The sequence below is a fragment of the Cynocephalus volans genome, chromosome 6 (genome assembly GCF_027409185.1).
Source record: "Cynocephalus volans isolate mCynVol1 chromosome 6, mCynVol1.pri, whole genome shotgun sequence".
In the NCBI taxonomy this organism is placed as follows: Eukaryota; Metazoa; Chordata; class Mammalia; order Dermoptera; family Cynocephalidae; genus Cynocephalus; species Cynocephalus volans.
In genome coordinates, this window is record NC_084465.1 from 160,860,414 (window position 1) to 160,932,502 (window position 72,089).

The 72,089-nt window shown below is 46.1% G+C and overlaps 1 long non-coding RNA gene across 2 annotated transcripts; it reads right to left on the bottom strand.

Annotated features, from left to right (window-relative positions):
• Positions 1-19,994: 19,994 nt before the first annotated feature.
• Positions 19,995-58,007, bottom strand: LOC134381272 (uncharacterized). 2 transcript variants are annotated; one of them, XR_010023927.1, is made up of 4 exons: positions 57,941-58,007; positions 30,071-30,192; positions 27,879-27,975; positions 19,995-20,109 (listed from the first exon to the last, which is right to left on the bottom strand). It is a non-coding gene; the product is annotated as an uncharacterized LOC134381272 (long non-coding RNA). The 2 variants fall into 2 exon arrangements; XR_010023926.1 differs by lacking the exon at positions 19,995-20,109 and adding an exon at positions 26,871-27,119.
• Between the last annotated feature and the right edge of the window lie 14,082 nt (positions 58,008-72,089).

The following is a 72,089-nucleotide window of genomic DNA, read 5'->3' on the forward strand; positions in this document are numbered from 1 at the left end:
TATATCATCCCATTTTTTTCTGGCTTTTAGCGTTTGTGATGAAAAGTCTGATGTTAGTCTGATTGGGGCTCCCTTATAGGTGACTTGACACTTCTCTCTTGCAGCTTTTAAGAGTCTCTCCTTGTCTTTGAGTTTTGCCAATTTGACTATAACATGTCTTACAGAGGACCTTTTTGGGCTGAATATGTTTGGGGACCTTTAAGCCTCCTGAATCCGAAGATCTGTGTCTTTCCCTATACCTGGGAAGTTTTCTGCCATTATTTCATTGAATATGTTGTCAATGCCATTTCCTTTTTCCTCCCCTTCTGGAATACTCATGATTCAGATATTTGAGTGCTTAAGTTTGTCTGTTATCTCTCTTAGATTTTCTTCAATGTTTTAAATTCTTTTTTCTGTTTTCTGTTTGTTTTTTTTTTTGTCCACCTGTGTTTTTTCAAACAGTCCATCTTCAATGTCAGAAATTCTCTCTTCTGCTTGTTCTAGCCTGCTGGTTAAACTCTCTGTTGTGTTTTTTATTTCATTGAATGAACTCTTCAGCTGCACAAGCTCTGCTGCATTCTTTTTCAGGGCACTGATTTCTTTGTACATTTCTTCTTTCAGGTCCTGTATACTTTTTACCATTTCATTGTGTTGTCTAACTGAGTTTTCTTGTATCTCATTTAGTTTCTTTAGAATTGTTGCTCAAAATTCCTTGTCAGCCATTTCAAGGACTTCCTGTTCTACAGAATCTAGAGCTTGAGAGTTATTATTACCCTTTGGTGGTGTTGTACTTTCTTGATTTTCCATATTTCTCTTATCTTTCCTTTGGTGTTTAATCATTGTGGCAGAGGATTTCATGGTCCACTCATTCAACCCTAGTGTCTGGCTAGGATCTTGCAGGGACTGCCAACTTGGCACAGCTGCCTCAGTGCCTGTGGGAGGAGGCTCAGGCCTCTCTGGGCTGTGGGGACTGGTCTTGACTGGGAGTCCTGCAGTGGTGCCTACCTGCTCCAGCATGGGTGCCTTGGAGCATGCAATCCAAGCAGCTCTTGGGCCACTCTGGGGCCTCTCTGGGTGGCATGCACTGGCCTGGACTTGGAGTCCTGTGGTCGTACCTACCTGCTCTGGCACGGGTGCTTTGGGATGCATGGGCCCGGCAGTTCTTGGGCCTCTCTGGGTGGTGTGCACTGGTTTGGGTTGGGAGTCCTGTGGCAGTGCCTACCTGCTCCAGCCAAGTTTTTGAATACTGATTCAATCTCCTTACTAGTTATATTTCTTTCAGATTTTCTATTTCTTCATAATTCAGTCTAGATAGGTTGTATGCTTCTAGGATCTATCTATTTCTTTTAGGTTATCCAATTTTTTAGCTTATAATTATTTATAGAAGTCTCTTATAATCCTTTTTATTTCTGTGTCATTAGTTGTAAGGTATCCTCCTTCATTTCTAATATTAATTATTTGATCCTTCTCTCTTTTTTTCTTAGTCTAAATGAGGATTGGTCAATTTCATTGATGTCTCTGAAAAAACAACTTTTAGTGTAATCGATTTTTTCTAGTCTCTCTTTCATTTTTTTCAGCTCTAAACTTCATTATTTTCTTCCTTGTGCTAACCTTGAGTCTATTTTGGTCTTCTTCTAGTTCCTTGAGGTATAGTTAGGTTGTTGACTAGAGAGCTGTTTCTTTTTTTAATGCCAATTTTACTGCTATAAACTCCCCTCTTAGTACTGCTTTTGCTGCATCCCATAAGTTTTGGTATGTTGTGTTTTCATTTTTATTTGTCTCAGGTGTATCTTTATTTATTTTTAGATTTCTTCTTTGGCCCATTGGTTATTCAAGAGTGTCTTCTTTAATTTCTACATATTTGTGAATTTTCTGGGTTTTTTTTTTACTGCTACTGATTTCTAGTTTTGCCCTTTGTTGTCAGAAAAGATACTTGATATGATTTCAATCTCTTAAATTTGTTAAGACTTGTTTCATGTCTTAACACATGATCTATCCTGAAAAATGTTGTGTGTGTGCTTGAGAAGAATGTGTGTTCTGCTACTGTTGGATGGAATGTTCAAGTCCATTGTTCAAGTCCAATGTTTTCTTATTGATTTTCTGTCTGATTGTTCTGTCCACTTTTGAAAGTGGGGTATGAAATATCCTACTATTATGGTACTACTGTTTGATTCATGTGTTTGGGCACTCCACATCTGTTAGATGCATATATTTTTATATATTTATGTATGGATGAATGTATTTTGATCTGTTGAAACATAATTGATTGTACATATCCGTAGGGTACAGTGTTGAATGTCAATACCCATGTGCAATATGTGATGCTCAAATCAGGATAATTAGTATATTCAACATTATACAATGTAATCATTATTTGTAGTCCTTTGCCAGTTAGGATAATTAGTATATTCAACATTATACAATGTAATCATTATTTGTAGTCCTTTGCCAGTTAGGTGTATATATATATCAATACTTATTATATTTTCTTGGTGAATTGACCCTTTTATCATTATATAACATTCCCCTTTGTTTAGTGTTACAATTTTGACTAAGTCTTTTTTTTTTCTGATATAAGTATGACTCTTTTTTTTTTCTGATATAAGTATGACCACCCCTGCTCTCTTTTGGTTGCCATTTGCATGGAATATTTTTTTCCATCTCTTCACTTTCAGCCTATGTGTGTCTTGCCATCTAAGGTGAGTCTCTAGTAGACAGCAGGTAGTTAGATCTTATTTTTTATCCATTCAGAAACTCTCTAGCTTTTGATTACAGAGATTAATACATTTATAATTAAATTAATTACTGATAGGAAAGGACTTTTATTTCCATTTTGGTTATTTTTTCTGCCTTGTAGCTATTTTTATCTCTCTTTTTCTTCTTGCTGCCCTTTTTTGTGTTTCATTGATTTATTTATTTTTTAAACTAGTTGGAGTTGAGGTTTCTGTCACTATGACCAGAAGATTTCTGACGTTATACAATATATATTTCTTTGTTTTAATAAAAATAGCAGTTTAATTAAGATATAGAACATGAGGGTTAGTTTCATATTTGTTAATAAATTACTAAATATAACTTCTAAAATCAGCAAATTAACACTGTTGATTATATGAGATAAAACTTAATAATATTAGCCTTATTCCATGAGTATTTTCTCCATCAAGTATCTTATGACAAGATTCTGTCCTGACAAATTAAAATATACTCTGTGGTATGTTCTGGTCACTTAGGGTGAACTTTATATGCTAGTTATAAGTGATATTACTTATGAAGTGTCACAATTTATGTAAAATGGCAGCAGCAGGATCCTCAGGAGAAAAAAAAGAAAAAAAAAACAAATCTTGAGTCTACTGATGGAGAACATTTTCAGTGATGTTTTCTACTAGTCAAAGAGACACATAAATAAAATACAAAGCTAAATTTGCATTTTCCTATATTCTTTCTTTCTGAAATGCTTAAATTTAAACATTTTTTGTTAATTGTGGGGAAAATAATCAAGGAAACAAATGAATGTCCTCAAGTTCTTGACCTGTTGATCTGTCATTTCGATTTCTGCAGTAAGAAAGTTGTCTCTGTGTCTCTCCTAGGACCTCCAAAATTTTGTTGCCCTTACACATGTAAAAACCTTGTGGTCTAGAAAAAAGCAACAGAGTTCTACTTAAAACTCACAAGGAAATATAAGATTTAAAAATCCACACAGTTTTGAAGCATGAATAAAAAAGCTTTTTCCTAAGCTTTTTCTACCATCTTAAAATCCAGTTTCTTTCTGGATCATGTAAGAACAGAGTTTTGTGAAAATTTACACAACATTTTAGTGCTTCCATATGTGCCCCAGCATACAATGGTCCAAGTCCCCTCTCAGACCTCCTTCCATTAGGTATCTCTAAGCCTGACTTCAGCTGTCCCCATCTGGACACATGGGCACCAAGGTAAGGACAGCAATCCATACTGATTCATAGAATAGTTGGGTTAATTTAGTCATAATAAGACAACCAATGTCTAAGATCGCCAGCTGAGTGTTAAAATTTTATTTGCTGAATTGACTGATTCTTTATATAAATTTTAGAATTCTATTTTGGTAACAGCTTCATCTCTTCTGAAGTAAATAATGTGTTTTTGTCATTGGAAAGAGGAATTTTGTGGCTTGTAATGTTTCTGGTTTGAATTTTTATCAGGAGGAGCCAAGTCAAACTTTAAGCTCCCAGCGATTATTTTGCCTTTTACTGTTCACATGTTTGCTTTGCTTTTGATTTGATTTTTTTCAAATTTACTATCCTACACAGCATATGTTTTTTTGTTTTGTTTTGTTTTGTTTTTTGTCTTTTTCGTGACCAGTACTCAGCCAGTGAGTGCACCGGCCATGCCCATATAGGATCCGAACCCACGGCGGGAGCGTCGCTGCGGTCCCAGCGCCGCACTCTCCCGAGTGTGCCACGGGCTCAGCCCAGCATATGTTTTAATATAAACCATCTGTATATTTTTAAAAGCATATGTGGAAAAAGTTTAATATTTCTTGAGAGAAATTAACCAAATAAATTGGATCAATAAACTGTACATCTTGAGATTCTGAAAGAAAAACATCTACTCTTCTGCATAGACTATCCCTCAGGTTACTGATCACTATAAAAGTAACTGCAGATCTCTCTGGCTGTGCATCAGTACAAAGAAACACTGAAAAAGGGCATCTTTCTTGTCAGCTTCCATTGGGAACCCTGTGGCTTTTGAATGTGTGTGTGTATTTCTACAACGTTCCTCGGCATCAGCATTTTCCACACTGTGTACTAAAAAACACCAATGTCAGGAAACAATTCAAATATCTACCAAGAAGGAGATGGATGAACAAACTGTGGTGTATCTGTGCAACGAAATACCATTCAGTAATAGAAAATGATCAACCATTGATACACACGACAGCACTGATAAATCTCAAAAACATGGTGTAGTATGAAAAAAGCCAGACACAAAAGAGCGCATGCTGCTGACTTCATTTCAGATGAGTGGTTTTCCAGGACCAGGGAGGTCTTGTGGAGAGAAACTGCAATGGGCAAAGGAAAGTTTTGGGGGGACGGCAACGTTATCAAACTTCATAGGGATGGTGGTTTTGCAAATATGTGCATTTTCCAAAACACATCAAATTACCCTTCAAGGGAATATATTTTATTTATGTAAATTCTAACTTACAATGTTTATTAATTTTTTAAATGACTGTCTTATGAGATATTGATATGTGTTTCAAAAAATGGGGGGGTAAGATTGTGAACTAACTGGGAACTAACAGGATGAAAATGGTAAAACTGGTTTATTTATGCAGGACTTCCCAGAACCCATGCTAATGTGAATTAAAGTAAAGATGCTTCCAATGCTCATTAAAAAGAAAAAAGAAAATGCTCCACTAGGTAAACACCTGCTCTGAATAGCTTAATGTACAAATCTGTTTAGGGCTTCTGCACAAGTGGTGCAGTTACAGACTATCACAGACCCTGCTCAGAAAAATTCTCTCCTTCTCATGCCATAAAAAAAGACAACACACAACAACAATGACCAATTAAAACTAAATTGAAAATTGAAGTCTAAAGCTAAACCTCTGATATTGTTATGTGTTTGGAATGATCTTCATAAAATTTTAGTCTCTTAATGACACTCTAAACTTCAGATCCTTCCGTGCACATTTCTGCATGTGTGGGTTTCTCTACTATCTTATATTTACAATCAGGAAAAACATTCTTGAACTGTCACCACAATATTTCTCAGTCAGAGACAACAGCTTTCCTCTTCATTGTAAAGTGAAGGCTGAGGATGTACCCTTGTTCATAAAAATGGAAGTCTCTCTCTATTTCATTATTTAGTATTATTTTAACATGAACGTTTCCTTTGGGAGAAATCAATTGCATTTTCATGAGGTACCTTCTTGGAATTCCATAAAATAAAATGGGAATGGCCCTTGGGTGATGCTCAGGAGACAATTTGCAGCCAAGAGTTACTGAAGACGAAGCCGAGGCTGGAGTGTAGCTGAGGCTGCACGTGCACTTGCTCCTCCAGGCAGGATGCGGTGATGGCCAGAGCCCCAGGAGCGCCCACTGTCACATCCCCTCAAAACTGAGACAAACTGGAAACGAAGCTTCTGGAAATCCACACCCCTCCAAATGAATACTGATTTTCATAATGGTTCTGGTTTTGTTTTGTTTTTTAAAAATAAGCAACCACTGTGCTGAATACTGGATTTAAGTTTACGTGTTCTGCAGTTCATAGATAGAAAGTTGATGTAGGCTTTATCCACATGTGCCTTTGGGGAGGTTAAAAGTCAGTTCCAATGATTTTAGTAAGAAAAAACCAATAGATTTAAATGAAAGTCTGCAGAATAAATTGTTTAAGTATTTTTATCAAAAGAAGCCAAATTAAGTAAGAAATTACTGTAATAGGAAATTCCCTTCTAAAGGATCTATTTTGCAAAACCTATGGAACCAGAAGAAAACAGGCTGTCATCTTTTGACTGTTTCTTGAAATTGTCTGCCTTATTACATCTATTGGTTCTTCTTTGATTCTATTAAATGGCATCTGAATATTCAAATAAAAGTGTAAAATTTACAGTTTCCTTTACAGGTGTGTATGAGATAGAAACAAACAGTTTTTTCTAATCTCACACTCAACACAGCACAGAACACTTCTGTGACCAGGTGTGAGGTGGGTTTTCCTCACACACCAAGCAATTTTCCGGTGGACACCAACAGGGTGTTCTGTAATTCAATTCAACTCTGACCCTTTCTACCCGAATTAGAGCCAGATCCCACAGGTTAAAGTATCACAAGACCTCCCTCACTTCAGGTGTCCATCACAAGTCACAGATTGTGACCTGTACCACTGACCCACTGACTATAAATTGAGGTTTTCATGATCCATCATTCAAGTTCAATAATTTGCTAGAATGGCTCACAGAACTCAGGTAAATGCTTTACTTATATTTACCATTTATTATAAAAGATATTAGGAAGGATACAAACAGCAGATGGAAGAGGTGCAAAGGGCAAGGCATGTGGGAAGGGGTGCAGCTTCCACGCCCCCTCTGGGGCATCCACCCTCAAGGAAGCTCCACGTGTTCGTCATCCTGGAGGCTCTCCAAACCCTAACCCTGTCCTGAGTTGTGATTGATTAAGTCAGCCACCAGAGGCGATCGACTCATTCTCCAGCCTCCCTTCCCTCCCCGAGGTGGGGGCGGGTAGGACTGAAAGTTCAAATCCTCTAATCACAAGGTTGGTTGCCCTGGCAACCAGCCCCATCCTAAGGCTCTCCAGGAGACCCAGCGTCATTCATCTCATTAGCACACAAAAAGATACCTCATGTTGGAGATCCCAAGAGATTTAGGATCTATGCGCCAGGAAACAAGAAGACTACATAAACCACAATACCACAAGGAGTATGAGAAACAGAAACTATTGCCCTGTAAGCCTGTCTCTGAGAGTCACCTGGATCATTTATACACGGATTTGTTCTTTGTAACCCCATTAAGAGTATTTATTAAAACACTCCAGTAAAACCCACATGTCTAGTGTGTGGAAATCTCCCAGCATGGGTAACGCCCGTGTCAGTTTACTGTGCACAGCAATGTCCTTGTAAGCCTTAGTGATCTTTAGTAGTAGCACATGCAAGTACCTTAAAGAGATCAGGAAAATAAGTATTATAATTATTCTTAATGTCTCTGCCATTTAAATTTACATGGTCATTAAGATAACTAGGAGATCTCCCTAATGAGACTCAGAATTTCATCTGCTACAAGTTTGCTTGGTGATGTTGTTACAGAACAAAGAGGGGTTCATCTGCCACCCAAATGACTACAAAGTCTCTCACATCAAAGTCTGCAGTGTGAAAGATTAGCAACTATTTGAATTGCCATTCAAAGGAGCACGATGGCAGCCAAAGGGGCTTAAAGACCTCATGTTCCTCAACTGCTTAAAATCACAAGCATTTATAGAGTGAAATCACAAGTGGGAGTCCCAGGAGCTGTGTGCGAATCTGACTGGTCAGCGGTGAGGTCAGCATAATTATCTCTGGCATCATGACTGACGTCCTCCTTGGCTCCTTTGAGTCTAAGGTGTACAGACTTCAAAGCAGCGTTGTAGCTGTTTGTCATATGCAACGATAACTTGAGGAGAAATGTTACAGATGTTATTTTAAGCCATAAGCCATTCATTTAAGGAACAACCATTCTGACCTGCAGATCCAGGCTTAGGCTAAGGAAGTATATGTTTAATCGACTCTACTCTTACCTCATTATTAACTGAATTTGTTGCTCAAAGGTCAAGAAGATTTTCTGCCAGGTGTTTAATGCTGGGCCAGTGTGTCTGAAGGTTGGCATCTCACCAGGGGCTTTTTAACCTCTGTTCTTCCACATCTTGACCTGTGGCCATGCTGCACAGCTCTTATGAGGTGGACGGTCTCTTCTCATGAGGACAGAAGTCTCAGCTTACATCTCACAGTGCTGAGTTTCTAGCTGCTGACAGGAAGATGGTGGGCAAACTAGCCTTGACGCAGGTGTGGTGAGAACAGGCTGGACGAGGACTCTGTGTCCACAGACCACTAACCAGGGGTGGTCACACATCTGGAGGGAAGGGCCAGGTCCATGAGCCCAGGATGAAAATCTTACAGAGGGAAGACGTAGCCTCGGTGCAGTGCTTGGTGTCTCCAGAGCCACCACAGCTGAGAGCTTACCTTGTGGAGGGGCTTTGGCAGAGGAAGCCAAGGCCACAGGCCAGCAGCCAAACCTTTCCTTCTCCCCACGACAACTGTAAGGATGGGAGAGACTGAGTCGCACCTGCAGCCTGTCTTCTGGGTGTCAAATTCTAAAACAAATAAAGATCTCCTTCACAATTGCAAATCGAAAAGAAAACATTTATTATTATGTGAAGACTCCATTCTCTTTGAAGAAAGCTAAGTCACACATTTTATTGAAAATTATAAGTTTTAGTTTAATTCATTTCAAGATGCTACTCGCAACATCAAAGAATATTCTGCATGAATGAATATTCATAATGAATTCAGTCATCTCATAAATCTTTATCAAGATAAGCTGTAGTATCAGGAATAAAGCAGGGAATAAAGAGCTTATTTCAAAGAATAATCATAGCTCCTGGAGGTTTCCCAGCCCTTTATTTGTCTAAAAAGGTTTTTGGTTTTTTTTTATTGACTTTCAAAAAATTTATGGAAAAACAGAATTAAAAGATAATACAAATCTTTCCATGGACTTTTTGCCATAACCTTTGTGTATTAGTCCATTTCTGTTCCTTATAACAAAATACCTGGAACAGAGGCTGGGAAGACCAAAGTCCAGGGAACACGTCTGGGGAGGGTCTCCTTTGGCGGGGGCTTTACAGCATGCAGGGGGCTCACATGGCAGAGATGGTGGAGCAGAGAGAGGACCCCGCCTGCGTTCTCCTTCTAAAGCGCTCTGAGCCATGCCCGTGACCACCACATAACCATCAAAGTTAAATGGTTGCTTGATGGTCCCCTCTTCAAGGCCCCACCTTTCAGTTATCATAATAGGATTTCCCACCCTCTTGACACAGCCATAGTGAGGACCAAGCCTCCAGCACATTCAACTTGGGGGAGCGGGGACGCAATTCAATCCGTAATACTTTGTGTTTCTCATACATCATCAATGTGCCTGGAAATGTCTCAGCTAATCCTTCCAGAACCGTCTCCATTTTACAGATGAAAAAACTGAGGCACAAGAGGATTAAGAACTCACATTCTATTGGGTATAAATTAGTTATGTGGACACATAATGGCAAGGTGTATCCTCAAAGAAGAAGAAATCAGGGAGGGGTTTTAAATCAGGAAGAGTCCTGGTCAGACGTGTCCTTTGGAGCTGAATGAGAGACAGGCAGAGATCACAGAGCACCAGCAGCCAGCACCAGGCCATGGTGCACGTAGGAGTCGAAGAAGGCCTGAGCCCAGCCAGGGGCAATCAGCCTGCTGAGAAACATGGGCTCCAGAGGGGGCTGGGAGAGGGGTCTGTACAGTGGCTGACGTAGTGATCAGAGAGCAAGACAGAGGGACACTCAGCAAGGCAAGGAGCACAGCAGAGAAGGAGGGGTGCTCTGATCCCCAGGGGTGTTCATGCTGAGATGCCCCGGGCTGCACGTCAAGTGGAAATAAAACAAAGTGAGTCACAGACAGCGTCCCTGGCACAGCAGAGGACAGATTTCCAAATGAATTTCTGTTTCCTTTTGTCTGGCTTTACTGAGAGGAAATTTCCTGAGAGTTGAGGCCCATCCTCTAAGTCATTTAGCCACACGGGCACCCAGTAACTGTTAACAACCACACAGAAACTATTCACAATAATTATTGGTCACAGTCGCTGACCCTTTAGAGCAGGAGGCAGCAAGTTAGAGCCTCTTTCTGCACAGTCTGCGAGCTAAGAATAGTTTTTACTTTTTCAAGTGGGGGAGAGGAAGAATATTTGCTGACGTGAGAATTATACGTCATCCAAACTTCAGTGGTCACAGTAAACGTCCGGGATACAGTCTCACTGGGACACAGCCGTGCTGCTCCATCTAAGTGAGTTGTGGCTGCTGTCATTCTGCATCAAGTGAGCAGAGTAGTCATGAAAGAGGCTTGAAAAGCCCAAAATATTTCCTGTCTTCACAGAAAAAGTTTGCTGACCTGTGATTGAGAGAATAAAGTATGTTTCTTTTTAATTCATCCCTTGCCAATTATGAGAATATTTGATACGGCTGGCTATAAAAATATGCTAACATTTATCAGACACAATTTAAAAGGAGAGAAATCAGAACCAAAAGAAGCGGCTCTTTCCAGAGAAGGTAAGTAAATGACAGCAGGAACAAATTCCCAAAGCCGGTCAGCGCTTCACACCGCACAGGTGCAGAGTGTCAGGTGCGCGCTGAGACCAGAGCACGGGCTCGCGCTCGTCACGTGCTTCAAATAAAAGACTGAACAGCAGAAACAAAGTGGCGATTAACATCGAAAGCTTTCAGTCTATACCATGTTAATGGAGTTGCGGTTGTCCCCCTGGCTGAGAACTAAACAATGTCTACATGGGGGTGGGTGACGTTCAGGTGACAACACTGGTGGCCACTGTGAGAATCGCCGCAGGCATCTCCATAATGTGGAAACCGGATGGTCCTCCCGCTGCCGGCACGTGTCCCCGCAGAACGGTGGCTTCGGATTAGTGACTCATCTTTGTACAAGGGTACTTCAAAAAGGTCACGGAAAAATAGAATTAAAAGATAATACGAATCCTTCTATGAACTTTTTGAAGCGCCTCATTTCACACTGCTCATGTATTTCTTGGGTTTCTTCAAAGGGTTGAGTTTTTGTTTTTTAAAATATTTAACTTCCCTCAACACAGGAATCGACATGGAGAGGCCAAAATGGAAAAACAGAGCCTAAGTCGGTGCTGACTGACGTCTGAGGATTCCTCCTGGCAGGAGGATGCCCTGAGCACGACTGGGATGGGGCTGATGGTGTTAACCGCAGGCCAGGAGGAAATCAGCGGGTTTTCAGGACAGGATTCTGAAGTCCAGGGGACGCTGCCTGGCCTGTCCCCACCGCAGGGCAGGAGTGCTGGCTGGCCGGAAGCAGAGGCCTCTCAGGATCCCTGCTTTCCATGGACTTAACCTTTTCTACTCACGCAGAAGCCTAATCATTCCCAGGGAGCCCGTCACCCCGGTTCTCTCCCTGCACACTCGCCTTTCCTCACCTGGTTTCAGTCACTTACAGTGTGTCTCCTCCGTGGCGTTGGCTCCTAGAGGGCAGGAGAGAGGTGGCCGCTGCTGGGCGTGGAAGAAGCTTTAAGCTTCTAAATTGGAACTCTGCTATTTTTGTCACAGTCACTTTCAAATCTTGTCCGCAGGAGCATTTTGACCCCAGCGTAGGAGAGTAGAGATGCCAACTTAACCAGGCACAGCCGACCGATAAAGAGTTGAGGGAGCCTCTCCTCTGTCTCTGCTAGTGGGTTCATACCCACGGTGGGAGGTGAGGGCTCAGACCGAGCCCTGCGGGGCTGAAGGAGGCAGGGTGGCCATGAGACCAGCTCGCAGTGCCATCCAGCAGACACAGCGCATGCCGGCTAGATCTTTCTAGCTGCCACATTATAGAATGGAAGAAAGTGAACTTAAGTTTAATACTATATTTTGTTTCACATGATATGTCCAAAATGCTAGTATTTCAACATGTAATTGACAGAAAAAAGTTAATGAGACATTTTACTTTTTTTAATTCAAAACCTTCAAACTTTTTTACACTGACAGCTGACAGCACGTCTCAGAGTCAACCGGCCAAAGTGCTGGGGCTCAGAAACCTCACGTGGCCAGCAGCTTCCAGATGGGACAGTGGAGACCAAGGGCTCCCCAGCTGGCCACCCATGGTGGCTGCCACCTCCAGGTTGGGCCAGTTCTACTGGCTATAGCCCAGAAGCTCAGGACAAGGGGCTCTGATGGAGCCCTGGAGTCTGGGTGTGCCTCTGTTGTCAGAGCTGCTGTGACAGTATGCACACTGTGTGTCATTTGAGTGGCGTGGACTACAGAGGGGAAATTCACCGTCCCCTCACCCAGAACCAAGACTGTTCAGGGCTTCATTCCTTCCCCTTGAGCCATGAGGGCAGACACCTGCACAGGAGGACCTTCATTCTCAACGACGGAAGACTTTATGGGCAGGTCGTCCTTTGACACAGGGTCCCTGCCTCAGCCTGGCATACACAGATCTTTGAACAAAGTCCACCCCTGTGGCTTGTTTATGGCAAAAACCAACCACAGCAGAGCACGAATAGGAGTGAAGTGGGTGTCACTGGCGCGTTGGGTGGTTTGGATTTCAAGAGACCATTCACCTTTCTTTTGAGAATCTATTCCTGAGGCACGAGGCAGAAGGACTTTTGATTAGGATATGTGGAAATAGCTCAGACAAATTATCCTAGAAGTGCTTTCTAGAGAGCCTGCAATGTCTAGCATTGACAAACCTGCTATATTCCTGCCCCAAAGAATGCTGTGTTTATAAAATGTGCATAAGCTGGGAAGGAAGAAGGAAGCAGAAAGCTAGACCCTGTGAGATAAATCAGACATGTCCCATTAAAGAGGGCACGCTCGTGCCTCCCCTGTGAATGTTCATGAACCTTCTGACACACACACACTTTTAACAGGGAGGCTGCTGGACATGGTGGTGATGGCCATTGACCTCAGGACACACGGGGCCATAGCACGTGTTCTAGGTGGTTCTGAGAGACACCTTCGGGGCCTGGTAGCCCATCTCCTGAAGAACCTACCTTGTGACAGGAGGAGCGTGCACAGAAACCACAGAAGGTGCAGCTTCCCAAATGCAGGAGGTAGGATGGCCCGGGGCGCTTGCTGACAGTACAGATGTGGGGCCCGAACCAGGGAGCTCTCTCCTATGCACCCACCGGGACTGAAGTGAAAGTTCCAGCATGAAGGAGGAAGACAAGGGACTTGGGGTCCTACGTGCCCTGCCGTCTCCCTCTGCCTCATGCGGCTCCCAGGGGTCTCCCTGCCCATTGACAACAAGGACAACATGGTGTTTTCTGTTTCTTTGCTCTGACAGATCGTGACCCTGGATTTCCGAGTCCATCTGCTGATGGCAGACAGGCACATGAAAAGACGCTCAGCACCATTAGCAGTGAAGGAAATGCACAGGTATCTCACAATGAGATGCCACTACACACCTAACGGAAGGACTGACATGAAACGGTGATCACCCAAGTGCTGGGGAAGGTGCAGAGGGACCGGATCTGTCACGCACTGCTGGTGGGAACGTAGAACAGCGCACCACTCTCGAAAGCAGCTTGGCAGATTCTTACAACACTGAGCCTGCCACTAACCTATGACCAGGGAAGTAAACTGCTGGGTATTTAGCCCAGAGACAGGGAGACTTGTGGTGACAAGAAACCTACACGCGAATGTTCAGAGAAGCTTTATTTTTAACAGCCAAAGACTAGAAACACACTGTATGTTCTTCAGCGGGTGAAGGGTTAATACTCTCTGCTGTAGTCACACCATGGAACACGGCTCAGCAAGTGAAGAAACAAACTATTGATGCAACAACACGGCTGAGTTACCAGGGGGCTGCACTGAGTGAAAAAAGTCAGTTCCAGAAGGTGACAGACACACCATGTCACTCCATGTGTACGTCATTCTTGAAGTTTCCACATGACAAGATGGGAACACGCTGGTGAAGATGAGCAATGGCCCAGGGTGACGGATGGGCAGGAGGGGCTCAAAGAGACCAGCAGGAGGGGTGCTCGGGGTGTGGGGATGGTGTCACCAGAGTTTGCTTTTGTCACTGTTTTTATGTTGGCTGTGTCAACATCAATATCCTGACTGGGGTTCTGTCCCTACAGTTTTGCAACATGTGACCATGGGGGAAACCATGTGAAAGGTACTCAGGATCTCTCTGCATTATTTCTTACAACCCCATGTAAATGCACAGTTTTCCCCAAATACAAGGTTAATTTTCAAAAATACAGTGTAACTGTGGGTGTGTCACCCTCATTCCTACTGTTGCACCCGCCCCAGCCCCACACTCGGTCATGTTATTTGCTTGTCCCATAGACACTGGAATTTCTGAACTCTTCTAAATGGCTAAATGCTTAAAAGATGCTAGCTACTTGTAGTTTGTCAAAAAGATTCGTCTTTGGGTTTGGATCCCTGTATACCAGCTGCCAGGAGAAAAAAAGAAAAAAGAAAAGGAAAAAAACAGGTTTGCCTTTTTTCTCTATTCACATGACTGAATCGCTCTGCTGTGTACATATCAGCAAAGACACAGCGAGAAGTACCATAGAACTTTCTTTAAAGTGACGATCCAAACGCTTGACCTTGGTCTTGCAAGGCTGTGCTGCAACCAACTGAGCTAACCCGCCGGCCCCCTCGCCTGTCTCTTAATCTGACGCCCAAACAGCTGTGGGCCCAGCTCTCTCACTCTCCACCCCACCCCGTCCCGAGCTGTCCTCCCCCGCCTGGACCACCCTGACATCCTTCCCACTGTTGTCCCTGCACATGCTCTTACACGCTGCTCAGCCACGCTCTATTCTCTACCCTGCAACCAGGGCAACTGCACAAATCCTGATCTGCTTGTCAGCAGCCTCCAGCCTTCAGAGGTACGATACAGAGTCCTTAGCCTGGCCTAGAAGGGCCTGCGTGGTTTAGCCCCTGCTGACCTACCTTGTTCCCCAGCCCTGGGCTTCACCGTCTTCCTGGATGCAGCCCACTCTCTAGTGCCTCGGGGCCGTTGCATGTTCTGGCCCCTCTGCTGTGGAAGCTCTTTCTTGCAGGCCCATCGCCTTCACCCAGAAACCTCCTCCTCACACCACTTTCACACAGGAGCCTTCTGCATGCCCCAGAGTAAGTAAGAGCTCTCTGTGACATGACCTTGCAGATCACCACGGAGTCTATGCATGACAGGTGGCTGGATGATCTGCTTTGGCCAATGGGTCAATAACAGACATAACACAAGAAGAGGTTTGGACAGTGCTTGTGCATCAGGCCAGCTCTCTTGCTGTGACTGGAAAACCAAGTCCAAACCAGCCAGCTGTACACTGGGAGGTCATGTGCAGCAGAGCTGGTCCCCCTGGTGGAAGGCCTGCCAAGCAGCAGCCACGTGCGCCCACCCTCAGCAGGCTTGGAGTGAGAAGGCAGGCGCCCCTGCCCATGCCCTTGACCAGCCAGGGGAGTGGCTCTCAGCACGTGCTTCCCTAAAGTGGCTTCCTCTCCACTCCTCCACCTGCTCCTCCTCCTCTGTCTCACCCTGGCACTGCCATACCTCCATCTTCTGTAACTTCGGTATTTTCGTCTGGCAACTAACTTGGGAAAGCAGATCCTTGGAAACCTGGGGCTGGGTGGACGCATCAATGTCCACATCGTGTTATGAATGGCAACTGTGCTCGTGGCCACCAAGGCTTTTTATTTTGTCATTGTTGCTGGTTTTACTTGTTTTATACCCTCCAGCATCCACTGACTGTTCCTGTGACAACAGCACCCTAATTTTTCTTCAGCGATGGATATTTTCCCAACCCATTCCAAGTGGGTCTAATAAGGATGATCCCACAGAGGAATTCAGAGAGCAACACAGGAGATAGTCCAAGGGGTGAAGAGCTGGCCCTGCAGATATCCACGGGGGCAGAGGGACTGCTATGGACTGAACTGTGTCTCCCAAAATTCATATATTGAAGCTCTAACCCCCAGTGTGACTGTATTTGGAGACAGAATCTATAAGGAGGCATGAAAGGTTAAGTGAGATCACAAGGGTGGGATCCTGATTAGAGAGGACCGTGTCCTTAGAGGAAGACAAAGAGACAACAAAGTTTCTCTCCGTCTCCACCATGTGGGGACACAGCCAGAAGGCAGCCGTCTGCAAGCCAGAGAGAGGCCTCACAAGTCACAGAATCTACCAGCACCTTGATCTTGGACTTGCAGCCTCCAGAACCGTGAGAAATGCATTTCTGTTGTATACTATTAGGGCAGCCCAAGCTGACTAAGACAGGGACCGGCCGATGCAAAGGTCCTGAGGTGGAGCCCCAGCAGGTTTGAGGCTGGGCGGTGAGGGTGGCCAGCCAGCGATGAGCACCAGGTGGAAAGGGACAATAGGGGGAGACAGGTCAGAGGGGTCGGGGCGGTGGGGGCCTTGCAGGGGGTCCCTTATTCCTAGAGGGAAGCCCTGGGCAGGTTTGGAAGACAGCAACTTGTACCCACCCATGTTTACAAGGGTCCCTGGCCCTGCAGAGAAGCAGGAGAGCCACAAGGACGCTGGGACGCACATAGGGATGACAAGGGGTGGGGTCTGGATGTACCTTGAGAAGAGACCCTGCTGGCACATGGGTGTGAGGCCGGGGAAAGAGGTAAGTGCGGGTCTCCTGAGCTGCCGCAGGGATGGGGCGCTGGGAGGGGACCAGGCCCGAGAGTCCAGACAGAGGCGGCGCCGGCGCCGAGCGTACCAAGTACCAAGTGGAGACCTTCGGGGACTTGGCAAGAGCAGGTTCGGCGGCCGGGGGCGCCTGGGCCCTGCCCGCACGGGGGAGAGTCTGCAGGCGACAGTGGCAGATGGGGGAGGGGACAAGGAGGCGGAGCTGGGCCGGGGCGCGGGTCCCGAAGCTCCGAGCCAGGAGCAGCGACGAGGTGGCGGCGGCGGCGGCGGCGGCGGCGGCGGCGGCCGGGGGCGGGCGCGGGGCTCCCTCCACGCAGCCTGCGGGGACCGCGGAAGGGGGCTCGGGCTGAGCACAGGGCCCTGGAAGGGGAGCTCGCTTGTCGGGGGCAATGACGGCAGGACGGTCCGAGAGAGGCTGCAAGGGGCTGGAGGACACCGAGGGGGGACGCCCCAGGCTGGCTGTGACACCCTAAGGCCAGAGGGCGCAGGGGCAGCTGAGGGGCTGAGCGGCGGACTGTGACGGGGAAGCCAGGAGGCCCCTCTGGTGGCTCAGGAGCGGAGCGAAGGGCCGAGGGCTTGCAGATGCGCTGCCGCCCGCGGCCGGTCACCGGTTCCTGCGGTGCCCTCCGCTCCGGGGCGCACGGGCTCACCGCAGGGTGGCGGGGCAGGAGCCGGGGCTGCCGCAGAGCTGCTCCCCGGGACGGCTGCACGCTCGGGCTGGAGGCCCGGCCGCTTCTCGGGACCGAGGGCCGAGCACCGAGATGCCGCCGGGAGGCCGCGTGCTGCTGTCGCCAGCCCGGAGGTGCGGGAGCAGCGCCACTCGCCGGTGCACCCGCGCAGGCGCCGAGCACACGTCCGCTGCGAGGTCACGCGACCCGGGGTTGCAGAGACGCGGGCGGAGTCGGGACGGAGGGACGCAGGGACGGAGGGACGGACGGACGAGCTTCGTTTTCCGTCTCGGACGCGCGTTCTCGCTCCTGCTGCTGCCGCCCCCGCGCGCGTTCTTAGGGGCGTTGAGCCAAACGTTTCTTCGCCGCCCCAGCAACGCGTCCTGGCGGGTGATTATCCGAACCTCCTTCCACTGCCCCCGATGAGGTGTCGTGTCACCGTATTGATCGATACTTAGAGTAGATATCGTCATTCATTCCAGGACTCTGGTGTTGTGCTGTGTGTGGAATCAACTTACAGATCAAACCCAGAAAACCCAGACAGGGTCAGAGGACGGGAGTAAACGACACGTACTTTGGCCATGTAGAAGTAAACGCGTGCTGGGCGATGGAAATGTGTCCAAACTGGACGTCAGTCACGGCTACACAGCTCTGCAGATTCACTCAAGTCATCACACTCTGCGCTGCCACTGGGTCCCTTTTTGTCAATGACACGAGCTGTTACCAACGGAAAACGCACACATGCACCCACAGGACCTGTCACTAAAACAGCAAGCACGTGTCTAGGTGGAAGAATATAGGACGAATGTGGGGGAAGACAGAGGGCAGGCAGGGGGACCCAGACCCTCGTCGCCGTCGTGACAAGGCCATGCCCGCAGCCGCAAGTTGGCAAAACAAGAATCACGCTGAGGCTACGGTTCAGCTACAGGAAACTGTCACGATACAGCCAACCAGGAGGGAGAGGACAGCAGCGAGGCAGCTAGACCTTCATCTCTCATAATGGAAAGTCACCGCAAAGAAATCAACGTTGACAAATAAACCCGGTAAGTATATTATTATTTAGAATTTAGAATTTTTGAAGTAACCCCACCCCCAAACTGCAAATAGTAACGGTTAAACTTTTGTCCTTAGGAAATGTCCCATGCGTTCCCAGATGGGCGATTACTATTAAATTGATATTGTCTCGACAGAAGAGACATGGAAGTGGCGTCTCACATCAGCACTGCTCTGCGTGTGCGCACACATGTGCAAGTGTGTGTGCTTGTCTGTGCACGTGTGTCCATGTGCACGTGTGTGTGCTTGTCTGTGCACGTGTGTCCATGTGCAAGTGTGTGTGCTTCTCTGTGCACGTGTGTCCATGTGCACGTGTGTGTGCTTCTCTGTGCACGTGTGTCCATGTGCACGCGTGTGTCAGTGTTTGATGTTTTAAGAGACTCCTAGAATGAAAAGGAAAATGGGCCTCGAGGTAAAATTACAAAGAATCCCCACATATATTTATAGTGACCCATGACATATTCCATCTTTCGTTTTAAAAATAAACATTAAAATGTGATCATATAGAACGATCTATATTTATGAAACTAGTTGATCCAGATTATATTACATTTCTATATTTCAATTATCTCTCTATGTCTCTATGACTTTTACTGCTGAATCTGCTGCTAAAGGACGCAATAAATTAAATTCTAAAACTTTTAAATGGGGTTTTAAAAATGGTCACTAGTAAAGTTGCATCCATGTGTATCAAATAAAATTCAAAATGTATAATTGCAGTAATTCTTGCTTTGATGCTGAACTAAGGGACAATCCATTTATATTTCACAGAGCGCACTCGGTCATCGCACTTCTGGTACCTCAAGTCCTTGGCTATTCCTGAAATTGAGACGAGAATCTCATGGAAATTGGAAAAGTCACACCTGACTGGTCAGTGCGTTGCTGCTTCTGGTCTAATTTGACATTGGCCATATGTGTTTTATCGTCATTCATCCCTTTTTTCCTGTTACGTATGGGAGTCCCCATGAGTCCCCATGTAAAAGAAAGCAGTAGTTGCAAGATCTAATAGATGATTTATATTTAGGAAACGTGTGAAAATGTAAATCTTGCCAAAGACAGCCCTCCCCGCCACGAGGGCTGTTCCCCACCTGCACTGGAAGATGAGATGCCATTGAGTCCTCTCTTGGAATGAGACAACCCTTCTGTAAGACATTGTCAAAGGATGTATAATTCATTCCTTTCTGGTCACACTTTGATCTCAAACTTGTGAGCCTCCAAGGTCAATTTTGTGTTGAATAGCTGGGGAATTAATATTTCAAGCCTGACCAAGGATAGATAAAATACATTGCAATCTTATACATATGTGTGTTGCAATAAAGATGCCTTGGTTAGAAAGAAAAATTCCACCTGCTCTTGTCCAGCCTCCAAGAGAGGCAAGAAACCTCCAAGAGGTTTCTTCAGACCCAGAAACCATCCTTTATCTTCCTCTAGGCTGCTGACTCCGACTTCAAATCTCTGTCTATACTTGCTGCGTGGTGTTGGACCTTCCACTTCTCCAGCTGTAGAGAGGAATAAGGTTCCCTCCATGCATCTGGAAAAGCACCTGGTGCCAAAGCAGGCTCACCCTGCACACTCTCTGAACAGAAGCAGTTCCTCGGCTCCCAAAACTGTCTGCCTTATTACCTCAGATGTTAAATACCCTCCACACAACACAAAGATGTGATATTGTCTAGAATATTTACTGATGTCCTGGGAAAAGTTGCAACATGTGCTTCCCTCTCTGACTCTTTGTAGAACTTCTCAAATAAGCAAACGTTCGACTTATTTAAACACTCCTTTTGAGAGATTACCCTGTGCCTTTTTCTTCCATGACTTTTTTATTAAAAAATGTGACATTTAATTTTATTGTAATTTAGTGTGATGGTTAATTTTATTTATCAACTTGACAAGGCCATGGGGTATCCAGATGTGGTTAAACAATATTCCGTGTGTCTCTGAGGGTGTTTCCAGATGAGATAACATTTGGGTTTGTGGAATCAGTAAAGCAGATGGCCCTCCCCAATGTGGGATCACCAATCCCTTGAGGGCCTCCATGAAACAAAATGTGGAGGAAGGGTGAATTTGCTATCCCTGCCAGAATGTCTCAGCTGGGCATATGTCTTCTCCTGCCTTTAGACTCGGACTCAAACTGGAACTTTCATCATCAGATCTCCTGGGTCTCCAGCTTGCCAATGGCAAATCTTGGCACTTCTCAGCCTCCGCAATGGCATGAGCCAGTTCCTTATACCACACGTCTTTCTATACATGCATGCATCCTATTGGTTCTACCTCTCTGGACAACCCTAACACGAAGGACTAGTATATATTAACTTAAAAAACAGAATATAAAAAAATATTTAAAAATCACCTGTAATCTCTATAATTTCTTAGAAATAACTAGAGACATTAAATATATTTATTCCCAATCTTTTTTCTATACATCATTACATAATATCATAATATGCACTTTTGTTATCTACTTTTGCATTTTTTAATTTTTGAGAATATGCTTTTAAAACATTACATTTTTTTCAAAGATAGATGAGATGATTCTTATTTTGTAAAAGTGCAGGTGATACAGAAAAAAAACACAAAGAATGTGAACTACCATTCTGACTCCCATCAGTCAAAAACAGTACTAGGTAGCATGCAGTGGACAATGTTCTGTGCATCCCTAATCCTAGATAGAATAGAAAAAAATTTACAAAAATTGAATTATATTATGCATGCGATCTTTTTTTTTTTTTTTAAGTGTTCTTTTATTTTTTGTGGCTGGCCAGTACGGGGATCAAACACTTGACTTTCATGTTAACACCACACTCTACCGAGTGAGCAACCAGCCACCCCAGCAAATACTTTTCTTTTCTCATCTCATTTTATTTATATATTTACTTATTTTTAACTTCTCAATATACACTGTCTTCAATTACATGACTCTTTACCCATTCCTCTGCCCCCCTCCCTTTCTCCCCTCCCCCCCATCATATCTGTTCACTTGTCTTAAAAGGTTCAAGGAATTGTTGTGACAGTTGTGTCTTCTTCCCCCCATGTTTGTTTGTGTGTTTGTTTATATATTTATTTTTAGCTCCCAGAAATAAGTGAGAACATGTAGTATTTCTCTTTCTGTGCCTGACTTGTTTCACTTAAATATAATTTTCTCTAAGGCCATCCATGTTGTTGCAAATGGTAGTATTTCATTCTTCTTTATAGCAGAGTAGAATTCCATTGTGTAGATATACCACAGTTTCCTTATCCACTCATCTGATGATGGACATGTGGGCTGGTTCCAACTCTTGGCTATTGTAAATAGTGCTGCAATAAACATTGGAGTGCAGGTATCCCTTCAGCATGATGATTTCCATTCCTCTGGGTATATTCCCAGCTGTGGAATAGATGGGTCATGTGATAGATCTATCTGTAATTGTTTGAGGAACCTCCATACAATTTTCCATAAAGGCTGCAACATTTTGCAGTCCCACCAACAGTGTATGAGGGTTCCTTTTTCTCTGCAATCTCACCAGCACTTATCATTCTCAGGCTTTTGAATATTAGCCATCCTAACTGGAATGAGATGGTATCTCAGTGTGGTTTTGATTTGCATTTCCTGGATACTGAGTGATGTTGAGCATTTTTTCATTTGTCTGTTGACCATTCATATATCTTTCTTTGAGAAATGCCTATTCAGCTCCTTTGCCCATTTATAACTGGTTTACTTGTTTTTTGCTGTAAAGTTGTTGAGTTCCTTATATATTCTGGGTATTAATCCTTTGCCTGATGTATATTTTGGAAATATTTTCTCCCACTCTGTTGGTTGTCTTTTCACTCTGTTGATTGTTTCTTTTGCTGTACAGAAGCTTTTTAGTTTGATATAATCCCATTTGTTTATTTTGCATATAGTTGCCTATGCTTTGGGGGTCATATTCATGAAGTCTGTGCCCACTCCTACTTCCTGGAGTTTCCCCTATGTTTCTTTAAGGAGTTTTATTGTTTCAGGATGTATACTTAATCTTTAATCCATTTTGAGTTGATTTTAGCATATGGTGAGAGGTGTGGATCTAGTTTCATTCTCCTGCATATGGATATCCAGTTATCCGAGCACCATTTGTTGAAGAGGCAGTCCCTTTCCCAGTGTGTGGACTTGCTGCCTTTGTCAAAGATCAGATGGTTGTAGGTTGTAGGTGTAGGGTTGATCTCTGGGTTCTCTATTCTATTCCATTGATCTGTGTGTCTGTTTTTATGCCAGTACCATGCTGCTTTGATTATTATAGCTTTGTAATATAGTTTAAAGTCAGGTAGTGTTATGCCTCCAGCTTAATTATTATTATTATTATTATTTTGGCTCAGGATTGCTTTATCTATGTGTGGTCTTTTGTTATTCCATAAAAATGCCTGGATAGTTTTTTCCATTTCTGAGAAAAATGTCATTGGAATTTTGATGGGGACTGCATTAAATCTGTAGATCACTTTGGGTAATATGGACAGTTTCACAATGTTGATTCTTCCAATCCAAGAGCATGGGATATCTTTCCATCTTCTTGTGTCCTCTTTAATTTCTCTCAGCAGTGGTTTGTAGTTCTCATTGTAGAGATTTTTCACATCCTTAGTTAACTTTATTCCTAAGCATTTTTTTTTTTTTGGTGGCAATTGTAAATAGGCTAGCTTCCTTGATTTCTTTTTCTGCATGTTCACTGTGGGAGTATAGAAATGCTACTGATTTTTGTGTCTTGATTTTGTATCCTGCAACTTTGCTGAAATCATTTGTCAACTGTAGGAGTTTTTTTGTAGAGGCTTTAGGCTGTTCAATGTACAGTATCGTATCATCTGAAAACAGGGACAGTTTGACTTCATCTTTCCAATCTGAATGTCCTTTATTTCCTTCGCTTCTCTGAGTGCTCTGGCAAGTAATTCCAACACTATGTTGAATAGGAGTGGTGAGAGTGGGCATCCTTGTCTAGTTCCTGTTCCTCTCCCCATTCAGAATGATATTAGTGGTGGGCTTATCATACATGGCTTTAATTGTGTTGAGATACTTTCCATCTATACTTTCCATCTATGATGTGGTGTATCACATCAGTAAATATTGATTTGTGTATGTTGAACCAACCTTGCATCCCTGGGCTGAATCCCACGTGATCATGGTCTATAATTTTGTGTATGTGTTGCTGTATTCTGTTATCTAGTATTTTGTTTAGGATTTTTACATCTATATTCATCAAGAATATTGGCCTGTAGTTTTCTATTTTTGATGTATCTTTGTCTGTTTTGGGTATCAGGGTGATGTTTGCCTCATAGAATGAGTTTGGGGAAATGACCTCTGTTTCAATCTTTTGGAACAGTTTGTATAGAATTGGTATCATTTCTTCTTTGAAGGTTTGGTTGAACTCTGCAGTGAACTGGTCCGGTCCTGGGCTTTTCTTTCTTGGGAGCCTTTTGATAACAGATTCAATCTCTTTTACTGTTATTGGTCTGTTCAGATTTTCTATATCTTCTTGCCTCAGTTTTGGCAGTTTGTATGTTTCTAGAGATTTATCCATTTCCTCCAGATTTCCAAATTTGTTGGCATATAGTTGTTTATCATAGTCTCTAATGATTTTTTGTATTTCTGAGGTGTCTGCTGTAATATCACCTTTTTCATTTGTAACTTTTGTTATTTGGGTCTTCTCTCTTTTTTTCTTAGTTAGCCTTGCTAAAGGTTTGTTCGTTTTATTTATCTTTTCAAAAACCAACTTTTTGTTTCATTGATCTTTTGTACTGTTTTTCAGGTTTCTATTTCATTTAGTCGTGCTCTGAACTTAATTATTTCTTTCCATCTGCTAACTTTGGATTTCGATTGTTCTTGTTTTTCTAGATCTTTAAGGTGAAGTATTAGATTGTTTATTTGCCATCATTCCATTCTTCTGAAGTAAGCATTTAATGTGATAAATTTCCCCCTTAGTACTGCTTTTGCTGTATCCCACCAGTTTTGGTATGATGTGTCATTATTTTCATTAGTTTCAAGAAATTTTTTGATTTCCTGTTTAATTTCTTCTTGGACCCATATGCCACTAAGTTGAATGTTGTTTAATTTCCATGTGTTAGTATAGTTTCCATAGTTTGGTTTGTTATTGATTTCTAATTTTAATCCATTGTGATCTGAAGAAATACATGGAGTAACTCCAGTTGTCTTGAATTTGTTGAGACTTGATTTGTGACCTAACATGTGGTCTATCCCAGACAATGTTCCATGTGCTGACGAGAAGAATGAATATTTTAAGGTTGTTGGGTGGAATGTTCTGTAGGTATCTGCCAAGTGCAATTGGTCTAAAGTGTTGTCTACATCTTGTGTTTCTCTATTGATTTTTCACCTAAATGATCTGTCCAATGTTGAGAGTGGGGTGTTCAGGTCCCCTGCTCTTATAGTGTTAGTGTCTATCTCATTCCTTAGATCTAATAGTGTTTGCTTTATAAATTTGGCTGTTCTGACATTGGATACATACATATTTATGATGGTTATGTCTTCTTGATGGATAGATCCTTTTATCATTATATAGTGGCCTTCTTTATCTCTTTTTATGGTTTTTGCTTTAAAGTCTATTTTATCTGATATATGAATAGCTACTCCAGCTCGTTTTTCATTTCTATTTGCATGATATATCTTTTTCCATCATTTCACTCTTAGTCTATGTGTGTCTTTACAGGTCATGTGAGTCTTGAAGGCAGCATATTGCTGGGTCCATCTTTTTAATACAGTCAGTCTGTGTCTTTTGCGTGGAGAATTTAATCCATTTACATTTAGAGTTATTATTGAAAGGTGTTGATTTACTCCTAGCATTTTATTGATCTTTGTTTAGATGTCTTAAGTACCTTTTGTTCCTTTCTTCCTAATTTTCTGTTTATCTTCTGTATTTGCTGGTTTCCTGGGGTGGTAGATAAACTATGTTTTTTCCTTATTGTTAGCATTTTTGTTTTGCTGGTAGGTTTTGTTCTTTCTTGATTATTCATAGCAGTGATGGTTGTTTTTGAGGTATCAAACTCATTACTTCCTTGAGAATTTCTTGTAAGGCTGGTTGTGTGGTAGTGAACTCCTGCAGTTTTTGTTTGCCTGAGAAATATACTATTTGACCTTCATTTCAGAAGGGTAGCCTTGCTGGGTAAAGTATTCTTGGCTGGCAATTTTTGTCCTTTAGTATTTTGAATATATCATCCCATTCTTTTCTGGCTTTTAGGGTTTCTGATGAAAAGTCTGATGTTATTCTGATTGGGGCTCCCTTATAGGTGACTTGCTGTTTCTCTCTTGCAGCTTTTAAGATTCTCTCTTTGTCTCTGAACTTTGCCAGTTTGACTATCATGTGCCTTGGAGAGGACCTTTTTGAGTTGAATATGTTAGGGGATCTTTCGGCCTCCTGAATCTGGAGATCTGTGACTCTCCCTACACCTGGGAAGTTTTCTGCTATTATTTCACTGAATATGCTTTCAATGCCATTTCTTTTTTCCTCCCCTTCTGGAATACTCATGATTCAGATATTTGAGTGCTTATGGTTGTCTGTTATCTCTCTTAGATTTTCTTCAATTTTTAAAATTTTTTTCTTTTTTCTTGTCTGCCTGCATTAATTCAAACAGCCTATCTTCATGGTCTGAAATTCTCTCTTCTTCTTCTTCTAGCCTGCTGATTAGACTCTCTGTCGTGCTTTTTATTTCATTGAATGAATCCTTCAGCTCCACAAGCTCTCCTATACTCTTTTTCAAGGCATTGATTTCTTTGTACATTTCTTCTTTCAGATCCTGTATATTTTTTTCTCCTTTCATTGTGTTGTCTAACTGAGTTTTCTTGTATCTGATTTAGTTTCCTTAGAATTGTTACTCTAAATTCCTTGTCAGTCTTTTCAAAGAGTTCCTGTTCTATAGGATCTAGAGCTTGAGGGTTATTATTTTCCTTTGGTGGTGATGTACTTTCTTGATTTTTCATATTTCTGTTATCTTTCCTTTGGTGTTTTGTCATTGTGGCAGGGGATATCACAGTCCACTCATATCTCCTTGATGTCTGGCTTGGATCCTGAAGGGACTGCCAATTCTGGGCAGCAGGAACTAGCCTGGGTTAGGGGTCCTGCGACACCTGTCTTTTCCAGCATGGCTGTCTCAGGGTGTGTGGACCCAGAGGCTCTTAAGTCTCTCTAAGTGGGGAGGACCAATCTGAGCTGGAGGTCCCACAGTGCCTGCCTTTTCCAGCATGGCTGACTATGGGCGTGTGAGCCCAGAGACTCTTGAGTCTCTCTAAGTAGCAGGGACTAACCTGGGCTAGAGGTCTCGTGGTGCCTGCCTTTTCTGGATTGGCTGTCTCAGGGTGTGTGGCCCCCATGGCTCTCAGGCCTCTCTGGGTGGCAAACACTGGCCTGGGATGGGGTCCTGTGGCATGCCGCTCCCGCCTATTTTGGCACTGATCTCATGTCTCCTGTTGTTGCTTTTTAATAGTTGCAAGTTGGTCGCTTTGTGGGAGAGAGCAACACTAGGAACTGTCTACTCCACCATCTTGACCGGAACTCTCTATGCATGCAATCTTAAATAGTGTTGTTGAATTCAATTTTTCTGAAATTTAATAGAAGAAAATGAAACATGTCAAACTTAAGGAATTTCTATAAGTCAAATAAATTTTCTTCATAAGAGAAATTCACCTCTAACCAATCACTCTGAAGGTAGAAAAACACATATTATTAGGTTGGAAGATGTGTTAGGCAGGGTTCTTTTCTGCAACCGTCAGAAAACAACAGGCTGGCTTGAGCAGAAAGAGATATTTTACAAAGAGACATGGTAGCTCCCAGAATGTGGAGAATATAGACTACCAGGTTTTAAGAGTAGTAGAGAGGGGCTGGGCAGTCCCGGTTACACCACAGGGGTCAGTGGGCTACAACTGGGCACTCAGGCCTTGGAACCTTGGCTGGCTGCAGCCACCACAAATGAACTCCCCATCTTTCCATCACTCCCTCAAGATTCAAGCCCCAGGATGGCATGTCCAAGGCCTAGGTGTGGGGAGGGTGGACAGGAAGCCCTGGCCCATGGGCTGCTATCCTGAAAGGAAGGGGCAAGTTCTCAGAAAACCAGGGCATTGCCCAACACAGAATGGATATTTCTACAAGGTAGCCACCAAAAATGTACCCATGGTAACCACTCCCTGCCCTGCATCCATGTGTGTTATTCTAGTATTATCTTCATGCCTATCCCCCCAAAAGGAAATAACGTAAATAAAACAAAACAGAATCAAATCAAATCTTCTACTTTCAGGTGAAGACCCGCTCCCTCCCTCCCACCAGGATGAGGGGCCAGTGAGTCCACGATTACCGTGCCCACCTCCAGACTGCTGTTTGAAGTCCATCTTTCCCTTTCATTTTGTCATGATGTTTTGTCCACCAGGCTCCTGACAGCTCCATCCACAGCACAAATGTCCCTGCAGGGATGAATGAGAGAGAGGGTGGTAGGACTGGCCCACCCTGGGTGAAGGTGGTAAGAGGGTACATTTCCTGTGGAGAACATTAAAATAATCATAAAGCTAACTAAAAGTCTGCTTTTTATTACCACCACAGTGTGGCTGTTCTACGCAATGTCTGTGATCACTCTTCCTCACCCGCCCTGTGGTGTGCTACGTCCCCCTTGACACCATCCTTCCCAGCCCCTGGCATGAGCCACTGCCCCTCAGTCTGCATGGATGTCCACCACAGGCCTCTCTCATTCCAGGCAAAGGGGACCTCGGGCTCCACCACCTCCTCATGCTTTGTGCCCCTACAAACCTGGTGGCCTTTCAGGACACTCAGAGCAGCACACTGGAATCAACTGTAGGTCACCTCCAAACCCACAGGCCCACCACACATCACGTGCCATCCCAGGCAGTAGAAAATGCAGAGCACGGCAGTGCCTCCTTCACATTAGATGCACGTACCCCAATGTCTCAGAGCACTGGGAACCAGAATCCCCGCCAAGGGATAGACCTCAGTATTCTAGGACAGAATGTGTTCACCTCCCATCCTTTCACGTGCATGTGTCCTACCAAAATACACAGGGTGCCACACCATCCATGCAGGTCTTGTTGGTGTGATGTCACCATGTGGTGACTCAGATGGTCCAGTAGCGGGGGAAGATAATCCAAGTGCAGGAAGGAGCCTGAGTACTGAAGACCCTCAAGGCAGGACATGGAAGAGTCACTTCACAGTCAAAGAAAACTCTCAGTTACAGGTGATGTGACTGTTTACATGTAAATCTCAACAGAACAACATGCAAACTTAGAGTTTATAAAGGTTTCCAGAAATAATGTTAACTCACAAAATCACTAGTGTTTCTTCTTCCCAAATATACAGCAGTATAAAATTATAAAGCATGTAGGAATTAACCTGTCCAAAACAGCACGATATTTATGGATTCAATTTTTAGAGTCTAGAAAGGTCATAAAAAGAGTTAGTAAATGGAGAGATAAACCATGTACATGAATGGGACAACTTAACATTGTAAAGATGTCAGTTCACCCCAAAATAATGTAGTAATGTAATAAGTTTTATAGAATATCAATAAAATTATAAGGTATTCTGTTTTTTTTTAATTTTCAATAAACAAGTTCTAAAATGTACATGGTAAAATAATGGTCACATATGGCTAAGAAAAACAAATATCCCACCAGATATTATGCTTGCTACACCATAGTAATAACAACAGCGTAGCAATGGCAGAGGTCACTGGAATAGAATACAGAGCTCAGATCAAGGTGCTGTCACAAAGCATTGGTGAACCGTGTGTGTGCACATGTGCGTGTGCACGTGTGTGCATGTGCATGTGTGCACATGCACATATGTGTGTATCACATTAGAGTGGGTGCCCACCTACTAGGGAGCAGCAATCATGGATGAAGGGAACAGATAAAACGGACAGGGTTTTGGTGGCCCATGGTGGTGTGATCTTTAACTGAGGATTACACTTCATGCTTCTGTCAGATGTAAATAAAACAAAACACACACAGGAACTGTGTGCTGAAAACTATAAAACACTGATGCGAGAAATCAAAGACACCCTAAATATGATACAACCCAGCAATCACAGTTCTGGGCATTTATCCTAGGAAAATAACAAAATTGCATTCACACAGAAACCTGGACAGATTGTTCATAGCAGCTTTGTCTGTAATAGGCCCAAAAAGGAAACAACTGAAATATTCCTCAGTAGGTGATGTCCAAATGAACTGCTACCGCTGACGCACCGCGGAATAAAAAGGAATGAACAGCTGATACATGCAGCGCCTCAGATGCATCTCAAGAGCATTATCACTGAGCAAGAAAAGGCAATCTCAAAAGGTCACATGCCATCTTATTCCATTTATATAATATTCTTGAAATGACAACATCATAAAGATGGAGAAAAAACATAGTTTTCAGGGGTTCAGAATTGGGGGAGGGCGGTGAGAGGCTGGGGGGGACTATGAATGGGCCGCACGAGGAGTCCATGTGTGGAGCAGGGACTTGATTCTGACCGCGTTGGTGGTTACGTGGATCTGCACACACCTTACCAGTGTCATGCTCCTGGTCTGAAGCGGTGCTGTAGTTACATAAGGTATGACCGCTGGGGGAAGCTGGGAGAAGGGTTCACAAGGACTCCATGCACCGTATCTGCAACTCCTGAGAATCTGTAATTATTTTAAAATAAAAAGTAAAAAAAAAAAAGAAAGAAAGAAAAAAGAAAAATCAAAGCTTTAAAAAACAAAAAAAAGCCCTCAACAAGCGAAAAGTTCTTTGAGGACTCTCTGCAGGCCCTTGATATTTGACCTGCCTAGACAAATGCTTCTCTCCTCATAGATCACAAATGTTTTCCTGGATCATACTGTGACTTTTTCCAAATATATTCATCTGTTGCCCTTACAGGTATTTCATAACTGTACGGCCACTGTCCCTGCCCTGTCCTAATTGTCAGTACCTCGGAATGTGACCCTGTTTGGAGATAGGGTCTGCAAAAAGATAAATATGTAAAATGAGATCATTGGGGGGGCCCTAATCCAATAGGGCTGGCATCCTATAAGAAGAGGAGATCAGGAAGGACACAGATATGCACAGAGGGATGACCATGTGATGACACAGGGAGAAGACGGCCATCTGAAAGCCAAAAAGAGAGGCCTCAGGAGGAACCAACCCTGTCCACACCTTGACCTTCGACTTCTAGCTTCCAGAGCTGTGAAATAAATACCTGCTGCCTAAGCCGCCCAGTCTGCAGCACTTTGCTATGGCAGCCTGAGCTGACTAATACACTGGGCAAACTGGGAGATGAGTGGGGAACCTGGGGAGGTGACACCTAGAATGCAGAAAGCCAGCCAGGGAACTGCAACTTTGCTCAACAGAAGCCCCAGGACAAGGTCCTCCCTTGGCCAGGAACTTCCCAGCTACGTCCTGCTACATCATGGGGCAGGGGCCCTCCCCGCAGCAGTCACACACCTCCTGGTGTGGCCACACTTTTCTGTCGGATGGAGGAATTCCAGGACCTCATGCCCTCTGCAGCTTCTCTGCACACAGCATTTCCCCACAAACCTCATTTGTTTGCACGTGGCGCTCAGCTCTGGGACATGCTGCCCAGCCCCTGCATGTCCTCCTTCCCACACCTGTCCCTTCCAGCATGCCTGGTGCCAGGATTGTGTGACTTCCTGCCACCACAGAATGCCCCCTCCTGCCCATGATTGTGTACACACAGACAGCCACCATAATGAACAGGACAGATGACCTTTTCTGGGGCTCCCCAAATCACACTATGCCAAGCTCAGCATAAAACCAGAGTGGTGCCACTTCGACTGGGAGGGAACTAAGGCTCACAGGGACAGGGTGACCTCTCAAAGGCACAGCACTGAGACCCTCCGTGTACACCCTGTGTGTGTAACAGAAGAAGTGTTGAGCTTCACGCATGGGCTTCATCCGTATCACCTGGCACCCAGGACCTGGGATCTGTCATTACAGGGCATCATGGTCACAGCCTTTAACATGCAGTTGTTGAACTCAGTTCAAACCAAAAGAGGACGAGATCTGTCCCAGTGAGGCATCTTCCTCTGCAGGCTGGATGCTCCCGAGTGGCTTTTCATCAGCTTGTCAGCACTTGGCAGTGGCCCAAGTGTAGTGATCCAGCTATACAGGATGTGGCCCTGTCACCTGGGGCACGGGAAGGGCTCAGCCTTGCCAAGTCCAAGTCCGTGTCTGTGTCCAGGACCAGGGAGCACATTCTGGTGATTCTTGACTGGCCAACGCCTTAAGCTCAGCCAGTGCCTGCAAACAAGTGTGGCAATTTGGTCCCTTTCCTGGTTATAGGGAAGCAACAGGTGGGAGAAGGAGTTTGGGTCAGTGGTAACAAGCCCATCAGCCCAAAGCACCCTTCCTTCTGCTCCTCCCAGCACCGGTGCTCTGCCACATGTGGAGTGGAGACTCACCTCAGCCAATGCTTCAAGTCACCCAGCAGAGGGGAAAGAAGGCTGCTGTCCGTGGATGTTCACCATGGATCCACCCCTGCCCCTAAAATAGTGTGGAAATAGGTGAAGACCACCCAAATGAGAAAAGCAAAGGCTGCTACTCAGAGCCTGCTACAGCAATGGAGATGGCTGCTGTCACCTGCACTCAGCAGAGCTGGGCAGGCAGGTCAAGGAGCAGGCAAGCTTCATCGCGGAAAAAGAGACGGTCCAGGGGAGCCCCAGTGGAGGCCATGGGCCTGCAGAAGCCGGGGTGCTGACCAGAAGTGAGGCTTCCTGTGTGGTTGGCTAGGGGAGCACGTGGCTGCCCATGGCTGCTCCTGAGTTGGGAGAGGAACAAAGATTAGGGAAGCTTGAGTTACTAATCAAGTCTTGGCTGTTTGGGGCCAATCATTACAGGGACTATTGTTTGGCTTCCTGGACTACTAGAGACAGCAGTCTGACTTCCTGCAGGTCTGACTCAGAGCAGGTGGCCTCTCGGGCTGGTGATTGAGATGGGTTGGCTTCCTGGGTAGGTGGTTGCAGGCTGTGGGTCAGGGCTATTGTCCATGCATGGTCTGGCCACTGTCTGCTTCCACATTCAGTCTCTCAGTAACAAAACCAGAGACACAGGCAAATAGCCAGGCTGCCACTCTCTCCTGTCCCCCAGCTCCTGGTGCTGAAGAGCTGAGCCTGTGTACTCAGAGGACCCATGTGCAGCGGGGAAATGGCACGAGGCACGCAGACCTGTGACATCCCACCTACTCATGGCAGTCATGGCTCGTGGTTACCTATCAGTAAGAGCCGTTTGGTTCAAAGTCAGCCTTCCTTTTATGGCTGGAGCCTAAAATACCTAGTGTGCTCTGCATGCCAGTGGGCCTCTCTGCACTGTGGCCAGTTATCAGCCCCAAAACTGTTTTCTCTCCTGGACAAAATGAGTGGGAGCCTCCCCCACCTCCTGGTGACCGTGCCCCACCCTGAGCATTGGGTGTTTTTCCCCATCTCTGGCTCAGGACTTCATGGCAGGCCACCCACTGCAGGCACAGTGGTCGGACTGGTTTCCTTCAGAGGACTCTGAGGAGGGAAGAGAGGATGGGAGGGCCCAGTGGGGAGGGACAAAGGTCCTCTGTGCAGCCGAGCTCTAGTCAGCTCCTCAGCCTTCTCCTAGGCCCATCCGTGCGCTTGCTTGCAAGGGCCAGTTTTAGCAAGAACCCTGCTAAGTCAGTGTAGCAAGAGCCTTCCACTCACCACGTCTGGCCAGGTTCCTCCTCCTCCCCCATCCCCAGGTGATGTCTGGCCACCCTGGCCTGCCTTCAGCAAGAAACCTGTTGGGTCAGTTTAGCCAGAATCCCCCTTACCCCGAATGTCACCTCTAGTCATTCCATCCATTGACCCCATGCCCTGCTCTTTGGCAGTAAAATCCCGCTTATGTGTGCTATGTCTGGAGTTGGGCCCAGTGTCCTACCCCCACTGCAAGACCCCATGGCTGTGGTCCCTACACCTATCCTGGATAAAGTCTGCCTTATCTGCTTTAATAAGCATCATGAGTAACTTTTTCCAGGCAAAGAGTGCTCTGGCGGCCGAGTGCCTTGGTGGGGGACACTGCCACAGCAGCTGGCAGTGGGGCTGGCACCACTGGGCACTGACCAAGCTGGCCTTAATGTGCCCTCGGTTGACAAGCTTTTTCCTGCCTCCAGCCCCTGATCTCCCTTTTCTTAGAGCGTTTTCTTTAGAAAACTTATTGTAAATTCTCTGTCCTTTTGAGATGTATGTAAATCTTTTCTTTCTTTTTTTTTTTTTTTAGCAGCTTCTTGCCTGCTTTACAGCCCAGGAATGCCTTTCTCAAGGACCTGGGAACCCTCTCTCTGAAATGCAGTCATCAAAGGAGACAGTGTCATTATCTCTGGCTTCTGGCCTCTCTCTCCCACTGCAATAGCCTGGAATGAAGTCTTCTTGCCTGTTTGATGGGTGCAGTTTTAGCTTTGACAGCTCCATGGCCTTGGCTCCATGTGGGCTATGCAGGCCTCTGACTGGCCTCACCTGCCTTCCAACACTGAGGTCCTGCCTGCAGAGACAGACCAGGACACAGGCAAACCCTGACATCTGGGCACAGCCAGGGTAGCTCAGACAGATGGTGCCCACCCCCCGGCCCCAGGATCTGCCCTTCCCTGCCTCACATCCCTGCCTCGCCTGCTCCACAAAAGCACATTTCTACAGAAAGTACATCTGCAGGACATGACAGCATTTGCTTATTACCATTAGGCCCACAGTAAGATTAGTTTAGGTGAAGACGTAGGCTCATTCCTCTGACTTTTATTTTAGTTCAATTATCTTTTTTTCTTTGCCCTGAAAAAAAGAAAATTCTGACACGTACCTCAATTTTCCACCTACACAGTTAGCTTCTGCTAGACAATGCCTGTTCATGGAGGAAAAGCTCCTGAATTTTAAGAAAAGCCCTAAGTACTTGGAGGCCACAGGTGTAAATGGGGCCTGATTCTAGACCCTGCTCTGGGACCGAGTTATCCTTTTCTCAGACATGCCCATTTGGAGGACTCAGAAGACTCGCCACAACCTCCAGGGAAGGCGTGACATCCAGGACCCATGGTGGGAGCCGGCTCTGTGGGGGAGCAGAATGGAGGGGCAAAAGGAGGACATGCCATCCAACCGCCTGGCGACAGCAGGCTGGGGCCCTGCTTGGGTTTTGTTTGTTTGAGGTTGGGTGTCGGTGCTGGAGTTGAACAGCAATCTCGTACCCAGAGGAGAAGAGCAGGACAGAGCCAGACATTTCCGAGCAGATGGTTTCAGGCGGTGTCTGGTGCTCTGGGCACAGACCAGCCAGGCCTGCAGCCACCTTGCACTCCCCGCGGGGCGGCCACCCTGCCAGGCCACTTAAGCACCTTTGCAGAGCGTGCAGGGCCTCATCCACTCGCTGAAGCGCTTGCCTTTGTTTTCTCCAGGACTTCCCTGCTCACGGAGCTGGCTGAGGGTGACGCAGGTGGTAACAGGAGCTAGAAGCAGAGATCTCAGAAAACCCACTGGATTCCAGATAAAGAAAAGAGGCTCCGTCTGAAAGCTCCTCCCAGGAAGGGCTGCAGGCCCCGCACCCAGCACAGGTGGCCCCGTTCTCACATTCAGCCCCCTTACAAGGTCACTTTACGGTCCTTTAAGGGGACTTCTGCTAAATATTTAAGCCTTGGCCTCCCATTCCTAAGCCATGTGCCTTCTGTGATAGCCAAGAGTCGACGATCCCACACTCTGCCTTGAGGTGCTGCATGGTGGCTGCTTCAAAGTCGGTAGCAGCTGTATGAAGTTTGTGGAGAAAACATGGGAAAAGTTCCTAGAAATTGTTACAGTAATTGTTATTATGAAAGAGAAACTGATTCTTTTTTAAAAGCTTCAGTTGTGATCTAGCTAAAACTTTGTGTTTATTATAGCTTTAGAACTGTTGGGAGGCTGTAATACAGTACAAAACCATTTAAAATACAATAGAAAAACATGTATAGTATAAAATGTTTAAAAGTGGTAGCTGGGGTATCAGTGATGGTTGTAGCTTCCTTTAGGAGTAAAAGTACAAGGAAAAGGCTACTCTGCGTTTAACACTGTGCTGCCGGCAGAGCTGGAATCCGCACTCGCTCCTCAGTGAGGCAAACAGTCCTCCCCGGCGCACCCATCCCACGCCAGCCACGTGGAACTGGCAGAGCTTTACAGAAGGAGCCCGATGCCCGATACACACATAGTTTCTCTTCCTGCAGCAGTTGTCTTCCTGCTGCTCTTAGGGTAAACTTGAAACTCCCCACCTTGTCCTCAGGCCCTGCAGGGTGTGACTTTCCTGGCTTCCCTGGCCTCTCTCCCCACATCCCTGGGTGAGCACAGCCCCCTGCCCCGGCCTTTTCTCTTCCAGGCCAGGACAGGCGTCCTCCTTCCTGGAATGTTTTTCATTATTTTTACTGGGTCATTGTGATGATTAATTTTATGTGTCAACTTGACTGAGCCACAGTACCCAGGTATTGGGTCAAACATTACTACTGATGTTGCTGTGAAGGTATTTTAAAAATAAGGTTAATGTTTAAGTCGGGAGACTTTGGCAAACAGATGACCCTCCACAAGGCAGGTGGGCCTGAAAGGGTCAGAGTGTGCACCCCAGACACACTGTGCTGGCGTGAGGATTATTTGGAACTGCAGGCAACTGAGAAACAGCAGACACAGGACGAGCTCTCTGCCCTCTTCCTTTCTGCCTAAAAACAGAATGTAAACTTCCCCTTGTGAAGGTGTCCCCCACCTCCCTGTATCAGGGAGGCAAGAAGGGAAAACGACTTTGTCACCAGCAATGAGATGGCACCAAGAAAGCGTGTCCTCAAACAGACCCTCACCTTACGCTTGTTTCCCCACTGTCACCTCCCCAGTTTGTGCCCCTAAAAGCCTGAGCACTATTTCCTTTGAATTGTCACTTCTCTAAAATGTGCTGTTCTCTGTTGAGATGCTGTGTAAGCCCAAGTCCTCACCACCCATTGAATTACTCATCTCTCAGTGCCGCGTGTAAGCTCAGTGGCGCTCACATTAGTAACTTCTGTTTGTTTTTCTTGTTAGTCTGACTTCTGTCAGCCTAACTTGCAGGGCCCCATCCAATGAGCCTCAGATGTGTACAGGAAAAAGAATGTCTTTTCTTCTCCTGCAGGCCTCATTCAATCAGTCGAAGGATGTGGGAAGAGGACTGACCCCCGAGGAAGAGGGATTCTGCCTCCAGACTGCCTTTGGGTCCAACTGCAGCAGCAGCTCTTCCCGGGTCTCCTGCTGGCCCCTCCTGAGCCCAGACTTGCCAACCCCACATTGCTTGAACCAAGGCCTCCATATAAACCTCTCAATGGATAGACAGACAGATAGGCAGATAGACAGACAGATTGATAGACACACATCTCATTGGTTCTTTTTCTCTGGAGAACCCTGGCCAATGTAGTCAGACAGCTGTCCTCAGCTAGCTCATTTAAAGGTGGTGGCCAAGACGGTGGCCTCTCTCCATGCCCGGGGTGTTTCTGCAACCTGGGGTTGCCCCGTGTATCTGCTCCCTGATTCCCTGATGCCTGAGGGGACTTGGTGGGCTCTCACAGCACAGCCCCCGAGCCACGTGCAGAATATCTGCTGTGTGGACGGGTGGATGGGGCATATCTACTTATTTTAACAACACACCTTCTTTGATGTAACTGTGGGGTTTGACTAATGCAACCTTAAAGCATAATAGTATTTGGAAGCTAATGCCAAGTTTATTTTTAGAAACTTGAACAGGGGCCTACAAGAGCTAGATTTAGACAGCATCTCATTAATAACTTAAAACTCTTCTAATAACTCACTATTCCATTAATATAACATGAAAACCTCATTACTTATTGGTAACACACTTATTAACTCATTAGTCACCTGAAACTCTCTTCAGGGTGTCCCTGGAAGTGAGGAAAGCAGGAGGTGATGCCCCGGCTCCTCCCGCTCTCCCGGAGCTTAGGTCCTCGTCCCACCAGGGCCCGCCCCACGCCCCCCGGCACTGCTCTCCAGCGCAGCTCACCAGATCACACTGGCTAGGGGGTCTTCCCCCTTTTCCTCCTCATTAGCATAATTCACAGGTATGGAAGGAAATCGAGTTGCACAGACAGAAAACTTTACAAGGCAAACCTCTGCCCCACTCAGCCCTCCTGGAAGTCAGCTTCCCAGTGAAAGGACCAGAATGGCATAAAGATCACTTTAGACTAAAGGAAGACATCAGAGATACAGCAGATGCACATAGAAGTCTTCTCGGAGCTCCCCTGATCTGATTAAGGGCTGGGCTCCCTTGTTAAGTCCCTTCTCTGGGGGAGCTTCCGGCCAGGAAGGAGACTTGCCTATTAGCCCCAGGATGAAAAACTGTGTAAACAAGCCCTACGGAAACCTTTAATACTTTCCCACCCAGGTCCAACCCCCACCCCGTTCATTACACTGACATGTCACCCTCACCCCTGGCTGTTTGGGGAACCTCCTCTTTTGGATTGCTCCTGAAGACACTGGAAGTAAACTTCTTCACAGTGAATCTATTGTCAATTAATCTGCAGCCCCCACCACCACCGCGAGACCTAAGCCGGCAGAGGAAAAGTTTTCCTCCCAACACCAGGGAGCTTCACGTTAATGCTTTCTGGTGGTGAACTCTTCTTTAAAATCTTACAATTGTCTCTTTGTTACTATTCTACAACCTCTCAGTTTATTTTGATTCTTTCACTGCTCATCTTCACACCTTTTAATAATTACCCCAAAACTCCACTCCTTGTTTTGTCAACTTAATTTGCCACCACGTTCTGTGAAAACATTAGTACCTGATGCTCTGGTGCCAGCACAGTGGCCCCTCCTGGCTTTGGCCAGCAGCACTTCGATTTTGATACTGCTGAGGCTGGACACATTCTACCTGTGACCATACTGGGGTGTCAGTGTTTTTGTCTAAGTTCTGCTTCTACAGGATGAAGATCAGTGCACAGCAATGCATACATTGACTACTCTGTGAAATGAGGTCATTATAAACCCAAGTGAAGTAGTTTCCTCATGCAGATTGTTTTGAGTGTTGTTATCACTACAGTGAGTTAGTTTCCCCTATTTTCCCAACTGTGACAAATTCTTGGTTGTCTGGATCTTGGAATGATCTTTTATAAGTACAATCTTGATCAATATTAAGGCTGTCCAGGAAACCATCACCCTGGAGTCAGTCTCCAGACCAAACGTAATATTCTCAACTCCAACCTGCCAAACATAAATGTGTTAAAAACCTGTGTCTTCATGTGCTGCATTTTCTTAAGTGTAAAATGCACTTTTTCCTCTTTATATTGAATCTTTGATCAGATTCTGCCCAAGAAAAATAAAATTTAATTTTAAAAAGCTTTCATCAAACATTAGGGGTTAAGGTTTTCTCTCTGTAACTGGATGTGTCATTAACAAGAATAGAACCGATGGGACAGGTCACTTAGCTCACTTGGGAGAAAATGGTGCTGATAACACCCCGGTCAAGGGTTTGTAACTGCGGTACCATCCCACCCCCCCCAAAAAGAGTAGTGCATACTTGGTCTCCATTTCTTATGTGACACATTGATGAAATATTATATGACCCTTGGGCTGGCCAATTAGCTCAGTTGGTTAGAGCATGGTGTTGTAACACCAAGGTCACTGGTTCAGATCCCTACACAGGCCAGCCACCAGAAAAAAAAAAAAAAGAAAGAAAGAAATATTATATGAATAGCTTGAATCAATAACTCAACCAGCCTTGTGTGGCTATTACTTGTCATAAACAATACAAGACACCATTTCCTCTGCCCCCCATACTTAAGGTTCTTTAACCATTGACAGTTCCGTAGAGCTCAGTGTCTAACCCAGAATCAGTGCAAGAGCATGTTCTTCAACAATTTTTAAGCATGGAGTTTTCCTTTCCTTTCAATTTAATGGTTCTCGATAACCAGACCTATTTACTATGTGCACATGCAGGCAAAGAACCAGACGCAGAGCCAGGGCTGAGGCACTTCCGAGGTCTTCTGCATGAACGTAGGAGCTGGTGAGCGGGTGTGCTGCTCAGCATGCACAGTCCAACCTTTTTCTGAGTTAGCCACAACTGATAAGCAAATAAATAGTAGACCCATGCAATTTTTATTTGGGGGCATTTTTTAAAAATCACAGACAGAACTAAGAAGCCATGAATGTGAAAAGGCAGAGAAAATGTAAATGAGGGCTCGGACAGGGAGAATCAGACAAGAAGGGACAAGAAAGACAGTAGCAGGGAAACAAATGTCAGGATCACAGACACTTTCTTCAGCTGCCCCAAACTGTTGCTGACCTTGGAAACAACACTCTCATGGTCAGTAACTGTACTGTTTCTGACTTTCAGAGTGCCACAAACAGGCACTGCAGTCCTCCTTCTCGGACCTTCTAAGCCCAGCCTTTATGCAGGGCCCGGTCAGCTCACCCTCTTGCATTCATCTGATGCCCAAGGCTCAGGACAGCACACCACCTTCTGAGACCCTCATGCTTCCAAAATGACAAGTGCCACTTTGAAAGTAAAAGAAATGAGAGTACGTGCTGGGCTGTAATTCTGTCACTGCAGAAATGTGCTCTCATGGATTGTCTAGTGCATTTTGACAACAGTCACACAGGTTGATCTGGGAGATGACTGTCACCAACTTTCCTGTTTTTTGGAGAATACTTGGGGGACAGAGAGTGTGCAGTGATGCCCTCAAGTCTCCCTTGCTGGGAACAAATAGTAACACTTTCAGATACCAGCACAAATATCAGAACAAATCTTAACCCAAAGTGCCTCTGAGGTGTGTGCATAGGGACAGAGATGAAGAGAAAGTGAGAGCAACTCAGCTTGCAAGTGCTGATGGGACAATAGCCCTCACCAGTCATGGCTGTATTCCTGATCCCTTTGGTGTATACAAGATGAAAACACTCACACAGGCACATTGGAAGTGTTTGGCTTGGATAAGCTCGTGCTCAGATTCAGGGAAAGAAGTCTGTAGAGCATAGAGTCACTAGTTAGAAAATGGAAGAGAGAGTCAAAAGGGGGAATCTAAGGAAATAAGACAACTGGAGTTCAACACGGACATGGCTGGAACACGGCATTTAACCTAGGCAAAGCCTCTGTGCCAGTGGTTCCTGCACTTGACATGAATCAGAATCCTCTGCAGGCAGACAAAATGTAGAACCCCCACTACATGTGAATTTCAGTTAAGCAATGAATCATTTGTTAGTGCTAACCATGTCCCATGCAATATTTGGGACATACCTATACTAAAAACGGGTGTTTTGCTTACCTACAATTCGCATTTAACTGTGTCCTGTATTTTTATTTGCTCTACTTGGCAGCCCCCCAGACAGTGCCTGTCCAAACACTGATTATTGGGCCCCACACTCTGAGTTCCTGAGTCAGTGAATATGGGGTTGGGCCTGAGAATCTGCATTTCTGACCAGTTCCTGGATGGTGATGATGCTTCTCATCCAGGGATACACTTTGAGAATTGCTGTGACGAAGTCTTTCCCACTGTAATGACATTGCTGTTACTTGGGTGACCCTGCTCTGGGATCTCCCACCTTAGGGATGCTCTGTGAATGCTGGCTGTGTGCCCTCTGCCACTACATCTCCCAGCTTCCCCGGGAGGCACAGGCCTCTCCATTTTAAGGCAGAAGCACCGAGTGCTCCTGTGAATTAACGTGCTCATTTAGTGCTCATTACATTTAAATGTGCATTTACATTTAATTTAAAGGGCTCATTTTTCCACACTGGACCGTGGCCCCATCCATGCCGGATCTCTTTAGAGTACTCAGTCCAGAAGCACGAGGCAGGTGAAGGGGGTGGCTGGCTGGCTGGTGGTAGTAGCGGCTCTGTCCACGGTGACAGACACACAAGAATAGGTCACCACTGCACTGCTCAACACTTGCTTCAGATGAGCTCTTTCATACTGCAGGAAACACAGCTACCAGTCTTTAATGAAAGACATTAGTGCTGTATCAACATATGCAATTTCACTGCTCACCACTTTACGTTTATCAACGTCCTGTTCGTTGGAAGCAGAACACCTGCTCCCGCTACTCTAACCAGCCAAAGGCACTCCATGCAACTGGTTAATAACTGGCTGGACTTTGTCCTCTTCAGAGGGGATGCACAGGGACAGTTGCCAAGTCATGGACTCACTTTCTGACAAAGCCTTCTCCACGTTACTCCTGGCTGGAAGCCATGTCAGTTAGTTTGCTAGGGCTGCCATAGCACTCCAGCCTCTGAACCCCCAAAATTCATGTGTTGAAGTCCCAACTCCCAGAACCTCAGAATGTGACTATATTTGGAGACACATTCTTTAAAGAAGTAATTAAGGTTAAATGAGGTCGTTAGGGTGGGCCCTAATTTAATCTGACTAGTGTCCTTATAAGAAGAGGAGATAAGGACACAGACACTTACGGAGGGGTGCCCATGTGAGGACACAGGGAGAAGACGGCCACCTACAAGCCAAGGAGAGGCCTCAGTAGAAATCAACCCTGCTGTCACCCTGATCTTGGACTTCCAGCCTCCAGAACTGTGAGAAAACAAGCTTCTGCTGTCTCAGGTGCCCAGTTTGTGGTAGTTTGTTACAGGAGACCAAGCAGACTGAGACATCATGGGAGTGCAGACTTTCCCTTACAACGACGAGGCTAAATAGCACAACCCCCTAGATGTGACCACGACAATTTGGATTCCATTTGAAAGAGCAGGAAATCTCCACCTCAAATTCACCTGTCATTGAGGATCTCAGGTTGCCTCTCTCAACAGACTTTACTGTTTCATACTTCAGCTCCTCTCTGAGCCAAACCAGAGACCACAGACAAGCACTGTGAGGGGTGAGCCCTGGCAGTGGACAGGAACTGCCCCCCCAGCTCCTGCCCCCTCCAGAGCTGCCACCTGCTTCTGCCAAGAATCACCCTGCATGCGGCTCCACACTCACTCCTCCCCCTTCCTCTTCCTTGCAACATGCACAACTCATTTCTCCTCATCTTGGCATCGACAAAAGGCAATATTTTTTGCTAATTTAAAGTGTGATGAAACATAGAGAGAAAAAGATTTCTGATAAGCATTCTTTGCTAATTAAGTGTTTGGAAATCTGCTTGTATCGATATACTTAGACATTTCTCCCTGTGCCTTTTATTTCCTCTAGAATTTTTTTTTCCTCCACAAAGGTGCACTCTTGATAACTGCTTTCCCCACATCACTTAGAAAACTGCTAGAAATCATAAATAAAATTTATAATGTAATTATATAGCTTGTACTGAACATTTAAGATTCTTGGAAAAAAACTCACAGGGTATACTCGTATCCAAACTTTTGAAAACTTCAATCCTGCGGTCCCCATCCAGTTAATAAACATTGTTTTTATTCATGACTCCTGCTTTTAATCATCATCCTAACCTATACCACTCAAAATCACAATTTATTAGCTTTCTCTTATATAATCAGTGACATATTTAATTAGCTTCCCTCCTTGCAAAATAGCAACCATCTTCTCTGATTGACCTAGCCGAGTCATGCAAAACCTTATGATGACCTCATTGTCAGTTTCAAGCATATTTTAGTTTTACATAGAAATGGCTCACATTGCATTGTGCAAAAAATGAGGTGGTAGGATGAAGGATGATGGATGATGAGGAAATTAATTTCACAAGCAAATGGATCCTCTGTTGATTTTGACAGACAAAATGTAAGAACAAGAAAGCAAAAGCAAGACCTTTCACATTCCTCAGCTCTATTTTGCATGTGTTGATGGCTTTGGTACCAAAAGGTCCCTTATGAGATAAAGACTTATAGTTCATCACTGCTTTATTCATTACGAGTTTATTTCATTTAATATTTTATTACCTTTGAAGTGTGAATGCCACAGCCGAGGATAGGTCATAACAGTTTAAGGTGAGAGTACTCCTACCTAAACAAGGACGTTAATGGGAGGTGGAAGAGGGTCTCTGGCACAGAGGTGCCCACGTAGGAGAGTGAGCTGCGATTGGACAGCGTGGAACACCCTGTAGGACCTGGTGATAGCTCAGTCCCGGCGCTCCCCCTGTGCCCCTTAGTGGACAGCCTCTGGACCAGCAGCATCCACATCACCTGACACCTTGTCAAAAATGCAAATTCTCAGGCCCAACCTGGGCCTGCAAGGCCAGAAACTGGGGGAGGAGCTCAATGATCTGTGTTTTAATGAGCCCTTGGGGATACACCCATTGCATGTTCAACCACTGTGCTATTCTAAACATGGACCAGGAATTCAGCTCTAAGTGCAGAGTATGGCCACAACCAATATATGAGGATAATTACAAAATTCAAACTATCCATAATAGATTGTACACCAGTCTTTTTAAAGAAAAACATTCTGGATACAAGTTTAAAAGCAATACTCTGGGAGTGTGGGTTCTCACAGAGTGGACACTGAGCAATGTAAAGACTGATACACTGTCATGGGCTGAACTGTGTCCTCCAAATTTCACCTGTGGAGTCCTAACCCCCAGAAGCTCAGAATGTGACTGTGTTTGGAGACAGGGTCTTTAAAGAGATAATCAAGGTAAAATGACATCGCATGGGTGGGCCTTAATCCAGTCTGACTGGTGTCCTTATAAGAAGAAATTAGGACACAGACACACTCAGAGGGCTGAGCATGTGAAGACACAGGTAGAAAATGGCTGTCTACAAGCTAAGGAAAGAGGCTCAGGGGAAGCCAACTATGACACCTTGATCTTGGACTTCCAGCCTCCAGACTGTGAGACAACACACCTCTGCTGTTTCAGCCCCCTAATCCATGGTACTTTGTTTTAGCAGCCCTAGCAAACTCATAACACACTCAACAACATTCTTCAACAAACACAAAAGTGGCTTCAAATGGGACTTCCTTTCCCCACCCTCAAAGCATGAAAAGGTCAAATATCTATGTATCAATGGAGGAACACACTTTTCCCAAGGAGGCATCACTTTCACACAAGTGGAAACTGCAGGTTCCTCTACCCATTCCATGCTTCTCATCCAGAGATGAGTACAGGTGGGATTAGACTTAGGGCAAGAGAAACAGGTCCCCTTCCTCGTGGCACACACCAACAATCCCACGGATGATGACAAGAAAAAAGTACTGGCCACGGGAAGCTCATAATGCAGACTCTGTGTGACGTACTGTGATCCCACAAAACCAGTCTGTTCCTGTTATATCACACCAGTGAATCATCCACTTACCTTGGCACATTCTTCCAGAGCAAAGTAGCTTATGGAGAAACAGTCCTCCCATGAGGTGTTAACTTCTACTGGGCACCTAATTAGTCCTATTGTTGAAGTTTTATGTTTGGAGAGTAAACAGGTAAATTAGGAAACTGAGATTGTAAACATGACCATGGAAGATCAAGACTAAACACAACAGCAGCTTTGTGAGAGAGCTGGGGCATTTGTGGGGTGTCAAAAGGGCTGGCCACCCACAAGCACTTGAGCAGCTCCCCTCCAGGACCCAGACTCTGGAGTGCTGCCTGTTGATTCTCAGAGCAGAACTGCCCTCTGCCAAGTGCTGCCCCTTTCCTGGGGGAAGCCTGGAGCCAATGACTGTTGGATGTAGGGTACAAAGTCAGGCAACTCAGAGGAGCCCACCTCCTTCAGAGACTATTTCTTGACAGCAAGCTATGGAGAGGGTGGCACCAGGTTGGGGACACCCAATGTCCTTCAACGGTGCTGCATGAAAAGTGCCAAGGGGTGTGAAACAGGACTTTGGATTTGGGGGCAGTGGGCAGTGCCTCAAGAGAGCCTGTGACATCAGGGCACCTGCTGCTCTGGCTTTCATAGAGACATTTGCATTCTTCTCTGGAAATGGGGCAAGAGACACACACTAACTCTCTAGCTGACAAGTGTGTGTTTCTGCCACGAACTAACAGGCGCTGCTGGACTGAAATGCAGGAGAGCTTGCAGCAGATCTCTGCAGTTCACTTCCTCTTTACAACGTGAATCGACTCAAATTGGACCTTCAAGTGGAAGCCTCTTAATTAGATGATTTCCTCTTTCCCATTGATGTCTTTTTTTCCCGTGCTGGGTATTCAGTCCTGAACGAGTGGCTTTGAGAACAGGCTTCAAAGGGAAGTAAAATATAAGCAAACAAGCAGGCCACAAATTAGCTACTGACTGACTGAGTGCCACAACATTCAACAGATAAAGAGATATTGCCAAAGTATTTCTGCACTTGCAGCCTATCAAGCAGGCAACGTGGGAAAAAGACATAAAATCTGCACCAATTTTCAAGTAGCCTTCAGTGATATCCACAATGTGACATAAGCAGCCCATTTCTTATCCCCAGAACATACCTAATCTCCTCCTCTCCTTTACAGACTTTGCATGAATAAGTCCCTCCCATTACCCCAACCCTAATAAATTTCCTCAGCCCTTTCTCATCACTGCAAGTCAATACAATTTTGACACTGGTGACCTCTGCTATATGGTGCCTGGGCCATCAGTGGAGTTAGAGATTCACCGACTGCCACATACATCCCTACTGAGATTATTTCTGTGGTTCAGGAATATGATATATTTCCTCTTTGGCACTTAGAAAGGTGTATTTCATGGAAGAGCTGTGTACTAAAGGCTGATTGGTGAACTGAAAAGATTTTTTTATCAAACAGTCTGGCTTATTATCTGTGAATGTATTACTTGAGTCTTTCTTCAGACAAAATTCCTACTGGGATACACACACACACACACACACACACACACACACACACACACACACACACACACACACTCCATCACCACCACCAACAACACCAACAGCTTCTCCCCCTGACAAACACACACACACACACACACACACACACACACACACACACACCCCCTCCATCACCACCACCAACAACACCAACAGCTTCTCCCCCTGACACACACACACACACACACACACACACACACATGCACACCCTCCACCACCACCACCAACAACAACACCAACAGCTTCTCCCCTTCCCGGCACACACAATGCTCAGCACTATTCTGCTCATATGCTCTTTGGCTTCATTCCCTCATATGCAAATTTAGCTCAGAACCAGCAGCTTATTAAAGGATTTCAAGATGTTTAGCACACGCATGAGGAAGAAACACCAGGGTCTGGAAGCAGATCAGATTCCCGTTTTCTTCTCAGCTGTTTATTGAGTAAGGGTTGTAACTGTCTCTGCCTTCAGGCTGTAAGTAGGAAGGCTACTGACCCTTCTACAAAAATAACCCTTTTTTTTGGCAGCTGGCTGGTTTGGGGATCTGAACCCTTGACCTTGGCATTAGAACACCATGCTCTAACCAACTGAGTACAAAAATGTACGTTTAGGGCTGGCCAGTAAGTTCCGTTGGTTAGAGCAAGGCCTCATAACAACCAGGTCAAGGGTTCAGATCCCCCACCCAGCCAGCTGCCAAAAAAAAAAAAGATTGAAAGACAAAAATGTATGTTTAAATGTATGTTTATTGCCTCTAGCTCTCTTAAATTAATGTGTCTATAAGTCGAGCTTAGAACCAAATACTTTCCTCTTATGAGTTTGCCACTTCCTCCATATATTATACTCACAAAATGTCATTAAAGAAAGTGAGACTTCTGTACACAAGGTAGAACTTTTTTTTTAAGTGAAATGAAAAAACAATTGGGCTAAGTCCCAACTGTCCAAATACAATATTTATTTTTTTCTCATATCTGTTTTATAATCAAAGATGTGGAAACTCATTCCTCTGGTGAAGGAATAGCAGGGCTTTTATTCTGTTCAACCTGTCAGGCGTTTAGCTGAAGTCTGTTGACTGCAACGCTGGTCCCGAAGAAACAAGGCGGCGGTGTATTGTGGAGCAGACAGGAGCAAGCAGTCAGCACAGGTGTCTTCAGGAGCACAGTGACCTGGAGAACGTGAAAAGTCATTGTTCCATAGTTCCCCCAGATGGCCAACTAAAGGAAAATGAGCTGGATTCATAACAAACTAGTTGGTTCAAACATAAGTGCATATTCCTTGCCCAAGGGATTTTCAAAGCAAAAGGAGAGACTTGCTCTTTCCAGAGATCTTTAAAAAGGAGATCCAGGAATATGGCAATGGCAGGGGCAGCCTAATTTGGAGATCTTATGAAATCTCATAAATAGGAGAAGCTAGAAAGCAAAACCCAAAACCCATGAACATCATTTACAACAAAACCAGATGATGAGCTATCTTCACAAACACCGAAATAAAAACCGGGAAGAGCAAACTGCCAACAACCCAAGACCTTCCCAGCACAGGCGAAAGCAGGGTGAAAAACACACACAGGGTGGCGAGGGCCTGACAACAGAGTGGCCCTGGAGAGCAGGCAGGTGTCCTCTGGGCCGCGGCGTCCTGGTCCAGGGGGAGCCGGTGCTGGCCCAGGAGGTGCTGCCCGGCCGCAGTGGGGAGGTGGTGCCCGGTGGGGCTGAAGGGCTGGGGCTTCCTGCCAGGACAGGGTGTGTGCTCTGGGCATAGGGACAGTAGAGATGAAGGACAGAAGGATGCAGAGGAGTCAGGGTGGGGGACCAGAGCCAGGCTGTCTCCAAAGAAAAGCTACCCTGCTCGACAGCACAGGCAGGGGGCTCGGGACACTACTGTCGCCGTCAGAACCAAGACTGCACCTAAAAGCTCAGGAGAAGCCATTTCTCATTATATTACAAAGTACATGTGAAATTTTTGAGGATAATTCTCACACAATACTACTAAAGGGAAAAGAGAACAGAGGCAGCCTTCTGCCTTGCAGAGCCTGTGCTAGGACAGCTTCGTTTGTACTTGAAACATGAACTTCCCTTGATCTTCCCGTGGCTGGCTTCTAATCACCAGACGTCACCTAAATATCAGCTCATCAAAAAGTCCTTCCCACAACTCCCAACCTAAATTACATATTATCACATCACATTATTCTTTTACTTCTCTGAATACCTTTCATTGGTGTCTATTTTTAAGTAAATGTGTTATTGAAGTGCATGAAACCTAAGTATACATATTGAATTTGGCCACCAATTTCCTTAAAACAACCTACAAAAACCCAAAAACATGAGATCTGGTAAACGAAGGACCAACTTTAGTCACGATATACGAGAACCACCGTGCTTCACCCAATTTTGAGGCATCGAGCTGCTTACAGCCTCACCAAACCTTGAATGCAGAGTTTGCCAGAAAGAAGAGGAACAGACAAAACCCTGCGGGTCGAGCGTGCACCTTCTGGATACTGGGTCAGGAGTCCCTGGAAGCTGCGTCCCTGGAAGCTTCACAGAAGCTGGTCTCACAAACAAGGTCTTGCAACATTTTTAATTGTTGCCATTTCTAATCATTGTCACAGTGTGGCCAATTAAAAACAAAACAAAATTGATGGATCTTGCAAAATTATACTCTATTATTGTAAATCAAACCACACAATAATTCCAAATTTAACTGTTTTTCCCTATTGCAGCAAAGAAATACACTTTCCCTGCTCCTGCCAGCTCCCCGTCTGTAGCTACATCACCAGATTTCCTTCCCACCCCTGACAACTAAGAAACACTGCCTAACCTCCCCTAGAAAGGGCCAAAATTTGATCCAAAAGGCTCTGGTTTCATGGATGTAAGGTAAAGCTAAGGATGGAGATGAAATACAGAAAAAGTAGAATTAGATGAAAATCTACACAACAAATGTGAGATGCCCCCACTCTCTCATCTGTCCCCACCGAGCCCTGGGAGTGGCAGCAGCGAGGATTCCCGCCAGGGACAAAGAGGAGATGCTGTGGATTATTAGAAGCTTAATTCCTACTATAACTGTTGAGGGTGGGAAATCCTATTATGGTAATTGAAAGGTGAGGCCTTGAAGAAGTGATTAGACTGTAGGACCATGCCCATAGTGAATTCATCAATAATGGTGGTCAGAGGTGTGGTTTTCTGGGCTTCAAAATGAGAGTGCACAAGGACCTCTCTCTCTCTGCTCTGCCATTGTCTGCCATGTGAGACTCTTGCATTGTTTTAAAACTACCATCAAAGAAGATCCTCACCAGATGTGTTCCCTGGACTTTGCACTTCCCAGCCTCTGAAACTGTAAGCAATAAATTTCATTTTCTTATAAGTGACCCAGGTTCAGGTATTTTGTTATAAGCACAGAAATGGACTAATACAGGAGATAAGAGGATTCTCTCTAGGAACGTGACCAGCAGAAAAAACAAATACATAGATACTGGCATTGGGGGGACCCCTCCAATGAAATCGTGCACTGGCACCTGAAACAGAGAACTCCACACACAGTAGTCCCCCACTAAAGTTCCAATCAGATTTGTAGCCCCTGAGATGAACATTTGAGGATCACCAACTGTTTGAGGGAAGGCTCTAACATGAAGGACAGATACCAATACTAATAGGTAAAAAAAAAACTAAATGCACAGAGGAAATAACTGGGAACATATAAGAGCAGAAAAAAATGCAAACAAAAAAGAGCACTTTCAAATCTATGAGAAAAAAAATCGATTAAAGGATCAGAATGAAGAGAGAACAAAATTCTAGAAAGTAGAACAAAAAGATGAAAAGCAGAAGAAAACAAAGAAATTAGAAAATTACTATGGGAAGCCAAAAGCAAAATAATAGACTCCTAAAAGAGAGGGCAAAGGAAACAGAAGGAGAATTATCAGCACAGTACAAAAAAAATATCTAGAACTGAAATACATAAACATCCAAATTAAAAACAGCCACTACATGCACAGCAAAATAGATTTAACTTGATGTGCCACACACAAAGGAACATCAAGGACAAAGACACAACTCTAGCAGACTATTTTTCTTCAGAGAGAAAAATAAATGGTTTACATACAAAGGGTTGGGAATCAAGATGACATTGAGATTCCCAACAGCAAATTAGGAATTAAGTGATTATGAATAAGAACTGCCTTCAAAATTCTGAAGGACTGTGACTGCCAGGACATATCCAGTCAAATGGGATATTTTCAGACATGCAGAGTGTCAGAAAATTAACCCTTCTCTATCTCTTCTCAGGAAGCTACTTGAGGGTGTGCTCCACAAAATGAAAAAGAAAACCAAGAAAAAGAATCATATGGCTTCCAGAAAATGTGAGCTCCATCAGAGGAAAGAGGGGAAAGAAAGTCTCAAGATGGAGGAAAAGGAAAATTCTGCCACTGAGGTAGATCTCAGGGTGTAGACTCCACCTGGCATCTGAGGAGCCAATTAGCAATATATGTGAAGACTTCTACGTGCCACACCTCTATCTACTGCAGAGTAAGGACATTGTGGCAAATCCTTTTTGAAATTCAGTCAAACCCTGTTGTGAAATTGCTCTAGCACCAGCCAATATACAACAGAAAATTCTGTCACTTCTGATGGGCTGCCACAGCAATTTCATTCAGAGCAAGGTGTCAGAAGTGCTGGTGATAAAAAGCAGTTAAAGAATGGTGTTCAGTTCTGCTCTGGTTTTTTTGAAAGTTCAATTATTACTGTGATTCTCTCTCTCTCTCTGTCTCTCTCTCAGCTCCCTCTTCTGAGTGAGGACATGTGGTATCTCTGTTTCTGTGCCTGGCTTATTTCATAACAATTTTCTCTAAGTTCATCCATGTTGCTGCAAATGAGGTGGGAAAGGGGCAGGGGTTAGCAAGAAATTAGTGAAAGGTCAAAAAGATTGATTACGTTTTGTGTACATAAGCATACTAATTGTCCTGATTTGACCACCACATGTTACACACATGTACTGATATTCAAATCTGTACCCCACAAATATTTATGTTTCAATAAAAAATATGTCAAAAAATAAAGTTACATGCAAAAATTCAAGAAAACAGAGAATGGTGCTCAGTAATTAATTTTTGAAAGGCAGACGTAGTAATTTAAAATATTCTAGTGCATAAGCACACTGAAATGGAGGTGAGACAGAAAAAAAATCCATTCCTCTAATAATTGAAAACCGACTGAGTCACTTTTCACTCCTTCCCTCATTTTTGCAAGCACGTGCGGCCTCGTTTCTTCTCGTCCGCTATTCTATGCATCCAGCGCTGCTTGCTCATTTTCTTTCCCCTTAAGTATTCCTTCATCCTGTTTTCTATTTTTCCTGTGTGCTGTCCCTCTTTTCTTCATATATCTTCCTTTCACTTTCACCCTGTGGTTGCCACAGCATTGATATTTGGATTTGAAACATGTATATGTTTGTGGACTGTATCTATGTGAGCATTTAATGTTATACTTGTTTAAAAGAAGGCAATATTATTTCCTAAAATAAAATTTTAAAAACTTTTTCTTCCCTCATCCTTTTAAAAATGAAGCCTTACCTCATTTAATTAACTCAAAACATACACACGATACTTAATTGATTACTTAATATATTCAATGGTTAATACAGAATAACTATTTACCACTCCCAAGGTTGAGTATTTCATAAGACCTTAGAAATAAGACCAGTTCTCTTTGCTACACATATCGTAGAGCATATCGTATTTAACAGATGTAAAAAAAATACTTACTGCCCATATTCATCCCAGTCCTACCATTTATAAGATGGGTTGCTATAACTTCATGAAGGGAATTGTTTATGGGCTTTTTTAATAGAAATGAATTTTTTCCCTCTAAATTCTTCATATGAATGCCACAAAAAACCAGAAATGTCACTTCATGAAATAGGACAGGGACTTTGCATTTGCTGTCGCCTCTACTTGGAATGCTGTCTGCACACATGAGTAGCTCTTTAGCATCATTTAGAATTGTCCTCAAATGTCATACCATCAGGGAAGCTTTCCCCATGCACATAAAAGCAGCTGACATCCATTCCCACTTATGGCATTTCACTGGATTGTGCATCCCATCTTCATTACAGGAGACAGTCACTACCTTCTACCACTCTTTACATTTTCCCTCTGGTTTTCTTCCAGCAATTCTTATTGGCTGTTGACCAGTGCTTCTGAAACCTAGAGATTTTGTTACAATACTTATTCTGATTCAATAAGTCTGGAGTGGGACTGAGACATCACATTTTTAATAAGCTCCCAGGTAAAGCCAACACCCCAGTTCATGAGCCACACTTTGAATACAAGTATGTAGAAACTAGAGCAATAGGTATATATGAGCCAGTGTCAGCTTCCTGGGGCTTTAGAGAGTTGTAGTCATGAATTGATTGAAAATGTCTGCAAGTCATCTCAAGGCTTTTCTACAGAGGTCTTGATCTCTAGCTGGAAGATGTAGAGGCCTAGATTCTCTGTCCTGGTGTAAATAAGATGATGCAGAGGAACATGCACTATAGGGTACAGCCCTGCACCACCGCAAATGCAGCACACTGTGCATATGGTATTGCCCTCTCTGTACCTCCTCTATTTTTAGTACATTTTCTACCTACCCTTTGAATAGCCTCTAATTTTACATTTCAGAAAACTGACACTTAGGAAATTGAAGAGTTGATGTGTAAAGTTAAACAAAAGAATGTGAATACTCAATGACTCTGAAGAACAAAATGATGCCAAATTATTATTTTTGCCTCAGAAATATGGCTATGTCTGAGGTGCGAGTTAAGGACCAGAGACCATTATGAAAGTGTGACGAAATCTGAGAGTAACATGGAACTCTTTATGCAGTTGAGAACTACTATCAAGCACTGTATTTAGTTATTCAAATGTCTAGGATCAAATGAGATTGACGAGGAATCTATCTAAGGGAAACAGAAAAGAACACAACGAGTCAACCATCTCTGCCTTGGGATAAGGACTTATTGCTGTGGCTAGCTCAGCAGTGATGAAAGTTTGGATGTTCTAATTGTCCATTTCCTGAATCACATACTTCCTCTTTGGAGATTTACTCTATATCATCTGCTTTAACAGACTCTCGAGACTCAAATATACCCTTGCGCCTGAACTTTGCCACCCTTTTCGGCATTAAACCACAGATGCTGCCACCTCCTCATTCAGAAAGTCATAACACTACTGCTTATCAAATATAGTCCTAACTCCTCATCCCGAATGCCCCTCAACATCCCTTCTCCAATTCTAGCTGTAACTCACAGCCTTACCATTCAGAACTCCTAGTATGTACTTTACATTTTAACCAACCTAAGATGCTCATGCTTCCCTGACTGTGCTAACGCTTATCTGCTATTTTGTTTTCCCTGATACGGTCTCTGATGCTTCAAATGCTATTCCTCACATCTATTGTCTAAGCTATCCACCATTAAGACTTCCATCCAGACTGTGATGTGCTTTCTCATGTGTCGTGTCAAATTCTGCCATGGGCTTTAATTATTTTTTATGCAGTAAGCTGTGAAGGTTAAAAGAATAGATACTCAGGTAAGACTACCTTGGTTTGAATCCCAGCTTTGCCATTCAAGTGATATGTGACCATAGGCAGTTATCCATGCCTCATTTTCCTCACTTTTAAAATGAAGATAATACTTCTGCCTCCTCCATGAGGTTTTACAAGGATTAGGTAAATTATTGTAAAGCTGGGACGGCCCGTGGCTCACTCGGTAGAGTGCGGTGCTGATAAATTATTGTAAAGCACAGAGAACAATAAATGGCACACAGTAAGTGCTAGATAAAGCTGCTTGCTATCATGATGATAATGATGATGATGAAGTATATAACTTGACTGTAAGGTCAATGAGAGCTGGAGTCATTATCTATGTATCCATAGTCCTTGAAACAAAACCTTACTCTAAGTTAAGAGTTCAAAAAATGTTAGTTGAACTGAATTTAAACAAAATCCTTCTGCTCTTGTATTTCTAGTTTGCACATTAGCTAAATTTTTTAAGAACCCCTGTGACATATGGGCTAATTCTCCCAGAGCAGAACTGCTGGAATCATGCTTTCAGATTCTTGCTGTTCATACAGGAAAGAAATGTCTCAATATTTTTGTCAAAATGAATCCAGCAGCATTTAAAACAAACTTACTTTTCTTACATCAGAAATAACTACTTTTACTACTTCCCTAAATAACACAGGTAAATCAAAAAGATCTTTTTAAAAAAAATCTATTCACAAGAACATTCTTTTTTTCTGAATCACAATAGTTTTTCATCAATTTTTAAATTCTATTTTGTTTTGCTTATTATCACAAATTACTTGTTGGAAAGAACCATAGCATTTATAATACAACAGCAATCTGTAGTTACATTAACCACTTCTCAGTCAAAGGATTCATCACACAGTATCTTAATACTAGTATCTCCTTAGGATTTTTACTTAATGGAAAAGTGCCCTGAGGTTATCATGAAAACCTAGATTAAAAGCCCAGCTCTTCCATACCTTAGCACTATGGACACATCAAGTAAAAGTCATCACAACTCATATTTAGGCCCTCTTCAGGTTAAAATAACCACACAAAGTTGTTCCAAGAGTTAATGGATTCATAAGTGTAAAAAGTACCAAGGATAATGGTTGGCACAAATGTCAAGGTTTTTGATTTTTAACTTCCAAAGCACTTTCAAATTCCTTACCCCATTCAAATTTCACTAATAGCTCTTTGTAGTGTCAGTGTAAGGGAAGAGACATGGGCTAGAGAGTGACAAGAGTAAAGCAGTTGTCTCTGGTGTGTATGGGGGATAATGCAAGCTGGCCAGCGACCTCCATGTGGGGGTATCTGGCTTGGTTTACTGAATGATTCAGACCTGTGTGTGAATAAAGGGACGCCAAGAAAATTCCAAATGAATTGTTGGAAATTCTCAGCAAAGTGGTTGGAAGTAAAAAGTGGAAAAGAGAAAGTGAACAGGCTATAACCGCAGTGGCTTGGCCCCTTCTCTACAAACCCAGCACGAGCTTGAGAAGGCTGGGGAGGCTTTAGCTTTGCAGTGGGATGTCACAGCTGCCTGCTCCACTAATGCTGACTTACTGTCAAAAAAAAGACCAACAGCAAGAACACCTTGAGGCAACGGCTTGTAAGGTGGCCAAAATTCAGGACCAAAACCTGCCTCATGCAAAAGTTAGAACAATAATCTCTCAAGAAAATTGGAATCCCAAATGATGAGACCCATGAAACAGTGACTCATTGGACATTATCACTGAGGAAGATGAGTAGTGCCCATTACAGGCATGTCCCCTAATCCAAACAAAGATCCAGGCTACTAGGGAGCCGGGAGACAGTAGAGAAGAAATTTCTGCTAGCCAGAAAAGAGTGTAAGGGAATATGTCTCTGCTGAACTGGTGGAACTTACCAGCAGACGTAAACAGAAGAGTGGTGAGGAGATGGCTGTTTGGGTGCTCCATTTTTGGCACACTGGAGGACATGGTGTTATGCTGAATGGCCAAGAAATGTCTAAGACTGTATTTGTGACTGCTCAGCCTGCACTGTGGCAGAGGCTATACCTTGCCAAGGTGGGGAAAATTGAGCTCAGATAGCCAATCTAATAGAATGCGTAAGGGCTGGCATTCGAATGGCCTGAGCAAATGAGAAGGAAGTGCCGTCTCCACCCCTAGGGTGAATCTCCATGAAGAATTACAAGAAATTATGAGAGAGTAAGGGATAAAACATGTCCAGTATGCCTAAAACCTGAGAGGACCAGATACAGAACTGTTCTCACCTGGAATGAAAGATCACATCCTTCAGTCTGCTCCTGGTGTGTGATATGGGATTTTGGTCTCCATATTGGCACCTATGAGAAATCAACCATACAGACAGTACCACTGGTGGTGGCAGACCAGGGTGAAATGGACAAGTTTATCCATAAAGGGAATAGAAAGGTATACAAAGGAAAAAAGAAGGCCAAAGAAGAATATGTTAAGAAAAAGGAACCAACTAGGGTGTCCTGTAAACAGCTATTTAAAGATAAAGTTTTGGCTGGTACCGCTAAGGACGATATTACTATGAAACCCAATTCTGTTTTGTTGAGTCTGTGGAAGGTCCTTCCCAAAGATTAAAAAAATTCACCCCATTGAAAAACACAGGGAGATATGGAGACAGCACAATGCACCCACACCCCCCGATGATTAACAGGGGTGGATGCACCCGAAATCTGGAAACTAGGGGGTGGACAAGCATTGTCCTCTGTCCAGGAGGAACCGGCTTCCACATCCCCAGATACTAACAAAGAACCATAGCACACAGCTCTAATACAGATACACTTCCCCCACTCCCCTCCATATAAACAGAGAACCCCGACTCTCTAACAGATACACATACGCTCAACTCCCAGAATATATAGCCATACTGAAACCAGAAACACACACTGCCCAAAAACACTCATCCAAACCACCATGCCCCTTGAATACACACACAAAATCGACACACATGTGGCTCTCCACCCGCCATACCCTCCAGTATACCCACAATTACCTAGCACACGACAAATATGCAAACATGCCCCCTTATGCCCTCAAATATACATACATCCACACACTACCTGCAAATACAAAATCGCGGGTACCAAATACTCACAGTATTTGTAGTATAACTCCTCCATCTTCCGGAATACACAACCAGACAAATCCCACCCTGCACCTGCACATGTTCATCCTACTGCTCCCCACAAATCATTATAGATCTGCCCTCACCCACTGAAATGCTCATACACATTTCCTGAAGATCACAAAAATCAAACACACATGACCATGCAGCATACCCTGAATACACAAAAATTGAAACACTTAACAACAACATAATACCCAGACACTAAATGATGGAATTTCTGGTCCTGGACATGTAGGCGACAGAGCTGTCTGTCATGAATTTTCATGGCTTTCCAGCAAAGGGGATCGTACGTACGTAAGGCCAGTCCACGGGAGTCTGCAGAGGTCGCAGCAATGGACAGTAGCTGAGCGTACAAGGACTGCTTCCTACGGAATGATGTGCATACAGCAACCCAGCCCGCTGGACGTGCTGAGACAATCCAGACCTATTTCCAGACACTCATTCCCCCTACCTCCCTTACAATCCCTGTATTTATCAGATTCCTTGTTCTGAGCTACCTTCAGAAAGTGCAGCCACTCTACAGCAGGGTTGGCTGAGGGGCACAAAAACTGGTTTGTTGAGAAAGAAATGAAGTGAGTAGAACACCAGGCAGAAGCCTTGTGCTGTGAATCTGAGAAACAACTTGAAACTTGCCTCAGAGGCACACACCCACTGTGCTGCCCCTGTATAATCTGAGGGACCTTCAGAATCCTGCCTACCTGCCAGAACCCTGCACGGTATGTCTCCCCACCCCCACCAGCCCAACTGCCCCCACCCCTCCCCCACTGCAGAATTCTGGAGAGCTACATTCTAAGCCTGTTGACATTTAAAATTGGACCCTGAGCATCTGCAGTTGACAGTTTGCTGTCCGGGTCCTGCGCTTGACTTTTCTCACCGTGGAGACTGCCGTGCCACCGTGGTCAGTCCCCAAGCCTACGGGGATGGCTTCAAAGGGAGGTAAGTCTGCAGGGTCTGGGGTGTGTTATCACACCCCTGTCACCCCTCAAATCCATGGGAGTTCAAATGTGACACTTGCCCTGGGACAGCTGGTTGGGTGGAAGTAGAGGAAGAGAGAGCACTGGACTTACCCAAGGACATCTCACCCGGGAGACGGGGGAAGCCACTGGCATCCTGAGGCTGCAGGGGGAAGGGGGCTTCTCACAGGTGGATCCAGATGCCTCCGGAGAAACCTACCGGGTGATGAGAAAGGACACAGCAGTTGTACTGACTCTTTCCAGAAGGGAAACGGGTGACTTATGTTTCTAAGTCAACACAGGTCAACGTGTGTTTGTAGGCAGTGGTGGATTGTGTCGTGCTTGTGCCACCGGGGGGCTCAAGAACAAAGCCTGAGTCCTGCGTCCTTTCTTCAGACACCTGGAGCTTGTGCTATGGTACTGTCCTGAGGGACACCAAGTGGAGTATTCTAGATCTTACAGGAGTAGCGGGGAGAAACGGTCTCAGCCAGAAAACCGTTCAGTGGAACAGTTCTCTCTGACCAAGATTACCGTGAAATATCCCCTCCGTCAGTGAGGCTGGACGTCGCTCTAAGTGCAGCAGTCCAGTCTCGGCTCACTTCTGCCCAGAGATGGCTTCTCATTCGGTCCAGATCGCTGTTGTCTTTCTTCACCAGGGACAGGGCAGCCAGAAACTGCAAACAAGATGGGGCTTGCTCTTCCCTGAGCTGTTCTGAATTGCTGTCCCTTTGGGGGACACTCGGGTCTTCAGACCCATTCATCTTCCACCCTGTCTCATGGCCTGTCCTCTGCCCTACATTTCATGTGGAGATGAAGACTTTGCTCATACTCCATGTCTAGCCCATCATGAACAGGGGACGGATGAGGCGTGCTGCTGGGTTTACAGTGGAAGGTTCTGAAAGGCTGGTTTCCTTTTCGAGAGAGGAAGCAGAGCAGCACACCATTAGGGAGATCTACTGTTATTATCACTGTTATTATTCAAAGTTAGGACATACGTCCTGGTTAATTAGGACCATGTCCTATGGACCTTGCTCTCCTTGACTAGGGTTGACCTGAAATCCTAGTGAACAGGGATGTATCCAGACAACTTTGTCACACTGGCTCATGCCTGGTTCTTTGTGGGCCATGACTGAGAGCTCAAAGGAGAAGGATCACAGAAGGTCTCCATTACCCACGGCCAACTCTAACCACCAGCAGCTGTTCCAGTCTCTATGAACCTCCACTGGGAGCCACAGGGCTCCGCATTTCCTGGCCTTTCTAGTCCTCTGCAGCCCTCTCTGGCTGTGCAGTGACAGGGTCTCAGGGAATTCATCATCTAACTCACAGACCGCCTCCTGACAACAGAGCTGCCTCAGTGACAGCACGAACCACTGTGCATGGGGACAAGTGTGCCCCGAACCTGGCCCCTGTTCGATGTTTGCTGTGGGTGGTACCAGGAGAAGCATGTCCTCACTGGGCTACTGCATTCTGGGGTACCATCAGGGCTCCTGGGCGCTCGTTTGGGGACACGTTTTGTTCAAGTTCATTTGTTTGGGTTACGACGGGTTGATGAGGAGCATCAGGGAAAGGAGCACTGAGAAAGAGAAGGGCTCATAACCTTGTGAATCTGCTGGCTTCACATAGGCCATGTGGGCGCCTGCAACTGGCACTGGAGAAGGTGCCCTTCGTGGGGGTGCGCACACTGAGGGGCGTTGTGCCGCCAAGCACAGTCCACCCCAACTCACATCGAGGGGCAACCCCACGAGGCTGGCGGGTCCACGTGCCGGGGACACCCTGGGGAGCTTCTCAGAGGCAGGGGAAGCTTAGGTGTTACTTCTTGACTGACAGGGCTCAGAGGGTCTCAGTGAACGAGAAGCAAGTTCTCTAGTAGAATGATCCTCCACCTGAGGGGGAGCATGAAATTCACTTGGGGACAAACTGCACAATTCCCCGTCCTATGGCCCTCACCTGCTGGGATGCCTCGCTCTGGTTCACGCTGACTCTAAGGGAAGGGAGAGCCTCCGCCCTGGTGGCCGCGTCTCCTGCTCATCCGCCCCTCTCCTCTGTCTCCACAGCATCTGCAGTGCTGGGGCCCAACGTGACCCTGAACCCTCCGTTCACTTCCTTCGGTCCGCTGTTTCCCACGCCTGCTTCCGACCCAGGCCCCGGGCCGCCCTGCGAGCAGCCCCCACCTGCCCTCGTGATGTCAGCGTTCCCTCCTGGTGGCCCCCTGGTGCGGTCTGCTTTCCCCAGGACGCCTCAGGGGGTGGGAGCCGCTGGCCATGGCCCGAGTGGGGCCGGGACTTTCAACATCACTGTCCCAGTCAGGACACAAGGGGCTCCAGCAGAGCCCTCTCACACTCAGACCACTGTCCTGGCTCAGGCCCCCCTCAACTGGAGTGCTCCAGGGGCCCTCTGCGGGGGTGCTCAGTGTCCTGCTCCCCTGCTGTTGGCAGCTCCTGCTGTAGGGACCGTGATGCCTGCTGCATCCATCGGGGGCACGCGGGCTGGCGAGGGGTACTGGTTCCCAGGCCACACCCTCCCAGCCCCCATTCCAGCAGCCCAGCCGGCTCAGACCGTGGGCCCAGGGAACGACGGGACACATCCACATGGGGCTGGTGGGGAGGGCGGCAAGGCCCCCTCCCAGGCCAAGGCCGCGCCAGAGGACTCCTGTAACCCCAGGAGTGTTTACGACAACTTCCGACGCTGGCAGCGCTTCAAGTCCCTGGCCCGCGGGCACCTGCCCCAGAGTCCTGATGCTGAAGCTCTGTCCTGCTTCCTCATGTGAGTGCCCTCCTTGGGGGATGGAGCTAATCCCACCGCTCCCACACGAAGGGGAACGAAGGACGGACGAGGAGGGCAGCCTATTTAGGGGAACTTGGATGGAGGTCACGTGGGCGACGGCCCAGGCATTCTCAGCAATTTAATTAATGTCCCACTCCGGTTCACGACGTACATTCACCAGCCTTAGGTCAACTGACCCTCAACACCCTGTGAGTCCACCAAACTTGGTTTTTAACAATCACCATCATCTGCACAGAAGACAAAGGCCACAGCGAGTTCCTGGTGTGACATGAGCCACAACTTGGATTTAGGCCTCTGCCTTCACCCGTGATTCCTCCCCGTGTCCTCTCATGCCCAGCACAGGACCTGAGTGCGGATGGCTTCGGGACGTCACATGGAGGGACCCGGGGCAGGGGGGGAGAAGGCACAGGCCACAGGAGGAACCTTACACATGTAGCCCCTCACTCTTCTGGAGAACTCTAGCAAGGAGACTGAGGTAGTCAAGCCACACATTGGGACCTGGCTGGGTCCCCACCACTGGGTTTGGATGCTGCGCAGAGTCGCCTTCTTTATCCCTGAATGCCTCCTAGACAGACAGACGATTCCACTTCATTCGGAGGATGGGAAGATTGTCTGACTCATGTCTGATGCACTCAGCAGAGTCTCTGGCATGTGCTGTCCCTCGTTACTGTTGTTGCCGTTATTATGATGATGATGATGATGATTAATGTCATCACTAAGAACAGGCAACCTAGAATAGGAAACTGCTCCCAAAGTCACATGTCCCACCACAGGGAGTGAGGGGACTGTGAGCCCAGGAGCCCAGGACCGGGGGCTGAGGTGATGGGAGGCAGCGACGTCCGTAGCCAGGAGCGTTCGTCTTTCCCTCCCCAACACCTGCCTCCTTCCACCTGCAGGCCCTCGTGGTTCTGGGGCCATCACATGGAGCACGTATCCTAGTCCACGGGACACGGGACATGGCTGCATACCTGCCCCGCTCCCACACTGGCTGCTCTCCACGGAAAGCTGCACACAGTGTATAAATTAAAGGGGCCCCCAAATCCTTGTCCCCAATGATTTCAATGTCCCCCACATCCTGAGCAGTCGGAGTTCCCCTTCGACCAAAGTCCCAGGTGCCCTAGGCTGTCCTGAGTCCCTAAATGGAGCCCCCCAGGCCTTGCCCGGTCAGCTCAGGCACCGGTCTCCTTTGGCTCTGGATCCGCGCTCCTGCTCTTCACGCTGAGGGACTCTGAGGCTGTGTCCCCAAGGGCTGCCTCTCTAGAGAGTCACCAGGAGCTGATTAAATGCTCAGTCCTGGGGCCTTGGAACGTGCATTTTAACCTTCCCTTCCCGGTCATTCTAGGCACTTCCCGGTCAGCTCAGGCTGCCATAACAAAACGCCACAGGCCAGGTGCTTTAGACAACAGACTTTCATGTCTCCCAGCTCAGGAAGCGGAAGTCCCAGATGAGGTCCCGGCAGATTCAGTTCCGGGCAAGGACTTTCCGCCTGGCTTTCGATGGCTGTGTCCTCACATCACAGGGAGTTCTGCTGTCTTTTCCTCTTCTCACACTCACAGGGACACAAATCCCATCACGGGGCCTCCTAGTTATCTAATCTAAACCTGATGATCCCCAAAGGCTCCACCTCCAAATACCATCACATTGCAAGTTAGGGCTACAACCTGTGAATTTGGGGGACACACACATTCAGTCCATAACACACAATAATAGTGAGGCCTCAAAGGGAAGTCAGAGAGGCCAAGCAGTCCCTTGGTGCTGAGGTTGACACATGTTGGCTCTCCTGGAGGCTGAAGAGCCCACACTGGGAGGACAGGGACAGGTGACAGGACAGGTGTGATGTGGAGAGACACGGGTGTGGGCCGGTCAGCTGGGATGGAAGGAGGGCACGTGCACTGTGACTGACCCTGAGGACTTACAGCCCAGTGCTTCGATCCCTGGCCCGGCTGAAGCCCACCATGAGCCTAGAGGACGGAGTGCGGCGGGCCATGCAGGAATGGCAGGGCACGAGCAGTTACGACCGCAGGAACTATTACGACATGGCAGCAAAGTGAGTCAGGGAGGCAGGGCCTGAGGGGCTGTGGGGCGGGCTGAGGGTGGGTGAAAAGGGGGAGGGGGGCTGGTGCGGTGGGCTCATCGGCAGGGATGCCATGAGGAGGGGGATCCGCTAGGTCCGGCCCCTCCCTGGGGACCTGCCTCCCCCGGGGAAGCTCTCCACCCACCTGGGTCCCACCCCGGAATCTCCACCCTCCCCTGGCCTCGGGTCTACCCCTGCCCTGATGCTGAAATGAGGACGGGGAAGAGTAACCAGCACAGCCCAGTAGGGGTCGGCTCCAGCTGTGGGGACCCTGCAGAAGGGAAGCTAGTGACTACTGGCCAAGTTGGGACCACGTCTCCTCATGAAAAGTGGCCAGAAATGGGTCACCTGCCATCCCAGAATGGGCTGGGGTAGAAGAGCTTGGGCAGGGGAAGCCAGCACCTCACACACCCCCAGACACGTCTCTGGCCTCCCTGCCTTTGCTGCACGGCAATCCACTCCGTGAACACCAATCACCCTCACAGAAAATGCACCCTCTCCTCTCAGCTTAGCTCCCACTTCCTGCAACATCTCCGGGGCCCTTGTCTCCCAGGCTATTGTCAGGGGCTCACAGTACCAGCCCAGGATTCCTGGATCCGGGCAAGGATTCCTCATGTCATTTGCAGTCAGTCACATCCCTGACCGAGCTTCTGGCTGTCAGCTCTTCTGAGTGGCCCTGGGCAGGGATAGGAGGAGCAGGGTCCCCTGAGGGCCGGGCCTGGGTCACACAGGCCTTGATTCAGGAAGCCCCCCTGGATGTTTTCTGCCCTGCAGGTGTAGGTGAGCCAGCGTACCCCTGCAACTGCTCTGCAGGTGGGGGAGCAGCCCGGCCCACCCAAAGCCCTTCCTCCCCCATCCCTGGCCAGGCCTCCCTCTCAGCATGGCTATGGCTCTCCCCTCTACCCGCCAGGTTCATGGAACTTGAAGCTGAGGAGGAGATGCAGCTCCGGATGCGGCAGTGTGTGAAGGGGCCCCAGGGCCTACCTCCTCCAGCCCCGCCAAAGCTTGCTCCTCCAGGGCCACCAGTCCCCAACGCTGTGCCACGGTCAGGTACGGCAAGCATATTCCCACAGGAGCCAACGCAAAGGCCGAAGGGGGCCTGCGGAGGCCTTGTGCCCTCATCTTGTCCCTTTCCTGCAAGGGGAGGGAGCACCTGCTCTTTCAGTGAGAGCAGCCAGTGAGAACCTGGGGCTCCACTGCCCTGGATCAAGAACTAGGTATTGGCCTGATCCAGTAGTTTCATAGCCGCTATCGGCCTTGGCTGTCCAGGACCCAGTGTACACTCTTCCCGGGAAGCGGTGCTGGGTGCGGAGGAGTCCCAGAATCTTGGTGGCCCCAAAGTCTTTCCAGGTAACTCAGTCTCACATGACCCACCTCGGGTAGTGTATCCTCCCACGGGGCCTGACGTCCAGCCTGGACCCATTTCATGGCCCTCAGTTCCAACCTCCCCCAGTGTGGCTGGAGGTGGCCGCGGCAGCCCAGCCACGCACCTGTCCTCCCTCCTGTCCTAGGGTGCGCTCCCAGGAAGGCTGGCCGCAGGGCACCATCCACTCGCCCGCTGTCACGCAGACCCCAGCAGCTGCCCCAGGCCAAGGCACCCAAGGAGATCCCACCAGAAGCTGTCCAGGAGTATGTGGATATCACGGAGGCACTGCTGGGGCCTCATGCAAATTGGGAGGGTGGAGATATCGAGGAGCAGCAGGAGCAGGACGGGACTGACCCTGACCCAGATCTCCTGAGCTACATTAACAAGCTGTGCTCCCAGGAAGACTTCATCACCAAGGTGGGCTGGCCTGGAGCCCTCGTGTGGGGAGGTTTTCTGGGGAACGGCAGTCCCAGCCCCACGGATTTCAGTTCTACTCATCCCTCAGCTACGGAGCAGTGTGTGTGTGAGAGACAGAGAAAGTCTGTGTATAGCTGCTAGTGGCCATGAGTTAGAACGACCCTGCTGTGTGGACAGGAGAGACAGGCATTACTTTCTGCTTCTCCTCGAGGTCCCCCTGGCTGCAGTTCAATCCCTGCCAAAGACACTCACGCCCCTTTCCCCCTGCTCCAGGTGGAGGCCATCGTCCACCCCCGATTCCTGGCAGCTTTGCTTTCCCCAGACCCAAACTTGGATCCCTTGGCTCTGACTGAGGTGCTGGAGCAGGAAGAAGGACTCACCCTAGCACAGGTAACACAGGGGAGGCAGGGACACCAGGTCACCCAGGCGAGGGAGGGACACCAGGGCACCCAGGGGAGAGAGGGCCACCAGATCACCCAGGGGAGGGAAGGGCACCAGGCAGACCAGGGGGAAGACGTGCCCCTGTGCCCCTGAAGCCCACGTCATTTTGTCTAGTCTTACCCTGCTGGAGGTGCATGGCCTCCTGAGGGGAACTGCCTGGGTCAGAGAGGAGTAGGTGCAAAAGAGCAGGAAGGAGAGGACAGAGCCAGGGAGGGAGGGCAGGGGGCGAAGCTGGAAGGAGGCCCAGCAGGGCACAGCACAGTCACAGTCCCTGCCTCTGACACCAAGCCAAGCGTCCTCTCACCTTCGCCACCTCCCGCCCAAATGCAGGGTCTCCACCATCCTGCCAGCCCCTCCCCACACCTGGGGCAGAGCCAGTGAGTGCCACTTTGCTCCCCCCAGCTGGTGGAAAAGCGCCTCGTGGCCCCAAATGAGGCAGAAGGTGTGGGGGCCACCCCAGGTCATGGCACACCCCAGTTGGAGTCACATCCTAAGACTGCAGCTGGCCAAGGAGGAGAGAGAGATGACCATGGCCCCCAAGGAGGGGTCGTCACAGAAACCTGCCCAGCAGAGGCGGCTTCCCATGACCCTCGACAGCGCAGCCGAGACAACACCGACCTGCCCAGGCCCAAGGAGCCTGCCCTCTGGCCAGGTCATCAGGAGTCACGCAAGCTGAGGGCTGCCCATCTCAGCTCCCCTCCCCAGGGCCACAGACCCTCCTCGCCTGGTCTCAGGGGAGCCTGTCCTGTTATGCCCGCGCAGGGCCCGGCAGCCAGGTCCAGTGAGGTCGAGGAGGACCTCCCCAGCCTGGACTTCTTCCTGACCTTGCAGTGCAACCTGCAGCCCTGGGGGCTGTCCCTGAGCCCCGTCCCTGCTCTGCGTCCGGCTCGCCCCTCACGTCCTCAAAAGAGGAGGGGCGACCCACTGGTCTCTGGGAGGAGGAAGCAGCAGCACTGGTGCCAGCCCCTCTGGACTGGATTTGACCCTCACTGCATCCTGCAGCCCGAGGGATCCCAAGCTCCCATCACCCAGTGCTGACCCAGCTGCTCCTCAGCTATGGGCAGGGTCGGGGAGGCAAGACAGGGGAGAGAGGGTGGGGGGGGGTCTGGATGGGGGATCAGGGTGGGGGAGAGGGGAGGCAGCACGTTGGGGGCGTTGTATGTAATAGGGGTTTGTAGATAATTGTGAATAAATGTGGTATTGTTGGGAAATGCCCTGGGACTACTGCCTCTGTTCTCACGTCTGTGCCACTAAGTGGAGACAGGCCTGTGGGCAAGGAAGGATCTGGGAGATGCCAGGCTCCAAGGACCCACCGGTGCCCGACCATCACCTTCTTCTCTAGATTCTGAGACCTGATTCCTCCCCCAGGGCCCATGTGGGATCCTTGACTAAAAGGGTGTCGGCCCCCACATGCAGAGCTGTGGTCATGGGGTGGGGGTGTCCCAGCAACAGTGGCAGGTGGGCAAAGCCGTCCAGCACCACGGTGGCCTGGCTGTCTGCTGGGGGAGGAAGGGGCCGTGTCTGGGCGTCTCCCGCCCATCCACCCACGGAGCTCGCTGCTTAGCCCCCAGATGCTCCTCTGCACCTTTCCTCCCCTGTCCCACGTCAGCAGCATCCATGTCCCACCCGCCCCTGTGCCTTTGTGAAGTGGGAAGGAAGTTAACTCTTGGTGGCGGGTCACCTGGCTGCTGCCCCTCCTATTCCCAGGTGGGTCTCCACATTGGAGAAGGCCTCAGAGCTTGGCTAGATTAAGGCGGTGTGGTGTGAAGCTGCACACCACGGCCCTCAAGCCCAGAAACTTCCAGAACATCATGCCATGAAGGTCCTCGTTGGTGGCATCCTCACGGGAAGCCACTATTGTCCCTGCTGTCCAGCTCAGCACGCACATCAGGCGCTGAGGGAAAACGTGGGGATCGAAGGCTGGAGCCCTGGACCCACTCCTCACTAGTTCCCTGACTCTTCCACATTCAGAGCTGTCCTCAGGAGCCCCTCTTAGGTTTCAGGAATGTGGAGCAAGTCATGTTTGGAGGGGACTTGGCCCATGCCCTAGTACGTGAGGGCACTCAGTCGGGCACGGGCATCATCTCGGTCACACCTCGGGGCTTCTGCTGCTACTCCTGTCCTCACCACCTGACCCTTTTGTGGTTGAACAGTTCCCAGGAGGAGGCAGAACCTCTGCTTCCCCAGCACCGTGCCCTGCCTCAACCTTACAATCTGCCCCTGACCCTGCACACTGGGGCCGGCTGGAGGGCTGTTACAGTCTCAATGTTGTGTCCGCCAAATCCGTATGTTGAAGCCCTAAGCCCCATCGTGATGGTATCTGGGGGTGGTGCCTTTGGGAGGTTGTTTGGGTAAGAGGAGATCATAGGGTGGAGCCCTAATGATGGAGATTAGCACCCTTATAAGAAGAGGGGGAGACACCAGAACTCTCTCTTCCCCCTGTGATGACACAGCAGGAAAGGGAAATCAAACCGGAAAACCAACAGTTATAACTCTCACCATGGTCCACAGATTCTCAGTAATGAGTCTCGATATTAATTCCATAGTATCTAACTTTCACCTATACTTTAGAGAAGTGTAAAATTCCCCGAACTTGAGGCCGGCTAGGTGTTGTGAGCGGTCATGTTTTCAAATGCAAGTTCAAGTTCTCCTGACTTTGGATTGGACTGAGGAGGAACATGGACAGACACCAGACAATAGCTAATGCATGCTGCAAGGAGCCAGTTGGCCAAATCTCCATCTCTCTCCAGTAACTGCTTGATAGCCTTTACTTACTATGAAGCCGTCTCGAGTGACTCCGGGGGTTCATAAAGGTAAATGAGAAGTAGTCACCCAACTTGGTGTGAGAATACTGCATGCAAATGACAGTGAGAAATCGAGGCTGTCTGGACCACAGCCCTCTGAAACCTCATTCACTATGGCAACTGCATTATTTTAAATGGAGACAGCAAAGTAACTAGGTCCTACATCCAGAAGCTACAAGATTAGCTCACCAGTGAACTGGCAGTTTGAGAGTGGTGGGAGTTCCAAAGCTCCGTAAAGACTTGGTACCTTCTACAGATTTGTAGTATAGTTTGAAGTCAGGTAGTATAATGCCTCTGGTTTTGTTTTGTTTTATTTTATTTTATTTTATTTTTTTATTTGTTTATTTATTCATTCATTTATTTATTTATTTTTCTGCTCAGGACTGCTTTGGCTATTGGGGTCTTTTGCTCTTCCATATGAATTTAGGATTGCTTTTTCTATTTCTGTGACGAATGTCATTGGTATTTTGATGGGGATTGCACCGAATCTGTAGATCACTTTTGGTATTACGGACATTTTCACAACATTAATTCTTCCAATCCATGAACAAGGAATGTCTTTCCACCTCTTGGTGTCCTCTTTCTTTCGGCAGAGTTTTGTAGTTCTCATTGTAGAGATCTTTCACCTCTTTGGCTAAATTTATTCCTAGGTATTTTATTCTTTTCATAGTTATCGTAAAGGGGCTGGCTTTCTTGATTTTTTTTTTTTTCCTGCTTATTTGTTGTTGCTGTATGAGAATGTTACCAATTTTGGGGCACTGATTTCGTATCCCGCACGGTACTGAATTTGCTCAGGAGCTCTAGGAGTTTTTTGGTAGAGGTTATGGATTTTTCTATATATAGGATCACGTCCAATCCCGTGACAAGTGACGGTTTGATTTTGTCTTTTCCAATGAGGATGCCCTTTACTTCTTTCTCTTGCCTGATTGCTCTGGCTAGTACTTCCAATACTATGTTAAATGGGAGTGGTGAGAGTGAGCATCCTTCTCTTACTCCTGCTCTTGAAGGAAAAGCTTTCAATCTTTCCCCATTCAGGACGATGTTGGCAGTGTGATCGTCATATATGGCTTTTGTTGGATTGAGATATTTTCCTTCGATAGCTACTTAGTTAAGGGTCTTTATCGAGAAGGGATGATGCTGAATTTTCTCAAATGCTTTTTCTGCATCTCTTGAGATAATCATATAGTTTTTATCCTTGCTTTTGTTGACGTGGTGTATCACATTTATTGATATATGTCTGTTGAACCATCCTTGCATCCCTGGGATGAAACCCACATGATCACAGTGTATAATCTTTGTGATGTGCTGTTGTACTCTGTTTGCTAATATCTTGTTGGAGATTTTTGTGTCTATGTTCATCAAGGTTACTGACGTGTAATTTTTTGTTGTCGTTGTGTCTTTGTCTGATTTGGGGATCAGGATGATGCTGGCTTCATAGAATTAATTTAGGAGAATGGCCTCTGTTTCAATTTCTTGGAATAGTTTGAAAAGGAGTGCTGTTAATTCTTCTTTAAAGCTTTGGTAGAATGCAGCAGTGAAGCCATCTGGTCCTGGGCTTTTCTGTGTTGGGCTACTGTTGATGACTGCATCAGTCTCATTGCTTCTTATTGGTCTCTCCAGGTTTTGCATTTCTCCTTGGTTCAGTCTCAGTAGTTTGCGTGTGTTCAGAAAGCTATCCATCCCCTCCAGGTTTTCAAATTTGTTGGAGTATAGTTGCTCCTAACAACCTCTAATGATTCTTTGTATTTCTGTGGAATCGGTTGCAATGTCTCCTTTTCCATTTCTGATTTTTGTTATGTGGGCCTTCTCTCTTCTTTTTTAAGTAGGCTGGCCAACAGCTTGTGTAGTTTGTTTTTCCCCTAAAAAGACCAACTTTTTGCTTCATTGATTTTTTGCATCATTCTTTTGGTCTCTACTTCATTTAGTTCGACTCTGACCTTAATTACTGCTTTCCATCTACTAGTTCTGGGATAAGAGTGTTTTTGTTTTTCTACTTATTTGAGATTGAATGTTAGGTTATTTGAAGTGTTTCCATTCTTTTGACGTAAAATAAGCACTTATTACTGGCCACTTATCTTTGACAAAGCCACCGAGAATATACACTGTGGAAAGGACATCTTCAATAAACAGTGCTGGGGAAACTGGATATCCGTGTGTAGAAAAATCAAACTAGGCCCATACCTTTCACCGTACACAAAATCAACTCAAAAGGGATTAAAGACTCAACTATAACAACTGAAACTAGAAAACTCCTAGACGAAAACACAGGGGACATACTTCAGGATGTAGGACTGGGCCAAGACTTTATGAATAAAACCCCAAAAGCACAAGCAATAAAAGTAAACAAATTGCATTATATCGAACCATAAAGCCTCTGCACAGCAAAGGAAGCACACAGACAAGGGGCTAATATCCAGAAACATAAGCAACTCAAACAACCCCACAGCACATAAGCAAACCATTCTGTACTAAAATGGGCAGAGACATTTTTCAGAGAAAGACAAACAAATGGCCAACCGGTACACGAAAAATGTTCAATATCACTAATCATTAGGGAAAGGCAAATCAAAACCACCCTGAGACATCCTCGCACCCCGGTTAGACTGGCTATTTTCAAAAGGACAGAGAATAACAAATACCAGGGAGGATGCGGAGAAAGGGGAACCCTTCCACACTGTTGCTGGGACTGTCAATTAATACAACCATTATGGAAAACACTATGGAGGCTTCTCAAACAACACACAGGACTACCACACAATCCAGCAATCCCACTTCTGGGTACATACTCCAAGTGATGGAAATCATCATGTCGAAGGGATGCATGTTTGTTGCAGCTCTGTTTACCATAGCCAGGACATGGAACCAACCGAAATGTCATCTACAGACAACTGGACAAGGAAAATGTGCTATACACACAATGGAATACTACTCAGCCATACAAAAGAATGAAATTCTTCCATTCGCAGCAACACGGATGAGCTTGGAGAAAATTATGCTAAGCGAAATAAGCCAGGCACAGAAAGAGAAATACTGTATGCCCTCACTTATAAGTGGGAGGGAGGGTGGGAGAGAGGAAGGGAGACCACAGTAAAGTGTTGAAAAGAGAACAGACCTATAGTTACTACAGGTCAGAAAGGAGGAGGGGCAGGGTGCTTAGGGATTGGTTGGGCAAAGGACACAAAGAATAATTACAATTTCTAATGACGAACACACTAATAATATTGATTTCATCGTCACATACTGCACACAAATACCAACAGTCAACTCTGTGCACCATAAATATCTATAATCAAAATTAAAAATTAAACAAACAAACAAACACAAATAAAGAGGAAGACTTGGTACCTTCACACTCAGTTACTGAGAACATCATAAAGGAGCCAGTGGTATCTGAACACAATGTTAGAGTTCCCTGTGAGGCTTGAGAACGCGCTTCATCCCGGTGCCTTCAGGGCACTGGTGGCTTCAGAAAGCTGATTCCTTGCACACCTCCTTTCCCACAAATCCGACACTCTTAAAATTAAAGATATGCTATTTCTACCCACCCCACCACATTCTAAAAGGTCATGAAGTGACTCTAAGGAATGACAAGGGGCATGACACATCCACTGTAAAAAAAAAAAAAAAAAAAAGAAAGAAAGAAAAGAAAATTACGTTCATCAGCTTTTAATTTTTTTCTGACTACAAAAGAGAGACCTCATTTGCTTGGTCTTTGGAGACGACGAAGTATGATGTCTAAGAACAAACACTTAGAGAGATTCATCGGATTTGTACATCTCACTACAAAAAAGAACCCATCACTTACGTTAGACCTACTCAAGATACTGGAGCAGACTTTTTAAATTAAAAAAACAGTAGTCATTTCAAAGGGAGAAATAAGAAAGAAATGGAGAAAAACCCATTCGCAAAGGCCATCATTATGCATCTTCTTAAAGAATATTATGTAATGAATAGTTTCTAATGATTCGTACAGATGTGCATAAATCCAAAAGAGGAATATGAAAGAGTAACAGCATGATTTTCCCAACTGAAACTTTAAAAAAAGATAAACACTTGAAATCTGTGTTTCACACACCAAAAGTTCAAATGACTCTACTTACCATTAGCTTGTTACTGTCTCAATCTCCACAATGCTGCCAAGATAGCATACAACTTCACCTCTGAATATGCAACTATATTCAGGTTATAAAGATGAACGATGCTCACTTACGACTGCACACGTTCCATAAAGAAATCAGAAAGAAATTGCAAATGTATCGCCCCATCTGTCCAACAAATGAAATGTTCTGAAACAAATGTAGACAGACATAACAATGGAAAGTGCATCAAAAGGAGGATTATGGAAGTATCGACGGTGAGATCTCGTGAAGACGTAAT